Below are 72,089 nucleotides of genomic sequence, written 5' to 3' on the forward strand. Positions count from 1 at the left end.
CAATGGGGAACATATTGCTATACAGTAATGCCATTCGGATTGATCAACGCCGGAGCTACATACCAATGCACCGCAACTACACTCCTACATGACATGATGCACAAAGAAGTTGAGGTATATGTAGATGACATGATCGTCAAATCCAAGGAAAGAGAGGGACATATTGCGAACCTTCGCAAATTCTTCGCAAGGCTACGAAAGTACAACATGAGACTCAACCCCGTAAATGCACATTTGGGGTAACATCCGGCAAACTCCGGGATACGTCGTTAGTCAAAGAGGTATAGAAATAGATCCTTCAAAAATCAAAGCTCTGATCGAGATGCCACAACCTCAAACAGAAAAAGAAGTCAGAGGATTCCTGGGAAAAGTACAATACATAAGTCGATTCATATCGAAACTTACAATGATTTGCGAGCCTATCTTCAAGAAACTCAAGAAAACAGACCACACCATGTGGGATGATGATTGTCAAAAGGCGTTCGACCGAATCAAAGAGATATTGGCTAAACCACCAGTGCTCATGCCGCCACAACAAGATCAACCTCTTGGTTTATATCTCACAAGAATCGAAAGCGCCATGGGTGCTATCTTTGGCTCAAATGTAGGAAGTGAAGAAAGAGCTATTTACTATCTAAGTAAGAAGTTCTTGGAATATGAGTGCAAATACTCGCAACTCGAAAAGACATGCCTCGCTCTTGTGTGGGCAACGAAGAAGCTACGTCACTACATGCTTAGCTACTCCGTCAAAATATATTCCAAAATGGATCCAGTCAAATACCTCTTCGAGAAACCCGTCCTCAACGGACGTCTCGCAAGGTGGACTCTGATGCTCTCAGAATTCGACCTCAAATATGTGCCACTAAAAGTTATAAAAGGTCGCGCCGTCGCCGAATTCTTCGCAGAAAATTCTATCAACGACGCACAAACCATAGATACTTGGTCATTTCCCGACGAGGATATACTTCAAACAGATGTAGACTCCTGGGATCTATACTTTGATGGAGCATCAAATTTAAGAGGATTCAGAATAGGAGTGTTGCTCATTTCTCCTGAAGGTGAGCATACACCAATTCTTTGTCAAACTCGACTTCGAGGTGACAAACAAACTGCAGCAGTATGAAGCCTGTCTCATCGGACTGCAAGCGGCAGTAAGCTTAGGCATCAAAAACCTCCGAGTACATGGGGACTCATCGCTGATCATCAACCAAGTTACAGGATCCTGGAAAATCCGAAGTGAAAGCCTCGCACCCTATCAGGCTAGTATAGACCAAGTCGCTCAATTCTTTGATCACGTAACCTACTTACACCTACCTCGAGAGGAAAATCAATTTGCAGACGCTCTTGCGAAACTGGCATCTTTGATAAATATGCCAGATCACATGATGGAAATGCCTTTGTGTATCGAACGACGATCAGAACCGGCTTATGTCCATCAAATCACCGATGAAGAGGAAATCGCACAGGAACCCTGGTTCCAAGCAATCCTGAATTTCAAGCTTAATGGTACCTATCCACCGGATATGGACAAAAGGGGACAACGTGCTATACGCCTATTAGCTTCCCAATATATCCTGATGCAAGGAGAGTTATACAAAAAAACACCTCTTGGTGTAGTCCTACGTTGCCTCGATCATTCATAGGCACGAAAGGTGATGGAAGAAGTCCACGACGGAGAATGCGGTCCCCACATGAGTGGGCCTATGATGGCAAAGAAAATCACACGTTTAGGGTATTATTGGACCACAATGGAATCCGATTGCATCAAATACGTGAGACATTGCCACAATTGCCAAATCTTCGGGAATGTACAACATGTCCCTCCTTCATTGCTATACACGATGACATCTCCTTGGCCATTTTCCGCATGGGGAATTGACATAATCGGGAAAATAACCCCAGCCGGAACAGGAGGTCACTGTTTCATTCTAGTGGCGATTGACTATTTCACCAAATGGGTAGAAGCAGCTTCCTACACTGGTCTTACGGCTAAAAATGTGGCAAAATTCATACAAAACAACATCATCTGTCGATATGGTTGCCCACATGAGATCATTAGCGATAATGGGTCACAATTCCAAGCTGAAACCGAGCAATTGCTAGCCAAATATAAGATTAAGCATCACCACTCTTCGCCCTATAGACCACAGACTAACGGCGCGGTAGAGGCGGCAAACAAGAATGTTGTCACAATTCTCAAGAAAATGACTGACAACTACAGAGATTGGCCAAGCAAGATACCTTTTGCCCTATGGGGATACCGTACATCAGTTAGGACGCCCACTGGGGCTACTCCTTTCGATTTGACCTACGGCATGGAGGCCGTACAACCAGTCGAGCTAGAAATACCATCCTTGCGTATTCTACTAGAAAGCCAAATCCCCGAAGCCGATTGGAAGAAGGATAGATACGAAGAACTCATCCTCCTGGATGAACGTAGGCTACGCGCCTTACATAATGTCCAAACGTATCAAGCACGTATCAAACGAGCTTTCAACAAAAGGGTTAGGCCAAGAAACATCAAAGAAGGAGACTTAGTACTCAAATCGGTTAGAGCTCTTTTACCTGTCGACCCAAGGGGAAAATTCAAACCTAATTGGGCCGGACCATATCTAGTCAAATCCATACTCCCAGGGGGTGCGGTTAGAATCACAGACCTAGATGGGAATGAATTTTCAAACCTCACAAACCTTGACCAACTGAAACGATACTATGCCTAGAATAGGACAAACACGCGCCTCGCGTAAACCCATGTGTCGCTCTTGTGGCACTAAATAAACGGCCCCTGGCCAAGCTGAAATACGCTAAGTGTCACTATGCTCTTGAATTTTGACAAATTTGTCATCCTCATATCATCAAATAAACTAAATTCGCACCTTGAGAACAAGTAAAAGCTCATGCTTAGTTTCTATGTTCATTACAAGCTCTTGCTTCGAACAATTATTCTTTTACATTTACTCGAACTACGCGCAAGGGTTTGATTTCGCTTTTTAAGTGAATACGTAGGCAATCCTTCACAGGATTCAACCCATTATACCTAAAATGTAAATAGAAGGACATTTGCGTTGCATTTGAAATTCGACAAGAATAAAAAAAAGAAAATCACAACGGTTTCATAACCATTCAACCTTTTTTATTCCATTCGCTTTCTAATAATAATAGTACGTTGCATAATAAAAATAGAATAGGCTAGGATTCTAAAAATCCCTCCTTTTTATTACAACAACAACAATAATAATAATCAAATAATAAATAAGGACTCAGGCTATTCCTCCATCTTCCCCTTGCCCTTGTCACTCTTGTCATACTTCTTGTCACGACCTCGAGCCGGGCGCTCTTGCACCACTTCAGACCTAATCACCAACGGTCTTTCTCGAGGCCTGACTCTGCCATTCTTGCTAACCACCATTTCCGCAACAGGAGTAGTCTTTGATTTCTTTGAAGGGTGAATGACCTGAAAACCGGCTTCTTCTTCTCCCTCTGTCAGATGCTTCTCCTTCTCTTTCTCGCCCTCGCGCACCTTGTAGTCAACAGGTTCGCGTTTCCTTAGTCTCTCGCGCTCTTCCGAAGTCGCAGCCTTTCTCCACCTCAGATAGGAATCCGACACCCACAAAGCATTGGCGGAGAAACTCAAGAACCACATGTTCCTTTGGGCCCATTTGATAGCCCACTCTCTTCGGCTCTCTGTAGTAAGCGCCATAGCAGTCTGCGGGACGGTGTCAAGCCTCGGGATCGTCTGCTTCAGCCCAACTTGCCTCATCAATCTTTCCGGAAAGATGCACACCATGAACTCCAGTCCCGGAATGCGCACGGACCTAGTGGGATCCAAAGAAGACACTCCAGTGACGGAATTGAGGTGCCACCACGGTACAACCCACCTAATCAACGGGCCATCATCATTCTTCAGTTTGTTCTTCCAATAGTCACAGACCCGGGTGAAGTCCACCATGTACAACCGCGTCCTCATCACAATCATACGGGAATGATAGGAAAGTGCATGAACTGGGAGCTCGAGCAGTCGGAGCCGTTCCATAAGCCAAACCTACCAAAAGCAAGTATTAGACACCAAAAAAAAAAAAAAAAAAAAAAGAAGAAAAAAAAAAGGAAGGTGTCTTTACCTGTAAGATGACGGGACTCCCCAAAAATGGCAGATCACGGTTGGATTTCCTATTATCCAAGCCCAAAATAATCTCTCCTAAGCATAAGCAAGCTGGGCTCCTGCGCAGCTCCATTTGTTCGATAAGGCACAAAAGACGAGGGTCACCTCTCAGGTCTTCATCAACATGCCCTTGGAAGACATGCATATGCAACAAACAAAAGCCAAATGCTCTCCTCCTAGCAACATGAGAGACAGTAGGGTCAGCCCTGTTGATGAATCGATCAATAAAATCCAACATTCTCACGCCTTTCGGGGTAACTAGACGATCCACCTCAAGTCAAGTCGGTCACCCAAGCAAGCCCCCGAATTTGCTCTTATACCCTTGTGAAGTGGAAGGAATGGCGGGTAAATGTTCGGGATCCCATCCGCCAATAGCGACTATTTCTTCAGGAAATGGGTAAATGTCACCTCCCGGGAACGCGAAAACATGATAATTCGGGTCCCAATAGTCAAGGCAAGCATCCAAGAACGGTTTTACAATCTTGATGAGTTTCAAACTCAAGAAAGACCCAAGGTTATAAGCACCCATGTCGTGCTTCTCCACATTCGAAAACTCGTTGGTCCATTCCTTCAAGCGGATCTCCAAAGTATTCATGATGACAATTTTCTCTTGAAGATTTATTTTGAGAATTTTATGTGAATAGACGAGGAAGAGACGGAAGAATTGTGTGAATTAACGCCCCGTCGACGCTTCTATTTATACTAATTGCTGTTTCCAAAAATCCGCCAGAACGGACAAGCTTGGGAACAGGCGCAACACCTGTTGCGCCTCTTCAAAGGGACGCACTCATGCTGCGCCTCTTCCCGATCTCACTTCGTGATTTCGCGTTTGGATCTTTCCTAATTCTATAACGAATAATTTCCTATTCCTACGGGATTTTATTTTGGTAAATACGAGCAGTTTACCATGTTTCAAGTTTCCTATTTTCGCGGGCACGCATTTCGAGGCGACATCGACACCTTCGCCATTTCATGACACTTAAATTCTTTTTTTTAGGAAATAAATTTCATTTTTTTTTTTTTAGGAAGTAAATTTCATTTTGGAAATAATTTTCTTTTGTTTTCATTTCAACATTTCATTTCTACACTTACAGATTTCTCTTTTTCTCTTTTTTTAGGGGGTAACCCTCCCTACCGTCCGGTCATTTCCGACAAAATTTTTGCATTTTTGCATTTTTGTGCTCTTTCGAGTCTCATTTTGCGCGGGTCAAAGGCCATATGTATAAAATGTATGTTTTGCGTGATTTCTATGTAAATTTCGAAAGACATGACGGCGTAAACCGTTATCTACCAAACTGTTCAAAAACTAACCTGCAGGTACAAGCAACACGACCCAGCAGCAAAGGCACTCAGGCCATCGTATATACAAATGTACAAGCAAACTGGGGGCTTGCGCCCCGAACAAAGTCCAAAAGTCCAAGCAAACTGGGGGCTTGCGCCCCAAACAAAGTCCAAAAATGTCCAAAATGTACAAGTCTACAAAACTACACAAAACTACTGCTGGACACCCTCCAACTCAGCAACCCTCGCCGTAAGAGCAGCAATCTCGGCATCCCGAAACTCGAGCTCCCTCAACAAGCGAGCTGTCTCCTCCCGAGACTGGGTCAACTCTCGCTCCACTCACGACCATTTATAAACAAGAATAAATTGGCTCATGCCAATCAATTCAAACAAAACTGAAAATCAAAAATCAAAAGAAATCAAATGAGGTTCATACCTGACGACCTCGACCACCGACGAGTGCCTCGATGGCGGTAGCCCGTAGCCGGTTGGCCACCCTCCATAGTGCCACGAACCGAGATGGCGCGACCTGCATTTCAAAAGAAAGTCTCAGTAAATTGAACAAGTTCAACCAAATGTGTTCTTACACGAAAGTCATACAAGTCGGAGGCTTACCCTCCGAATCAGATGCTGCCAGTCATCTAAGCCAGCATCCGTCACAGCTACGTCAAAGTCACGCAACTCGGAGATCGTCGTCCTCCCAGTCGCGTCAGTGTACTCAAGGGTCTCGGGGTACACTGGGGGCTCGATGCCCGCCGCCTCGACCTCCTGCAAAGACAAATAGCTCTCATTAATCGATGATCTTTCGTCGTAATTCTCAAAATCAAATCAAGAAAAAGTAAAAGATACTCACCACTACCGGCCAGTACGCCAACCTCCCGTAAAGGAACGCCGAGTAGTCCTCGCTTGCGAGAGAAGGTCGTCGCCACCGGCACCGCCCAAGTCCGCCTCCCTCTCAGCCTCAGAAGGCTCCCTAAACATCGTCTTGGGAGGATCGACGGGAACCGTCAACGCGTCCCGAGAGCACTGACGAGCCAAACGCTCGCCCAAGTACCACACAGGACCCATCGACGTCCACAACAAGAACGCTCGGGCTCCTAGGTCGAAGGACCTCGCCGACAAAAGGAGCCGCTCCAGCGTACTCGCCCAAGGTCCGGGCACCCACTGCGACAAGATAAGGCAAAGATCATTCCTATGATCAAGTGAAGGCAAAGGATAAGAAATATAAATGAATACGAGTGGGATACTTACGCCGCTCGGTGAAGGGCGTTCACATCCCGCCAGGTAGACATTGTACGAAGAGCGCTTGCTCTTCGTCCAAGACATCACCCAATCCCTCACCACGGGATAGGCCTTCTCCAACGGCTCCGTCCTCTTGGGCGCGAGACTCGGGAAGTAAGAGTACACCCATGCCTGTAAAACAGAGTAATCAATGACGATCTTTCGTGATTCGATAAAGAAAGGAATTTACTTTGGCCTAAAGGAAGGTTCATACCTCCAACAGTAGTCCGGGTCCGACAGCGCCAGGAGAAGTCCCCTTCTCCATCAACTCCGGACGAACCATGGCCCTCATGAAGCGGATGAGGACCGCAAAACCAGCAGATAACCTGGGTCCCGGCGTCCTAGGGAACTCAGTCGAAAAGAAAGGGAAGGAGCTTCGTCGATAGCCTCTCGCCCTTGTCTCCGAGGCAAATCGAAGACAGGAACCACCAAAGCCACAAACGAGCCCTCGCTCACCAGACAAGGAGGAGGAGAGGTCTCCCTCCCATCGATCGTCACCAGCGCCGGGGTCTTCCCCGCAAAGTAGTCTCGAACGTAGGTACTGGGTACCAAACCCGGCACTGCAACAGCCTTCGGCGATAAGTTCCAGCCGATCAATCTCCTCGCCTCGGCCGAATCCACCCTCATAGCAGTCTCCGGCCACACCATCTCCTCGGTCCCACACGGCAGGCCAGAAATCATGCCGTAATCCTCCAGAGTAACTCCCACCTCACCGAAAGGCAGGTGAAACGTGGAAGTCGTATCCCAGAATCGATCCAAGAAAGCGCGGACCAGGCTAAGGTTAGCCCGCAACTTCCTCTTCACGATATCCCTCCAGACCTGAACCAGAGGACCAAACGCTCCACGCTCGATCATGGCCCTCTCCTCCGCCGACAGCTGCTCGTAGTGCTCCATCGCTGTCGTGTAACCCGAGAACGACCTGATGTTCCCAGCCTCCTATTATGATTTGAAACAAAGCTATCTTTAGTTTTGAATGAAATTTGCAAAAAGTTTGGACAAAAAGAACGAAAGAGAATAGGTAATGAGTAGTGAATTCTTATTTACCAAGCTCTTCACCGTCCTGTAGGACAGGTGACCCTCTGCAGCCCACACAAGGTGCCTACTCTCCCAAGTCTCAGCCCACGCAGGAGCTCCTCTCAGCTGACGACCTCCTCGCCCAACGTTGGCCCGTCTCGGGGCCTCCTCCTCCTCCTCCTCGACGGCCTCCTCCTCGTGAGCCTCGTCTCCAGTGGCCATCACCACAGCGGTGAAGGCCTGCTCTAAAGCCTCCTCAACAGTACTGGCGTCTATCTCCATGGGAGTCCTCCCGGAAGTAGAAGCCTCATCACCTGCAACGTTAAAGTAAATTCAGGCCGCGTCACATGACGACAAGCCTTTGTTAAGGAGTTTTCGAGCCTTCAGAGCCCTGAAAACTGCCCTTTCCATGCCATCTTTGGCCATATTCCCACCAACCAATCACTCATGTGATAAATTGGGTCAAGTTAAGTCCAAGTCAAAGCCTAGTTCCGGGTTCAAGTCGAAAATTCGGCAGTATTTCGTTATAACGGTGATTATGCCCTAGAAAGGTGTCCTGAAAAAATTGTCACAAACCAAAATTCCGAGATGGTAGGAAGTTTACCCATCATCCAAGGATCCCAAATATCAAATTTCATCGCCAATGGGCATTCCTAAGGCTATTTTTCGAAGCAATTTACGGTTCAGCTGTAAAACCGTCTCAAAATTCATTCAAGGGCTCAAAACTCGATGAAAATTCGAAGCAAATACATGGTTATATTCCTAACATTGCCTACTATCCATTTCTAACATCAATTTGGCATAGCAAATCATTTGGGGGAAAAGCCCCAAATTTTCGATCAAAAGGGTCGAAAACCCTAGTTTTCGCGGCTCAAAATTCAACAAACGTAGATGGTTAATGCAAGATTGGAACACATACCTCGATTAGTCATGTTTAATGCAAGCTTTTGGATCAAACCTCGACGGAAATGGTGAAGATTTGAGAGAGAAATGGGTGAATTGTGTTTCGAAATAATGAAATACAATCCTTCTGAGTTCGCGTTTTTACGCAGAAATAGCCAAATTGGGGAAAAGACGCAGCAGGCGCTGCGCCTCTTCCAAGAGACGCAGCTCTTGCTGCGCCTCTTCCTTGTGTTCCCTCCATACGGATTTTCAAAAATTCGTTATGAGTTCGTTATTTGTGGGCCCATCTTTGGTGCGCCTCTTCTTCAACGCTATTATATTCTTTTGGTCCGTTTCGATGATTTTCTTTCGTTCCGGCCCGCATTTTATCCAAATAAGCAAATATTTTGCAAAGTATTGCTCAAATCCTTGTATCCAGTAGCGACAAAGTATTTTGCAAGTATTGTCCAAATTCATTTTATCCAAGCAAAGCATGATATTTTGCAAAGATTGCTCAAATCCTTGTATCCAGTAGCAGTAGTATTTTGCAAAAGATCGCTCACTCAAGATTTCTCCCACGACGATCTAGATGTTCCTAGTCGTCAAAATATTCCCCCAGCAAGAGTTTGTTTGAGACCGACGCAAGCATATTCAACCTCAAGTTTTGCCAGAGTTCGCTTGAGACCAACGCAAGTGGATTCCCCAGCAGTTTCTACTGACGTCCTGCTGCTTTCAATATTTTGTTTCCCCGCAGAGTTCGACCAAAGTTTCCTGTGACCCCTAATGTCTTCAGACACCAAGTTATCTTCAGGCCAAAGAGTTTTGCCGAAGCGTCTTCAGTCCCGCTTCACCCGGGGTATCCCAGGTATGGTCTCTTCTTATGGCTGGCGAGCTTCCTTACGTAGTCTAATGGACTTTAAACGACCCTCCCCGATAGTCGACAGACTCTAAAATGTTCCCGACGACAGGTCCTTGGTTCAGACCCCTTGAGCCGCCTCGCGTCGCCATAGTCGTCAGGTTGTAATCTTTGATTGACCTGATGGCTATACTTTGACTTTCGCCTAGTCCAAGCCTCAGTCAAAGTGGGGGCTCTCTAGATACCTCATTTCTGCACCTCCCGCAAACCACCTAGTGATGATTGGGCCGCATGTTTGATTCGCGGAACGATTTGTGACAGTTCGTAAGATTATCGTCAAGTGATTGCTCAAATATTAATGTCGACCTCTTAGTTGTCATCTACGTCCTGATACGGTCGTTTTGACAGTAATTAGAGTACATTCGGAGTCCGGGTCAAAAACCGTCTCCATTTTCTGATAACTGTTAAATCCCGAGTCGGAATGTTCTGGAATGTTCCGGATATTTCTATTCCATATTTCACAAATTCTATCTTTTGGCAAATAATATCCCGTAATATTCATAAGATAATCGAATTATTTCCGTCCTACCATAACTCAAACGCGGAAATCTTTCTTGACAGAGGAAACCTCCACGGGAATAGACGCAGCAGTCTTTGCGCCTCTTCCAAGGGACGCGCTTCGCCGCGCCTCTTCCCAGGCCCTTCTTTGCATGTTCCACGTATCTTTTTTATATCTTTCCGAGATTCACTTCCAAAGAGTCTCCGAAACCCTATTCCGCCGTGTGATTAGTATAAATAGGAGCCTTCGCTCCTCATATTTCTCACACGAGTGTCCGCCCTTCTCTTCTCCCTTTGCATTCTAGACTTCGTTCTTACTAATTGGCGCCTACGTGCTTGGACTTCCGACCACGTAAGCTCGGATCCTTCCGGGTACCAGCCTCTCCGTTTGCATGACCGACCAATTTGACCAACTCCACTCAATCAACTTAATTAATCAATCGTTTTCCTCTTACGAGGGCACTCTCTTTGCATTCGCGTCGAGCATTCACTAGTCGATATCTTAGTTCATCTCGTTTCGTCAACATGTAAGTCTGAGGGTGTATAATCCTTATTTATTTATTGTATTTTATTTATTGAATCAATTGTAAGATTTATGTCGAAAACACCGTTAAAACTGATTTCCAAAACCGTGCTTTAAAACTCTGTTTTTGCGGATTTCCAGTAGACAGACGTCGAGAAAAGACGCAGCAACTGCTGCGCCTCTTCGAAGGAGCGCAGTCCCTGCTGCGCCTCTTCGTGAGGCTGCCGCAGTTCATGCTTCTTTTCTTCTTCCTCGTCCTCTGTAATTCGCTTTCTTTTTATTTGTTATTTGTTCGTCCGTTAATCCTTTGATATAATCGTCACTGATAATTCACATGTATATTGTATCATATGATTCATCATTCATTAGCATGCTTTAATCGTCATAAATCCGACTTAAATCCCTTGTAATCCGATATTTGCGGGTTTTCGTCATTAAATTCAAACCCGGGTTTTGGAGATTCAATTTGTTCATATTGAATTTCTGGAATTCGTCATTGATATAATTTTCATCTGTTTATTCGCATGTTCTTCGCATATTCGTTGTATATCCGTCATATTTAGCCTAATTGATTTATTTCAATAGAGGACTCATTAATGTTTCCATCATAATTTCATGTAAATAATCCGTTTCCGATTCGTCTCATCCGTATTTATCGCTTTTATGACCATCATTCACATGTAATAAAAGTATTAATCACTTTCATCCGAGTAAATAATTCAATAAATCATTAAATTCACCAATTGACATTAACGATTTGCAGTTCCGGCTTCACAGCCAGAACTCACCCTTGGAAACGCACGCAAAGAATCGCCGCGCGCCTCTTCCGCAGGGCGCGATCCTGCCGCGCTTACTGTTCAGGATGATTTTGTCTCTCGAACTCCGTTCTTTGCTTGACTTAGTTTAATTAGTCCATGTATTAACTGACTAATATCCGTAATATCACGCTAATTCCTGTTCGTATTTCATTCTTTTATTCGTTTTCTCAAATTATCCGTTTTAAAGGTATTTTCGACATAAATCGCCTATCCCGTTGTAATTAATGTAATTTCCATTATTGTAATTTATCGTTATTATATTACTTTTATTGTTTGTATGTTTTCATATGTAAATCAACATTAAATCCTACTTCGACCCAATTGTATGCTAACTACTTGTCAACCGACTTAGCCTAATCTTCACATGCTAGGATTAAAACTTGGATGTTGCATTGCATGCATATAACCGACGATATATCGAGTATAAATAATTTCCCTAATCATTAGTAGAGGCCGCTATCGAGGCGGGCGGGATTAGGTGTTCGATCAAAAGAGCTTCCTAATACGTACCCTCACCCCTTACTCCAGATCTCCGTGAGCACCCGTGTTCATTGGCATCCACGAGAGTCATTCTAGACATAGAATGCTAAGGGTAACGATTGCTTAGTGTTCATGTCACTACTTTGTGTCTTGACATGACGCGAGGTATTCGAACGGTTCCAATTTCTCATAAAAATTGGTGGCGACTCCATACAAAATGCAAACGCTTGTTTTTCCGACTTTCACCAAGTGCCCCCGTGGGCGGCCCGCTGTCCACAATTGGGCATATGTGAAAATAGTGTTTATCACCTTATATCTAACACGTGTCATATTTATAAAATTTCCATTATGTATATGTAGGTAATAAAAAACTGTTAGAATATAAGAAGCAATAGTCAGTTAGGTTGTTACACTTGAGGTTGTTAAAGTTAGTTATGAGGTTGTTGCATTGTATGTCGGTGTAACCACCCTATATAAGTAGACATCTCATATCATTGTAAACCACCAATTAAGTTGATTCAATACAAAAGTTTCTTTCTTTATCTCTTTACAAATCTATATTCTCTGAATTATAATTTACAATATTACCAACACATTCATCAAATTTCCCAATCAATACTATGAAATTCTTCATAGTTCTTCATGGTATCGGACTGGGTTTTATATTTTGACCCTATTTCTGTTTGTATGCCATTTCTTTTCCGCTGCAAACTTCTCAGTTCTTGCTTTTAATTTCTTTTCTAAAGTTTTCAATCAAAACATATTACAATGACTACACAAGAAAACACAGATATTTCTGTGATCAACACTGATAATCCTCTCTACATTCATTCTACTGACCTTACTGGAGTCAAACTTGTTGCTACACCCTTTGATGGAACAAATTTTCGTAATTGGTGAAGATTCATGCTTATTTCTCTCTCAGCAAAGAACAAAATTGGGTTTATTGACGGTTCTCTTCCTAAACCTGTTGCGAATGCTACTACTGCAAGAAACTGGCAACGTTGCAACGATATTGTTTTTTCCTGGATCATCAACTCAGTTTCTCCAGAAATAGGGGATTTCATCCTGCATAGTGCTACTGCACAAGAAGCCTGGGCTGGGAGGAACTTCAAGAAAGGTTCAGTCAGTCCAATGGCGCTCAAGTTTATGGTGTTCACAAGAAATTATCAGATTTCTCTCAGGGTAATGACAGTGTTGTTACATATTTTACAAAGCTTAAATCAATTTGGGATGAAATCAATGGCATGGGAATGAATCCTAAGTGTAGTTGTGGTTGCACTTGTGGAGCCAAAGAGAAACAGATCAAGTTTCAAGAATATAAGAAAGCTGTTGAATTTCTGATGGGTTTGAATAATACTTATGCGGTTGTTCGAGGCACAATCTTGATGCAGAACCCACTTCCAAAGATAGCAGTTATCTACAATAACTTGCTCCAAGAAGAGAGACAAAGAGAGATTGATAAGTCCATTTTATATACATTTTGACCCCCTACTTTAGCTCTAATATACATGTCATTTGCACTAATCTAGTGGTTTTATGAGCTAATATTGTGTTCTAGTTGTCTTTGCATGGTTTGTCACATTTTGTAGGAACTTGAGCTTTTAGGAGCTTATTTCTAACAAATTTGCAAGAGCTAGTATACAAGGCTAAGTGTGGAGCATGAGTTGGACCAACATTGAAGTGCTACATGGATTTGCATGCATAAAGATATAGATTAAAATGAAAATGCAAAATAAAATCTTATGCAAAGTCAAGCCCAAGATTTAAAATCCAACTAAGGTGGAAACATTGGATGCTTAGTGAAGCTTAGGATGCTAATTAAAGAGTTTAACCGGGTGATTAAACAAGGCATTAAACATCAACTTAGGATTCCTTAAGCATTAATGCAGTATAAAGACCAAGGACAGGCAATAATGCTCCTAGACTGCAGGACAATTTAAAAATACCAAATGGCTTTTAAAAATTCTGAATTTTTGTGACAATTAAGTTTAAACATAAAACTAAATCTGTGCCAAATCCCATGATTTTTGAGAGACTCTAAGTATTTTTAATATGAACTTAAACAGCCTGAAATCCTGAAATTGCAGACAGCAGACTCAACTGAATTAAGGAACTTGTTTATGTTGGAAAATGATATAGTTTAAGACCCTAAATTTGCACAGAAGATTTACAGGAAATCCAAGATATTAACTTAGCAAATGTTAGACTCAAACCCACAGTAAACACAGGATTAAAGTTTAAACTTTGCTCAACACAATTAAACTGAACCACAGTTAAGCACAGGTTCAACTTAATTATGCCAAACTGACTTTGATCAATTAACCACAGAGATCACATGTTAATTATCAGGCCAGGGATTCAAACTACAGATTAACACAAGTTTGAAAGAAATGAGAGAAGTCTCAAGGTTTAGTTTTCATTCAAAATAATATGTCTAAAACAGCTGAGACACAGGTCCTTATATAGCCTTGTCTTTGAATTACATCTCGAAAACCTAGAAATCCAAGGGCCAAGATTTGATCTAGGATGAGTACAAACTACCTTGAATATATTACAAGCTGGAAATTCAAAGTTACTTAGGTGAACAGCAATGGGTAAAACAGACTGAAATAAAGCATGAAATGCAGTCCTGTCAGTTGTCTTCTAGTTGTAGATACCCGTATCCGTCGATATTGGAATTTATAGAGAACCCGACTAACACCCGATGATGATAGGACACATGTATTTATTAGTTGTCATTGTCATTATTTGGGTTCGTTTTACGATGTAGAATGAGCGTTGTCGACGGAGTATTTTATTAATTTAAATGATATTTAAATTAAAGCTTTTTTAAGGTGAATTCATTTTACTTTATTTTGAATTTATTTTCTCAAGTTTATTTTATTGAAAATAAAATAAATAATTGATTTGAAAAATCATTTTATGAGTGTATTTGATTTGAAAAATCATTTATTTTAATGTGTTAATCGATTTGAAAAATCGAATTTGAAAATCGAAAACTCGTTTTAACCACACGTTTTGGAGCTCGATTATAGCTCGGTTTTTGAGCCCGTTTTCTTTACGAGTTGGCATGAATCTCGAGTACACTAACCAACCTAGGCCTCTACCCATCCAACCCCAGTTCGAACCCCCGTACCCACGTCCCAAATCTCGTCCCAAACATACACAAAACAGCCCAACTACTTCCCCTTACCCGCATTAGCCCTTCCTCTTTTCCAACCCGTTTTGTGTGCTTCAAAGCTTGACCCAAACCCGCCACAACCAACCCAATTCTTGCTCCACATTACCCACAACAACCCATCACCCAAACCCACCACGAAACCCATCCAATTCCCGTCCCAAATACTCCACAAACAGCCCGCAAATAACACAAGCAGCCTCCCCTGTTTTGCGTGCTCAAACCCGAGTCCAAAACCCGCTCCAAACACCACCTAAACCCGTGCCCATTAACCCTAAACCATACCCTAGTATCCTACCCATATTACCTTAGCTTAACCATCAAGCAAATCCCCCATAAAAACCCTAAAAACCTCACGAAATAGCTGATGGACAGCAGCTATGCGAAACAGGCCCGACTGCTTGTTGCCCTACTTCTACCCTTCGAAACTCCTTATAAATACCTCCTCTTCACCATACTTTCATTCCTCTAAGTTCTCCATACATACTACCGTCACTCACAAGCATTAAACTCCAGAAAAAAACCCTAATTGCCTCTCAAAACCCTCGACAAAACCGAGACATCCAAACTGAAACAGTTTGTGTCTCTCTCGAAATACAATTCGTTTCCCCTTCAAATCTCCATTAAAATTCGAGTTTCTTGTTCCTAATTAACCACATAACATCCATCTACATCTTAAACAAAGATTCACGAGCCAAATTGACCTTGAGTGTACACGAATCCCCTCGAAAAACAGAGTGTCATACACTCTGTTTTCGCGGCTTTTCCTGTCTGTCCAGTTCAATTTGTGCTCATTTTTTGTGCCCAATAACTCAAAAAGAGCGTGGTTTGTTTTAAGATCTTTGTTCTCCTCTCTTTCTAGTTTTCAAAACATCTTTTAAATCTAATTTTCACCGTGAAACGAGTGAGAAATTGCAGTTTGAAAGTTGCTGTCCAGATTTGCGAAAAAACGTGTTGTTGCATTGTTCCTTCGTCGACGACGGCCTCTCGAGATAAAATCTACGATCGACTAAGACCCAAGACGGTGTCAACGATACATGTAGGTTGAGGGTGCATCAAATCCTCCTCTTCTCTCTTTTATTTCGTTCTTTTTATGTTTGTTTTTCCATTGTTCGTTTTACATTGTTTATCGTTTTGTTTATCGTTTGACATCGTTAACTATGAAACTAGTTTAGTCCGAGTATGAGTTAAAGTACCACCATGAACACCCGTGTTGACTTGAGATGGGAAATAAATCCGCCACATCGGTCGGTCGTATCCCCCGTCTCATTTACATATCCTCGTGTTCAAGGTAGGGCATTAATAAAACGAATCCTAACTTCGTTCCTCGCTTTTGACCCCTTGCTTGTTTCGTTCAGTTCGACCTACCCTAGGACCCTTCGCATGATAGTTCAACCTCTGATTGTTAACATATGACTTAATTAGATGACTTTAGATCAATTAAATAACCTAATTAGACATGTTAGGGTGCTTCGACACAAGCATTAAAATCGACCAACAATTCTATAACCTAATTGAATGCATCTCTCTTTTCACTTGATTTCTCGCTAGCATAGGAGTGCATGATTAGCACCTTCCTATTAATACTCGATGAGTAAGCGTTAATCTTGTAACTTTGTGACCTAATTGGACCCTTTATTAGGCCGTGTAGAATGCATTCGCGCGATATCTTCTCAATCGATCAACATCGTTTCTAACTTGTTTTCTAACTCGTTTTCTAACTCGTTTCGCAATCATTTGATCTAACTAATGAACCTAACCTAGGAACTAGGGTGGCCGTGGCTTGGCCGTAAGGGTGGCCGTGTCTTTTGTCTTTCTTGCTTCGTTTTTTATATATCGTTTGTTCTTGGTTGTTTTGTAGCTTGTAATTTATAGTTTGTTCATCGAGTTGTAATTTTCAAGTTTGTTTTACTTTTATCGAGTCAAAACTCTTCAAAAACCTTAGTATTATTTGGTTAGACAGTTGTGCTCCAATTCATGTAGGAGCGTAGTAAATCGCATGTTGTTTGAAGCGACATGGCCCGATTTATGCTAATGCATGCTTTGGTGTGTGGCCTAATGTCTAATTCGATGAGGTTAAGCGAAAGCACGCATTACGAGGAGTGACCCAAGGCCGTGAGTCATGTAAACCGTGGGCCGCCCCCCTTGTGCACGTTTTCCTATGCCAAATTGGCTGTGTAGTGTGTCGTGTATGGTTTTGTGTATAGCGTTGTATTTTAGATCGAGTTGTATCTTTAATTTCTCGTTGTGTCGGCATAAAATGCCTGGGTTGTAATAGGGTAGATCCCAACGGCTCCCCCATTCCCCTTAAGTCTTGTTTGCTTTGTATGTTGTTAGATCAATCAACCCACATGCTAAATTACAACTTTGACAAAGTTAGTTTAGTTGCATCTAAATTGACATAGAAACTTCACATGTTAGGGTTTTAAAACGATGTTTGCATATCATATATCGCAGTAGCTACGACCTTGTTTGAAATCCGATACTTGACTTAGTAGAGGCCGTTATCGACGGGCGGGGTTAGGTGTCCTTATGGGCTTCCTAACACGTACCCTCACCCCTTACTCAAGATCTATGATTTGTGGATCCGTCTAAATACCATTGGATTACGAGAGTCATTCAAATCGAGTGATATAGGGTACAAGTCTTTATCTTTAATCACTCGTAGTCGATTGGCTTTATGCTTTTCGATGAAAGGTGTAAAGTTGACTTGAACGGTTCCAAGTTCCCATAAAACTTGGTGGCGACTCTAATGTGTCTTAATTCGATTCGAAAGAACCTCGAGTCGATTATGCCTAGTGTGGATCCCGCGGACGCAGTTCCCGCGGGCGTTGTCCACACTAGTGCACAGGTTACTGTTGCTTTGGTTGCTAGCAAAGTCAAAGCTTTTTGTAATCTTTCCACGACAGGCTCTGGTGGAGAAAAGGAGCAGTGGTCCTTCTTGGACAGTCCCACAATTGCCTCACCAAAAATAGAAAGAGTGCTTTATGCTTTTTCAGTAACATGTGACTGCTTTCCTTGCTCAGTTTCTTACTGAATTCTATTGCAATTTCATTGGCTTAGCTTGGATGCTTAGGACCTTTGCTTGGACTTAGTTGAGGCCCCCTCCAGCTGGTCATATAGGCAGCTGAAAGCTAAACCTGGTGAACCTCTTGACAGGCTGTGTTGGGGGTGGAGCATTGGGTGTTACCTGGTCTTAGTCTGTGGCTTGGTCATGGTTGTGAACCCTTGATTCAGCTCCTTCTGCAGCCTCCCCTTCTTTAAAAGGGCTTGACCTCAAGGCTGGCCCCTCTTCATCATCAGATTCACCCTAGTAAGGACTCAGATCTCCCACATTGAAGGTTCCATGCACACCATACTCACTAGAAAGGTCTATCTTGTAAGCATTTGGACCAACTTTCTCAATGAATTCAAAAGGACCTTCTGCTCTAGGCATCAACTTATTCTTCCTCTTAGCAGGGAACCTTTCCTTCATTAGGTGGATCCATACAAGATCATCTTACATGAATTCTTTCTTTTGTTTAGGAGTCTTAGCCTGTTTCTTATACCTGTCATTGGCTTTCTTAGTTTATCTTTTGACAGTTTCATGGAGCTTCACCATCTGTTCCACTCTCTTCTTAGCATCATAGTTTAATTCCTCCTTAGGTACACTTGAAAGATCTAAGGGCATCATAGGATTGACCCCATAAACCACTTCAAATGGACTGTGACCAGCTGCAGATGATGGAGCTCTGTTGAATGCAAACTCGGCTTGTGGCAGTTTCAAATAATCCCAATGTTTTAAAGACTTGCTTACAATGCACCTCAATATCCTTCCCAATGTTTTGTTGGTAACCTCAGTTTGGCCATCTGTTTGTGGGTGGTGGGAGGTGTTGAACAACAATCTTGTACTGAGAAGCTTCCATAAGGTCTTCCAGAAATAACTCATGAACTTGACATCCCTTTCTGAGACTATGGTCTTAGGAACCCCATGTATCTTGACAATATTACTGAAATAAAGTTCAGCAACATTCACAGCATCCTCATTTTTTGTACATGCTATGAAATGAGCCATCTTACTGAACCTGTCAACAACAACCAGTACTGAGTCATTTCCTCTTTGAGTTCTTGGCAAGGCTATTATGAAATCCATGCTCACATCTTCCCAGGGTTTGTTTAGTACTGGCAGTGGTGTGTACGGGCCTGCCTGAAAGGAACTCTTGGCTTGCTGGCAGATGGAGCACCTCCTGAGCATTATTTGGACATCTCTCATCATTTTGGGACAGTAGAATTGTTCTTGCAAGATATCCAGAGTCTTTTGGACCCCAAAATGACCTCCTAACACACTGGAGTGAACTTCTTTGATCAAAATATCCCTGTATGAGCCTCTTGGAACACATAACTTGTTTCCATAGAACAGAAAACCTTTTTGCAGCAATAATTTGGTTCCCTGAATCTTAGTTCCTTCTGTTTGAGCCAACCAATCTTCATAAAAATCAGGTTCATCTTTGTAGAGCTCTTTCATAAACTCAAACCCAAGAACTTTCTGCTCCATAACTGACAGCAATGAATACCTCCTGGATAGTGCATCAGCAATAATGTTTTGCTTGCCCTCTTTGTATTTGCTTGAAAATGTGAAGGATTGCAAGAACTCAACCCATTTGGCATGCCTGTGATTTAACTTGTGATGGCCATTGATGTACTTCAAAGCTTCATGATCTGAGTGTAGCACAAAGAGTTTTGGTTTCAAGTAGTGGCTTCAATGCATAAGAGCCCTGACAATGGCATAGAATTCTTTGTCATTAGTGGAGTAACTCAGCTTGGCTCCACTTAGCTTCTCACTGAAGTAAGCCACATGCTTCCTCTCTTGAATTAATACAGCTCCTATGCCAACACCACTGGTATCACACTCTACTTCAAACAAGCAATTGAAATCAGGTAGCCTGAGAATAGGTGCCTCACACAACATTCTTTTGATCAAGTTGAATGTTTGCTGAGCATTCTCAGTCAACTTGTATTCTCCTTTCTTCATACACTCTGTGATATGGGCATCAACAACACTGAAATTTTTGATAAATCTCCTGTAAAAGGAAGCAAGGCCATGGAATTCCCTTACTTCAATGATGCTTTTAGGAATTGGCCAAAATTTAATAGCATCAATCTTATCTTGATCCACAGAAATCCCTCTCCCAGAGATAATATATCCTAAGAACTTAGTTTAAGATGCCAAGAAGGTGCATTTCTCCAATTTTCCAAACAATTTTTGCCTCTCAGAATTTGAAATACTTTCTCAAGGTGGCCTAAGTGTTCTTCTGTGGTCTTGCTGTAAATTAGAATATCATCAAAGTATACCACAACAAACCTTCCCAAGCAACGTCTCAACACTTCTGTCATTAACCTCATAAAAGTGTTGGGGGCATGTGATAACACAAATGGCATAACCAACCATTCATAGAGACCTTAGTTAATTTTGAAAGCAGTTTTCCACTCATCCCCTCCCCGATTCTCACTTGGTGATAACCCTGCCTAAGATCAATCTTGGAAAAGATCCTGGCACCACTTAACTCATCCAGCATGTCATCCAATCTAGGTATAGGGAACCTATATTTGATTGTGATGTTGTTGATGGCTCTGTTGTCAATACACATCCTCCAAGTGTCATCCTTCTTAGGAACCAACAATACTGGGACAGCACAGGGACTCAAGGATTCCCTCACAAATCCCTTGTTCATCAACTCATCAATTTGGTTCTGTAATTCTCTTATAGCATTAGGATCACACCTATATGTAGGCCTGTTAGGGAGTACAGATCTTGGCACAAGGTCAATCTGGTGTTCAATGCCCCTTAGTGGAGGCAATCCACTAGGCAACTTAGCAGGGAAGACATCCTGGTATTTCTCCAGTAATGGCCTAACCTCTGCTGGCAGTTGATGCTCCACATCTTTATGAATTTCCTTGGACAATAAGATGAGAACATGTTGTTCTTGTTGTATTTCCTTGATCATTTCTGCTTCAGATAGGAATAGAACCCCATTAAGCCCATCAGTCACACTTGGACTCCCATAGTTCTTCTGATTAGGTAGTAAAGGAGTCAATGCGATTTTTCTGTTGCCTTGCTTAAAGGAATAGGTGTTGCTCCTTCCCTGGTGGATATAATTCTTGTCAAATTCCCATGGCCTACCCAACAGTAGGTGGCATGCATCCATGGGGACTACATCACACAAAATCTCATCTTTATAAACGTTCCCAATTGAAAATAGAACCAGACATTGTTTATCCACTTTGACCTCTGTTCCTTTATTTAGCCATCTGAGCTTGTAAGGATTGGGGTGCTTCTGGGTGCCGAGGTTAAGTTTGTTAACCATGGTGACATATGCTACATTGGTGTAGCTTCCACCATTAATGATTAAGTTGCATACCCTGCCCTAAATAGTACATCTACTCCTGAAAATGAGGGACCCTGATCCTCCTCCAAAAGTGTGTGTTGAGAGTGCATTACCCTCCTTAAAACTAGACTATGGCCTTTATCAGGATGAGCCATGACCATTTCCTGGCTGGGTTCCTCCTTAAGGGTTGTCTCCTAAATGCTTTCCCTTTATCTCCCCCTGCTTGGGACACTTGTTTGGGTGTCTCAACAATCTTAACACCAGTGTAGGGTCTATAGACAGGTTTTGGTTTAGGTGTGACAAGCTTAGATTTTCCCATTTTTTCCACTCTGAGTGCTAGGTTGACAACATCATCATATGACCAAAGTGGTTGCATCCTAACCTTAGTAGCAATGTTTTTATCAAGCCCTTCTAAGAACCTAACAATCCTTTGCTCAGGCTTCTCATTAATCTCATACTGCAGGGTTAGTTGTTCAAACTCCCTTAAATAGGTCTCAAGGGGTCTCTCATCCTGCCTAAGCTTAGACAACTTAATGAACAAGTTCTGAGTATAATCTTTGGTGACAAACTTATCCAATAATTTCTTTTTAAGCTTGGACCAAGATTTAATAGGTTCCTTCCCTTCCCTTAATCTCTGATGTTTAAGGTTATCATACCATAGTGAGGCATACCCCTTTAATTTCAACACAGCAACCTTAAAAGCCTTAGCATCATTGTAGTTTTTAAACTCAAATATCTTTTCATTCCTAATCCATTCTAGTAAGTCATCAGGGTTAAGACTACCAGAAAAATCAGGAATTTCTACCTTTAGATGCTTGTCTGCTTGCTCAAGAGCCTCATCTTGTGTTCTGATGCTTTCTTCAGATTATGATTCATATCCATATGGTGGTTGTCCTCTCCCTGCTCCCATAAAGAAGCCTATGCCTCTACCTCTTTCTCTGGCAGGTGGCTGTCTTCTTGGATCATGGTTTAGAAACCTCTGCATCACTGTGTGGACATCATTGAGTAGTATGTCTACATTTTCTGCAAGAGTTTCCATTCCGGTTTCAATACCAGCAAGTCTCTCTTCACTCATGGTTGTTTTTGTGTTTTTAAAGTAGTTAGGGATAACGAACTCACTCTTCTCTCAACCCAAGATTAACACAAAGGTTATATTCATCGTCTTACATGATGATTTTCATATTAGAAATTTCTAACAGATATCCATATTAGAAATTTCTAACAGATATCCATATCCAAATCAAATGTTTCGGATATCCAAAATAATCGGATCGGATGCGAATATCCATCGGATATCCGTATTTTGGAATTTACTTTAAAATTAAGTTTGAAACACGGTTATATTCATCGTCTTGCATGATGATTTTCTTTAGTATTCTTATTCCATTGTTCTCGACGTAAAAAATTGAAGTATCACTTACATATTTCTCAAATATTTAAAACTTTCATTAAGTTGTTGTATCAGATAAAATTGTATTTTGTCAAAATTATACTAGAAAGCTATAGTTTCGGATCGGATCGGATATCTAAATGTTTTAATTCTAATATCCATATCCAAACCAAAACCAAAGATTTCGGACCGGATATCCAATCCAAAGTTAACTTTCGGATCGGATATCCAAAAATTCGGATCGGATATCCAATCCAAACTTAACTTTCGGATCGGATATCCAAAAATTCGGATCGGATATCGGATCGGTTTGGATAATCGGATTTTTTGCTCATCCCTACTACGTACTTATCTATCTATTCCGACGGTTAAAAGTTAAAAATATGAAGTCCCCTAAAAAAGGTGAGCACAACATTAAAATTGTAAGAAAAAAATTAGTCCCAAAATCAAAAAATTTGCACCCACCTTTGCTTATCAGAATAGTGATGAGCATAATTAAGTTAAATATAGTGACAATTTTTTGGATTAATTAGTCACATTTCTTGACGTTTTATACCAGTTTTTCACAATCTACAGTTTTTATTACTAATTCGGCCAACATATTTTAATTTTTTTTTTATAATATTCCACCTTTTATCTCTGAAATAATGAGGGACACCACGTGAAGAAAATCGTACCTTATTGCACTAATATTATTGCACTCATACCCAGTACACTATATCATAGTACTCCATTGTCACTCATACCTAGTGTATAGTGTACATATATGATTATTGCACGATATATACATAAATTCATGAAACGAGTGATTATTGCACTATGTATACCTAAATTCATGAAATGTATATTGACTCATACACGGGAAGAAGGAAACAAGGCTGAAATTTGTTCAAAATTGCTAAACGTCGCCCCTATTTTACTAAACGTCGCCCCTATTTTCATTTCATTTTGACAAGTTTGCCCTTCTCACTCTAAAAACTATTAAACACATTTTTTTTATCTTGAGTCGGAAATGGGTGACGATAAACCATTTTTCCGATACATGTGAATCGTATACTAATGAAAATTACGACGGAAAGCAATTCCAACATGATTGGAATGCCGAACAACATTATCGATATTACAATGAGTATGATAGTTATGATCGAGGCGAGGGAAGTGGTTATGTTTACGATGATAACAACACAGGTAACACGGAAAGGGGAAGCGGATTTGGTTACGATTACAACAAGACGTAGGATACGGTATTAATCTTGTATTTTAATTTAAATCATGTTTTTTTTTACGTTGATTAGCAAAAAATTTGAATTCGGTCAAATATATGATTCTGCCCAGGCAAAAACGTGTGAAAAACACGTTAAAGCCCAGGCAAAAAGTGTAAAACACACGAATTGGCCCAGGCCTGAACGTGTGGATCACACGAAACTGGCCAGGCCTAAACGTGTGATCTACACGATTCAGCCCAGGCGGTTTCGTGTTTTTTACATGTTTTGGCCCAGGCATATGCGTGTTTTTTACATGTTTCCGCCCAGGCCATTTCTTGTTTTTTTACACATTCAGGCCATTTTTTTTTCATTCGTTATTTATTTAAAATTTAGGAAAATGCTGAGGAAGCCGATGGAGACGGTATTGATTATAGTGATAAATTTGTCTTTGATTATACGTTTCACACCTTCGAAGAAGCATTTGATCATATTAATAAGGTTGCTTATGGGTTGGGGTTTCACTTGATAAAATTTAAGTATCACACGGAAAAAATTCCTCCGTATAAAATTGTTGCATGTGAGCGTAGTAAACCATACAAAAGTAATGCGAAGGATCCTGAAAAACCGCAAAGAAAGTAAAAAACGAAGAGATTAAAGTGTCCATTTGCAGTAAGGGTGATAAATAGAAGAGTTGGTGAGTGGGAAGTAGTTCCTAAGTGCGGGTTTCATAATCATAATTTTGGAAAGTATCTTGAAGGTCATACACGTAGAGCAAAGTTAACTGATGAGCATAAAGAATTTATTAAGCAACAGCGACAGTCTCATGTGAAACCTGGGATGGTTAGACATGCATTTACTCTTAGGTTTCCTGATCAGTCGACTCCAATTTTGAAACAAATTTACAATGAGAATGCCCGGTTGAGTGCAAAGGATAGGGACGGGAGGAATAGTGTGTAATATATGTTACATCTAGGGAACGAATCTAATTATCTCAGTGAATACGTGGTGGAGGGGGAAGAAAAGGTTCTTACACATGTTTGGTTTGCTCATCCTGAGGGTCTAGAGATATTAAAAGCGTGGCCCGATGTTATTCTTATGGACTCTACATACAAGACGAACAAGTACGACCTTATATTGGTTCAATGTGTAGGCGTTACACCTGTTGGAAAAAGTTTTTTAATAGGTTACGCGTTAATTAAGAGGGAAAATAGTGATGGTTATATTTGGGTTCTAAGAAGATTGAAGTCATTGTTGGGACCAGATGTGAAACCAACGGTCTTTGTCACTGATCACGAGCGTGGTCTACTTTCTGCACTCCCCGTAGTATTTCGCATGTCCTATCATTTTTTGTGCCTATTTCACATTTACAATGCAGTTGAGGCCAAAGCAACAATCATGGAAAAGAATGGTAATTTTGGGAAAGCGGTAGCACATGGCGCTTGGAGAAAAGTTATTGAAGCTAAAACGTTTGATGAATGTAAGTTGGAGTGGAATGAGCTGAAAAAGAAATATCGTAGTCATCCTGCACTTATCGATTATCTTGAGTCGACATGGTGGCATAAAATCCACATGTTTGGCAAATGTTTTACTAATTTGGTGCTTCATTTTGGTAACACAACTACGTCTAGAGTTGAGTCGGCGCATGCTCAATTGAAGATGTGGTTAGGTTCAGCTGAACTTACTCTTGACAGCTTGTGGAAACGGGCTGATGTTATGATGCACGGGCAACATATCGAGATCAGAAAGACTCTTGAAGATTCTATAAACAAGAGAGTTGTCAGTAACTTATATTATGGGAATATATTCTCAATGTTGGGTGGAAGAGTTTGGGGGACCGCAATTGAAGCAATGCAAGTGGAATATAATCGTGGGACTGATTTGGGTTGTTACTTGGAGGAGTATTGTGGTTGCACAATATGGACCACTCATAAGTTGTTGTGTGCTTGTAAGTTACATGCAGCGGTCGCGGAAGGTAGAAAAATTCATCCAAGTGATATACATGGTTTCTGGTCAAGGTTAGCTTACACGGAATCTAGTCATCGTCGTTCTAGCCCTAACGATGTCATGGAAGAACTTTTCAATAAAGTTCGAAAATATCACGTTTCTGTCCAAAGAGATGTTTTTGAGACACTATTCAGTAAGCTGTATCCAGAGGACGAGGTTGTTGAAGAACCTGAAAAGGCAGAAACATGTCGTGGTCGTCCAAGGAAGTCAAATACCCGTAATAAATCTGGCGTCGAACATGCTAAACGTAGTCACCCTAGTACGACAACAACTACCGGCGGAGGTATGTTTTTCAATTGTTTTGATTCTTAATTGTTTTATTTCTTAATTGTTTTAATCGTTTTAATTCTTAATTGTTTTATTTCTTAATTTTTTTAATTGTTTTAATTCATAATTGTTTTAATTGTTTTTCAATGTAGGTGACGGAGCTCCCCTTACGCTCAATTTTGACCTTATATCCCACATTGGGGGTTTCATATATGAGGAGTTTGTGCCGATCCCGGTGAAAGATTGCTTGTTGGGTGCTTTTGACCCTGATGGGGATGGTCATTGTGGGTTTCGTGTATTCTCGCATGCTAAAACAGGAAATGCTAAAAATTACATCGAGATGCGAAACCTACTTTTGGGAGAGCTACAACACAGTGTTTATCACAAAGTTTATTATGGTAATCGAAATGATGCTTGTAGACGGATCAGATGGGCTAACCATAGAGGATGTGTAACACCCGCGAATTTCCCATTTTGATATTTAAAATTTATGTAACCATTCAATTACCTTATTTTATATTTTTAAAATTTATTTAATTTAACTAATTCATTTCAAGCACGATTTTAATGAAAAGAATATTTTAAAGTACGTATTATATAAACTATATTTTTGGGACATAATTTATATAATAATATATGTATACGTATTTTTGGTCGGATAATAATGGTGACAATAATAATATTAGTTCCGTCTCAAGTAAAAATTAATCTTGACTAGACCGTCACATTCACTTTGTACCTACTTTGATCCGGACCAACCAGAATTCGACAACATATCACACCCACCTAACATCCTACACTACTTTTAAAATATCTCTTTTATATATTGATTTATATATTATTATTATTATTATTAATATATATTATTATTTTATATTGTATTATTCTTATTTCTTTTGGAATCATTGTTGTTGTCCTATGCTGCGTTAGTGCGTCCTCAACCCCACACCCCTCACTCTTTCTTCTTCTTTTCCCCTGCGAAAAACAAATCAACAGCAACAACACCAGTCCGCCATTCTTTCCGATCTCAAAACCCAGATTTCGACTCCGTTTCACAACCAAATTCCATAAAACTTACCCCATTAGCTTCCCCTCCTCATTCTCCTTCTTCCTATATAAAAAAGAGTCAAGCTTTCATCCGGTTTCACTTCGGCCGTCTTTCAAAGATGCGATTTTTGGAGCTAATCTCTTCCATTTTGGGTTTAGAATCACCCTTGGACGATTCCTTGGACGTTTAAGAGGTCATAACAGGTAACGGTGATAGGTTACTCGACAAATGTCGAAATTTCCGTCTCTTGTGTCTTTTTTATGCTCTTATTTGTTAAAGTTTAAACCTTTATGATATTTTCTCTTTTGTATGTAAATTTATGGCCTCAAATTGATGCTGAGCTGGAGTGTTTAGACTCTACTTTGGCACGGTTCCTTGGATTTATAGGAGTTGGAATTAGCTTGTTTAAAGACAGAAATCGGGACGTTGCTAGGACTGTTGTAGTGTGTCGAGTAGGCTGTTTAGGACTGCTTGGAGTCGCTTTGTGCAGGTTACTCATGGACTGTATAATGATATTTTGGGATTGTTTGTTGAGTCTGTTATGAGACAATCTTGAGGATGGACGTATACTACATCTTAGGACTATTTCTGTGTTTCTTTTACATGTCAAAATCACCTTCTAGTACTCGTTTGATTGGGAAAGCTTCGTGTTGTTTCTACTTGAAAATAGCGTGTCAAAAGGTCTCGGTGTAGTCTGTGTTGCGGGTCTAGTAGCCTGCTCGTGCTCTGTTTTGGGCAGGAAATGGTGGTGGTTTGACATGGCTGTCGGGGTATAATTAGGGTTGTCCACAGACTGTTTTAGGCTATACATGGCGGTCCTGTTTAGGTGGCATTAGGAGCTGGTCGTATGTTGGTTGGCGGCTGTTTTGGCGCGGCGAAAACGTGGCTGATATGGGCTGTATAGGTGACTGGTGGTGAGGCCGTGTAGGGCTTGATGTGAATCGTGTATAGGTGCTGCAAAATGACATCCTTGAGTCGTGTAGGAGTGCTGTCCTAATGACGTCTTGAGTTGTCTTATGGATTGTTTTTGGGCGCAATTTGGTATGTTTGAATTGGTTAATTTCCGTCTCGTATTTTATAAAACGCAATCCGTTAAGCATTGTCCATTTATATATATATATATCCGTTTTATGTTTTATAATTATAGAATCCCGTTGTTCAATTATTTAAATTCCCGTCTCAAACATGCTCGTGTACTCGTCTCGTTATTTTGTGATGTGGCAAATTGGCTTGTCATGTTTTTATAGTTGGGCTTATCATGATTTTATAATTGGGCTTGTCATGTTTATTTATTTGGGCTTTATATGATCAACTTGCTAGATTTCACATGTTTCCATTGTTGTGCTTGACATGCCTTAAGTGTCGGGCCAATCTCATAGTTTGTTTAGTGGGCTCATGAAAGAGTCACTTGAGCTTGGCTGTAATTTGTTCCGTAATTTTTTTATATAACGTAAATTATTCATTATCACTTGTTATATTTTATTTAACCAGCATGTTAAATCATGAAATGGAATATTTATTAATATGATACAAGTATGAGATATTTATTATAAGTAGTTACTTGTAGTGAGTCATATTCTTGATAATGCCTTGTATTGCTCTGTTGTGAGAGTCTTGGTTCTATCGGATACTAGGGGTGAGCTATAAGCCCTCTAGTTGCGATATGATCGTCGGGATTGATGTTCCCATCCGTACTCATGGTGAGATACAAGCCATGAGTATGAATGTGACATTAATGGTCCCGTGTCATATGATGTTTGCATGATCATTCTTACTCTTATTGTGACTCAAGTGTGACGTTTTACATTGTGTGACTACTTGACATTCCTTATTTACCCCTTTCGGACCTTTGGTTACAAGTGTGTGCCATGTTTCCGGATTGGGTTATTTTTCCTCTTTCGGACCTTTAGTTACAAGTGTGTGCCATGTTTCCGGATTGGATTATCTTCCCTCTTTCGGACCTTTGGTTACGGGTGTGTGCCATGTTTCCGAATTAGGATATCCTTTCGCCTTTCTTCGGACCTTTGGTTACGAGTGTGTGCCATGTTTCCGATTAGAGGTTACTCGACCTTTGGTTACGAGTGTGTGCCATGTTTCGAGTCTTGGATACGATTGGTATATCGTTTGTCGAATCGGGTGACGTCCATCCCGAGAGTCTGGATCCAGGTTTAGACTAGGACCGTATTATGATCGTCGTCCTACCAAGAGGTTGGAGTCTAGATGGTTTGTCTTGTGAGTTCATACTAAGTATATGTCTTACACTTGTTGAGTCGGTCAATATGGGTTGGTCGACTTGGTGATTCTATTTCCTTGATTGCATATTCATCCTCATACACCATGCCTATTCTACTAAGAAAGTATTATGCCTGTTTCACCATGATTGTTCATTATATCTCCTTATTCTTCATTGTTCACATATGTTGCATGATTAATATGTTTGTTTAAGTGTTGTTTGTTACCTACATTTCGACATATTGTGGCTGGGAGAACCTTGAGTTACTCCCCACTGACTGTGGCGTTCATGTTTACATGAATGACAGGTGGTGAAGATGCTTACGTGGGGAAGACGTGTGGGCTAGCGAGAACTAAACCCTCGGACCTTAGTTTCTAGTTTAGAAACCTCTTATATGTTTATTCGTGGGATATCTTTTCCCCGCCTTCTAGACTTGGGTATAACCTAAGTTGGCCTTTTGTTGTATTCGTTTCTTTTCGTTAGAGGCACCCGCGTGCTAATCTTTAACTAGTAATTTAAAAGTTTTTAAAATCTCACAATTTCCGCTTTAAATTTATTAGTTTTATTTTCCGCGTTATCGCGGGGTGTCACAGTTGGTATCAGAGCATATGTTGCTCCCGACGCACACACGTGTACCCCAAATTTAATATGAACTTGACCTTGAATAATGAATGAGAGATGGGTAGACTTAAGGACCTAAGGTGGTAGTCTGTAGTGTGCTTGCTCTTTGTTTGGTTCTAACATGTTTGTTGATTGTCATTTAATTATTTTTGTACCCTTGGATCAACAACCGTGAGCCTACCTACGTGGAGATCAAGACTTGGTGCCTATTGCCGGAAATTGAAGATGTGTTCAACTTTTGGAGAATGTTTCTACTTCCATGAAGATGTATCTCATTCTTTGTGTACCTTGCCATGTTCTTCACTTCTTGATGCTTATTCCTTCTTCTAAATCCTCTTTCCTTTTTCCTTGTAAGCCACTCTTGTATTTCCTAACTTGTCCTTTGTTCCTTACTTGCCCTCCCTTAATGCCCTTTTGATGGTACTCTTTCTTTTGAGGAATGTCGACCTTGGTTGGAAATTTGACTTTTGAGGAGATTGTTGTGTTTGACCCTTAAATGTGGTTTTGAGAAGATTTGATGTTGGAAAGACTTAGGTAGCGTGATGAGACATACTTGATGGTTCTTATACCTAGATCCTTGATGGTGAGTATATTTGAATGGTAGATTTGAGGATATAGAATTGACTAAGTAAGTTGAGTTTTTAATCGGCTTCCATAATCACTTTGGACATGAGAGTTTGAAAATGTGTATAACCATATGAGAAAAGCTAATTGTGGGATAATTAGTTGGTCTAAGTGAGTGATATTGATTGCTACTTGAGGTATGGTATGAGAGTGAGACTAAGCTACATTATTGGAAAGTCTTAGCGGTTGTTTTAGTAACTAGAAAGGATAATGGTATGGTTGACACCAATTGTTAAGTTTAAGGACATAGTTTCAATTTTGGTGTTAGGATGTGGAATATTCGAGGAACCTTTTCTTGGAGTTACTTATCTGAGGAACCCATGGTTGACACTAGTTGGATATGAGTATAGCTTGGTTGGAACTTTGACCTTGATCTTATGGAAGTCGTTTGTAGATGTTTGAGGTTTCGCGGTAGGGAGATCACACTTATAGTGGAGTACCTTGTTTCATGAAATTGCTTAGGATGAAGTAACATGAGTGTTTTGAGGAAATTCTTGGGAATGTTGTGATTATAAGTTTTGTTGTTAGGAAGTTTTCAGAACCGCTTAGAATAATGTTGTTGTTTGAGGTTCGAGTACTTGACGTTTCCTTGTTGTCTGGTTCCCTTCTTCTTTGACCATAAGCGTTACCGTTCACACCTCTCTTCCTCGCTCCATCTTGCTCCTCCCTTGAGTGTGATGCTAGTGACCTATAAAAACTCTACCTTTGACATTCTTATTGGCCTGACTTCAATTCTTACCCTATGAAGTTCACCATAGCTCTTTTGATTAGTTAAGTTTGAACTCTCTTAACGTACTTTGTTTTTATGCTATCTAAGTTACCTTTCTTTTGTCCAACTTCTAAACTTTTCAAACAACCAGTTTTGATTCGTTGTTAAAAGTTGATGTTACTTTTTAAAAACTTTGCCTATTTTAAAGATTTGAAAATGAAATTTTGATTGAATTCCATATTTGTTCCTTGAGTATAGAATTCTCTATCATGATTTTAATTGCTAAACCTGATATTTCTATAAATTTTATTCGATTTCTGTTAACTTTGAACTATTTATGATGTTTCTGTCAAAGTTTGATGCTATCTTTTCACAACTTGACTCCTTTTTGAGTTTAAAAAGTGAATTCTTCATTTCTATTTTGGCTTTTGCAAGAGAAAATTTGAGTAGATTGCCTTTCTCTTTCGATTTTAACGTTGATCGGATGATAGAACTCGTTATTGGAGACGTTTGATAACTTGTTCTACGCTTGTCGGCGAATGATTTTTGTTTTAAATTTGTCTTTGACTTGGAAAGTAAGCGTTCTTGTGTGCACGACAAGAGCAATTTCGTTCCATGAATGAGACTTATACTTTTGAAAACTCTCCGTTAATGTTTTTGAAAGTGTGTTGATTTCGATTTATACAAATGATTTGCCTTTCGACTTGGTTCTGTCGGAAAATTTTAGTTGAAACCTTTGAAAGAATTCTAATTCTTACGATAAGTAACCTTTTAATGTTTTGGTTACCGACTTTAAAAGTTCAGCTTTATTTTATAACCTTTCTTTTCTACTTTCAAGTTTCGAGGGCGAAACTTTTTAAAAGATGGGGTGATTGTAACACCCGCGAATTTCCCATTTTGATATTTAAAATTTATGTAACGATTCAATTACCTTATTTTATATTTTTAAAATTTATTTAATTTAACTAATTCATTTCAAGCACGATTTTAATGAAAAGAATATTTTAAAGTACGTATTATATGAACTATATTTTTGGGACATAATTTATATAATAATATATGTATACGTATTTTTGGTCGGATAATAATGGTGACAATAATAATATTAGTTCCGTCTCAAGTAAAAATTAATCTTGACTAGACCGTCACATTCACTTTGTACCTACTTTGATCCGGACCAACCAGAATTCGACAACATATCACACCCACCTAACATCCTACACTCTACTTTTAAAATATCTCCTTTATATATTGATTTATATATTATTATTTTATATTCTATTATTCTTATTTCTTTTGGAATCATTGTTGTTGTCCTATGCTGCGTTAGTGCGTCCCCAACCCCACACCCCTCACTCTTTCTTCTTCTTTTCCCCTGCGAAAAACAAATCAACAACAACAACACCAGTCCGCCATTCTTTCCGATCTCAAAACCCAGATTTCGACTCCGTTTCACAACCAAATTTCATAAAACTTACCCCATTAGCTTCCCCTCCTCATTCTCCTTCTTCCTATATAAAAAAGAGCCAAGCTTTCATCCGGTTTCACTTCGGCCGTCTTTCAAAGATGCGATTTTTGGAGCTAATCTCTTCCATTTTGGGTTTAGAATCACCCTTGGACGGTTCCTTGGACTTTTAAGAGGTCATAACAGGTAACGGTGATAGGTTACTCGACAAATGTCGAAATTTCCGTCTCTTGTGTCTTTTTTATGCTCTTGTTTGTTAAAGTTTAAACCTTTATGGTCTTTTCTCTTTTGTATGTAAATTTATGGCCTCAAATTGATGCTGAGCTGGAGTGTTTAGACCCTACTTTGGCACGGTTCCTTGGATTTATAGGAGTTGGAATTAGCTTGTTTAAAGACAGAAATCGGGACGTTGCTGGGACTGTTGTAGTGTGTCGAGTAGGCTGTTTAGGACTGCTTGGAGTCGCTTTGTGCAGGTTACTCATGGACTGTATAATGATATTTTGGGATTGTTTGTTGAGTCTGTTATGAGACAATCTTGAGGATGGACGTATACTACATCTTAGGACTATTTCTGTGTGTCTTTTACATGTCAAAATCACCTTCTAGTACTCGTTTGATTGGGAAAGCTTTGTGTTGTTTCTACTTGAAAATAGCGTGTCAAAAGGTCTCGGTGTAGTCTGTGTTGCGGGTCTAGTAGCCTGCTCGTGCTCTGTTTTGGGCAGGAAATGGTGGTGGTTTGACATGGCTGTTGGGGTATAATTAGGGTTGTCCACGGACTGTTTTAGGCTATACATGGCGGTCTTGTTTAGGTGGCATTAGGAGCTGGTCGTATGTTGGTTGGCGGCTGTTTTGGCGCGGCGAAAACGTGGCTGATATGGGTTGTATAGGTGACTGGTGGTGAGGCCGTGTAGGGCTTGATGTGAATCGTGTATAGGTGCTGCAAAATGACATCCTTGAGTCGTGTAGGAGTGTTGTCCAAATGACGTCTTGAGTTGTCTTATGGATTGCTTTTGGGCGCAATTTGGTATGTTTGAATTGGTTAATTTCCGTCTCGTATTTTATAAAACGCAATCCGTTAAGCATTGTCCATATATATATATATATATATATATCCGTTTTATGTTTTATAATTATAAAATCCTGTTGTTCAATTATTTAAATTCCCGTCTCAAACATGCCCGTGTACTCGTCTCGTTATTTTGTGATGTGGCAAATTGGCTTGTCATGTTTTTATAGTTGGGCTTATCATGATTTTATAATTGGGCTTGTCATGTTTATTTATTTGGGCTTTATATGATCAACTTGCTAGATTTCACATGTTTCCATTGTTGTGCTTGACATGCCTTAAGTGTCGGGCCAATCTCATAGTTTGTTTAGTGGGCTCATGTAAGAGTCACTTGAGCTTGGCTGTAATTTGTTCCGTAATTTTTTTATATAACGTAAATTATTCATTATCACTTGTTATATTTTATTTAACCAGCATGTTAAATCATGAAATGGAATATTTATTAATATGATACAAGTATGAGATATTTATTATAAGTACTTGTAGTGAGTCATATTCTTGATAATGCCTTGTATTGCTCTGTTGTGAGAGTCTTGGTCCTATCGGATACTAGAGGTGAGCTATAAGCCCTCTAGTTGCGATATGATCGTCGGGATTGATGTTCCCATCCGTACTCATGGTGAGATGCAAGCCATGAGTATGAATGTGACATTAATGGTCCCGTGTCATATGATGTTTGCATGATCATTCTTACTCTTATTGTGACTCAAGTGTGACGTTTTACATTGTGTGACTACTTGACATTCCTTATTTACCCCTTTCGGACCTTTGGTTACAAGTGTGTGCCATGTTTCCAGATTGGGTTATTTTTCCTCTTTCGGACCTTTGGTTACAACTGTGTGCCATGTTTCCGGATTGGATTATCTTCCCTCTTTCGGACCTTTGGTTACGGGTGTGTGCCATGTTTCCGAATTAGGATATCCTTTCGCCTTTCTTCGGACCTTTGGTTACGAGTGTGTGCCATGTTTCCGATTAGAGGTTACTCGACCTTTGGTTACGAGTGTGTGCCATGTTTCGAGTCTTGGATACGATTGGTATATCGTTTGTCGAATCGGGTGACGTCCATCCCGAGAGTCTGGATCCAGGTTTAGACTAGGACCGTATTATGATCGTCGTCCTACCAAGAGGTTGGAGTCTAGATGGTTTGTCTTATGAGTTCATACTAAGTATATGTCTTACACTTGTTGAGTCGGTCAATATGGGTTGGTCGACTTGGTGATTCTATTTCCTTGATTGCATATTCATCCTCATACACCATGCCTATTCTACTAAGAAAGTATTATGCCTGTTGCACCATGATTGTTCATTATATCTCCTTATTCTTCATTGTTCACATATGTTACATGATTAATATGTTTGTTTAAGTGTTGTTTGTTACCTGCATTTCGACATATTGTGGCTGGGAGAACCTTGAGTTACTCCCCACTGACTGTGGCGTTCATGTTTACATGAATGACAGGTGGTGAAGATGCTTACGTGGGGAAGACGTGTGGGCTAGCGAGAACTAAACCCTCGGACCTTAGTTTCTAGTTTAGAAACCTCTTATATGTTTATTCGTGGGATATCTTTTCCCCGCCTTCTAGACTTGGGTATAACCTAAGTTGGCCTTTTGTTGTATTCGTTTCTTTTCGTTAGAGGCACCCGCGTGCTAATCTTTAACTAGAAATTTAAAATTTTTTAAAATCTCACAATTTCCGCTTTAAATTTATTAGTTTTATTTTCCGCGTTATCGCGGAGTGTTACAGGATGTCTAAAACAAATTGGATGGAAGCTTTGGATTTATTTGGTTTTGCTACGTTGTTCAACTGGACCATATGTTGCGTGACTATGTCATACACAGTTGATGGCACATACATATGGGCCGGTTCTTCAACCTATCTTCCTTTACGAGCTCCTCCCGGCGTCCGTGCTCCGTATGGTGTTCTATGGATACTTTTTACAGGTAATCATTTTGTGCGATTACTCGTCAATGATAACTGTGCCATGCCTCCGATTCACAGTCGATGGTCGTCACTTCGCGATGATGACATTGGCCATTATGTAGACATTTATACTGAAAGAGTCACACTTTGGATGTCATATGTTTATTCGGGTCTGTTGCATAACCCTTTTGGTAATGGAAACGAATCTGAAGTAATATATATGTAATTTGAGAACAATTGCTTGTTAATCGTATCATCTATTTAATTTAGTTATTTTTCTTCTCACTCATTGTTGTTTTTAATTAAAACATAGTTAACGGAAATTGGTAGTACAAGTTAATTAAAACATAGTACAAGGATGTGCCATATCAGCCTCAGGAATACTACAAGGATCTCCGTCAATCTGAATCCCAAGAATCTCCGCAACATCATGAAGCAATATCGTCATCTCACCCCAAGGCATGTGAAAAGTGTTGGTGTCGGGCTGCCACCTCTCAATAAAAGCACAGATCAAAGGCATGTTCAACTGTTTATGCATGATGCCAGGCAAGTGACCAAGTTATGAATCCTCAACTATCCGTCGGACCGCTTCCGACAAATTCCACTTACGAAGCTCGGCTAATGATCGCTCTCTAGTATACTTAGTCAACAAGTTACGATCCGCCTCAGGCTGACTCCACAAAACATGAGCTACATGTCCGGCAAAACTCGGAATCACATCCGGTACTAAAGGACCTCCCGGTGCTGGACCTCTCAAAATCCAACTAGTATCTTTCCCCCTTGCCCTTACTTTCCTCATGACTCAGGAATAGAACTACTAGAACCCTCGGCATAGACCTCAAACCTACCTTTCTCGCCCCGCCTGACACGTAAAGCAGAACTAACCTCCACATTACCGGCCTCCTCATTACCCACATCCTCATTTACCGGCGCCTCATTTTCCGACTCCTGATTATTTCGTGCCTCCTCCTCAAGTTCCCTCTGGAAATCCTGATATTCCCCAGCATATAAATCTTCCGACTCATCAGGCATCGATATCTCTCTCGACCCAATAGTAGTAGACCCCATCTTCAACGTTACCTTTCGACGATTTGAAGCATGTAGTTTGTTTCTGCGTTCATCGGCATCAGACATCTGCAAAATACCCGTAATTGTATTACTAATTAAATAATTAACAATTAACTAACTACGAAAATAATTTAACATAATGAATATAATTATACGAAAATACGCAAAACTAATTCAATAAATAAGTAAATTAACGACATTAAACTAATTCAATTAACTATTTAAATAAACGACATTAAACTAATTCAATTAACTATTTAAATAAACGATTTTTTGAAAGAAAAAAAAATTACGTTTTTTCAAAAAAAAAAACGACATTAAACTAATTCAATTAACTATTTAAATAAACGATTTTTTGAAAAAAAAAATTACGTTTTTTCGAAAAAAAAAAAGGCTGAAACGTGTGGAAAACACGCATAAGCCCAGGCATGAACATGTGGAAAACACGTTTCAGCCCAGGTACGAACATTTGATTTACACGTTTGAGCCCAGGCATGAACATGTAAACTACACGTTTGAGCCCAGGCCCCAACGTGTAAACCACACGTTCCTGCCCAGGCCCAAACGTGTAAATCACATGTTTCTGCCAGGCCATTTTCGTGTAATTCACACGTTGGGGCCAAAAATCGATTTTTTTTCTTTCCGGGTACAAATCGACAGTTTTTCTACCCTAATTTCGTAGATCTATACAAATTTGGCTCTAATCTCGTTACATATTACCTATCCTAAGTCACCCTATAAACTAATCTACACTAATTTAACAAAATTAAAAAGATTGCAAAAATTAAAAGAAACAAACATACCTTATTGTTGAATTGGTTGTTGTTGTTGATAATGAATTGTTGTTAATGATGAATTGGGTTGGGTTTAATGTTGTTGTTGATGAATTGTTGGGTGGCTTTTGTTGTTGCTGCTGCTGTTTTGTTGTTGCTGCTTGTCCCGTTTTTTTTTTTTTTTTTTTTTTTTTTTTTTTTTGCGGATTTGCATTTCTTGTTTTTTTGAAGCGAGTTTTGAAGCGGAAATATTTTGAACACAGAAATGAAAATAAAGGGAGTGATAGTGTATAAAGTAGCAAAGGGCAAAATAGTAAAATTAGGGGCGACATTTAGCAAAACTAGGGGCGACGTTTAGCAAACCCCAATTTGTTTCTGGTTGACTTCACGTGAAGAGGACTTTTTGTTGTTTTTTTGTGGGCCATCAACCTAATCACATCAATATGATATTTTATACAAAAGCGTTTTACAACAACAAAAAGTTTCAATGAATCTTAAACCTCCCACCACATCCTTTCTTCTCCCCTACATCACATAAAAAGACAATAAAACCATCCACAATAACAAAAAGATCTATTTTTAAAGTTGATATTTTTCTATTCATCACCCCACAAGAGCAAAAGGTTTTTTTAATTAAAAAAATGTTGTTGTGGAGTAAAAAATGGAATAATATCAACTTTAGTGGTACATCTTTTTATTGTTGTGGATATTGATCTTATTATTGCTATCAATTCTTTTAATTTTATTCATTATTGGCGCTATTTGATTGATCTTACATGTGATTGTTGGATTGTTTGATATTTAGGGTATTATAATATTACCGATTGGATTTATTTGACTACTCCTAAAAATGACGTAAATTAATACTAGGGCTGTTCATTGGTCCGGGATTGGACCGGATCGGACCAAACACCTTGGACCAAAGACCAAATAAGGCTGAAATGATGGACCGTGGACCGGACCATATTAATATCGGTCCGGTCCGGTTTGGACCAGAAAAACACGTGGACTGGACCGGACCAAATGGACCATAGTATCTTAAAAATATCCAAGATTAAAACTCATAGTATGGTTCAAGGAGTACTGTCGGAAGATGAACAAAGTATATTTATCCCTATTTATAATAAGGTGTAGGGTTTAATAATTTGATGAAGATCATAGAGTAGCCGAGAATACCAATCTAAAGTAAAGATTTGATTATATCTTTTTACTGGATTTAAAAAGATCATATAATAACAAACTAGGGAAAAACCGATACTGGTAAAATTTTGAAACAATTTAGGTTAAAAAAGTAATGATTTTATTTTATAATCTTATTCTTACTAGATTTAAAAATATCATATGAAATTATTGGTTATAAAGTTCGGTCCACGGTCCTTTCGGGTTGGTCCAGGACCGGACCGAAGACCAAAGTAGTGAAAATTGGTGGACCGTGGATCGGACCGTATATTATTCGGTCCGGTCTGGTCCGGACCACCGAGTGAACACCCCTAATTAATACCCTCCGTCGCGGTCATTTGATTATTTTGGTTTTGGCAAATACCAAAAAAATTAAAGGGGACCATTAGTAAATAGTGTCATTATATGACAAGTGGACAAGAAAGCTTCCGGGTGATAAAATTACCTTTAAAGTTTTTCCCCAAAATAAAAAGGTAAACAAATGAAGAGACATTTTAAAATGGTACATGTAAACAGATAAGCGGAACGGACAGAGTTTTTAAATATTAATTAAATAACGGTTTTTTTCCATAGTACCCTCGAATCCCTCAAATTAACTTTCTACATATGGTACCCATGAGGTTAGCTTTTGACTTCCCATAATGGCCTTACTAATTTTTCCGTATTAACGCCGTTTATCTATTTTCATTTGGCGCCCTTTGTATAACTAACACACACCTTATTTTGTCTTGTTCCATATCTAAAACAGACACACCCAACTAAAAACGCTAATTTCTCATTCTCATGCATTATCACTCAACCTTTTCATCTTCTTCATCAAAACCCCCTATTTTCCCCCCAATTTCAAGAAATTTTCCCAGAACCCTAACCCTATTTGTCGGTATTTTTCTTCCACACTGATCTATTATAATTTAAACTAATGGGTACCATATGTAGAAAGTTAATTTGAGGGGTACCATGTGTAATATGCCAAAGTTCGAGGGTAACATGAGAAATTTTCGATTAAATAATAAACACAAACCACACCACGACTATAATACCCCATATTTTAATTATATTTTATAAATCATATTTTATAAATTATACTTATTAATTATATTTATTAATTATAATAATAATAAGCAATATCAATAATAATCATAACAATTATAATCAAAATAATAATAAGATTACGGTAATAATAATATTAGTAATGGTAGTATGTGGTAATCATACTTATGGTAAGACTAATATAATATATAATAATAATAGAATAAAATTGGTAGTTTCCTAGTACTTTCCTAATTGTATCCCTTAGACCACTATAAAAGCTTCAATCACCCACCCTTATAATTCACAAATTCAAAAAGAGAGAGAGGGAGAATAAGAAGGATAAAAGTAAGGAATTTATCGTCTTTTATCGTCTCAAGGTGACGGACTTGTTGAACGTGTTTATTGAAGGATACTTTTAGTAGATTGCATTATTTGGAGTAATTGCTTGCCAGGTAGGTTAACTACTCAACTTGCCTTACTATTTAATTGATAAGAGTAATTGTGGAATTGTGTGAATGAATTATTGGATGTGGATTATCTGTCATTGGATTATGCATTGGTTGTTGGTTTATTCATATTATAATTATTGGATACCTCAAACTCGTTCTGGGATGATTATTATTGTTGGCATGACATTTGCATTGGATACCTCAGTTTTACTGGGATGATGGATACCTCAACTTTGTGTTGGGATGATGGATACCTCGACCTTTGGTTGGGATGATGGATACCCCGGACCAGGCATTGGTGGGATGAACAGGTGTTTCGGGTGATGAGTTCAGTTGTATTTGCATATCATATCATATAATGCATTTTCATTTATTTTACCTTGTATTGTTGTTGGTTATTCCTACTCAATCTCGTGGTTGACAGTGTATTCGTGAACACCTGTGATGAACCGTAACTGGGGAGCAGACTTGACAGGTATTTAATATTAACTGACTTGGGAGCTTATGGGGACGCGCGAGGACTCGGCCAGTCTACCTAGAAGTCTAGATCATATAGTTTTATTATTCACTTTATTTAATTCCGCTGCGAGTTGTATTATAATTTTATATTGAGATATTTAGTTGGATTAAATTGTAATAAACCTTTAATCGCTAAATTTTATCTAAAGTACTTTGGTTTGTTGTACTTTGTTATTCATTACCTCGGGCAACCGAGATGGTAACAGTCCTATTTACTTGGGAGGCCTAGCTAAAGGTTCCTTAATAAATGGGGGTGTTACAAAGTGGTATCAGAGCAAAACGATCCTCGGGCCTAAACCAATGAATAATAATGAAGTTATGATGTGTCTAATAAAATGAATCCGGGTAGAAACTGTTAGGAGCCCTTCTTAGTGCGGTTAAGAAGGATCCCTTAATTCGTACCATGGCCCTTCCAATTTTGAACCGGTTACCTTGAGAGAAATTGAAGAGTGGGGTAACTTAAAATGAGTATTTTTTAAGAGTTAATGGTTTGCCTTAGGATGAATATTATCTTCGTGATGACCGAGATTACGGGGACGTAACCTTGCTTTTAAGGAGAGTGGAATTCGATATTATAAAATTTCAAGAATTGGTATAAGCATGTGGATATGGGAAAAGTGTGTTGGCATGTACTAGGGAGGCGTAGTTATGATTAACATATGAAGCATGATGGAAATGCGTGAAATTGTGAAGAATGTATGTAATACCTCAGTCTCTCAAAATCTCACTTTCTAGAGATGTATTAAATTTTAACCAGAAATTGAGTATTACTGCCACACCTGAGATCAGGTATGAAGCAAAAGTCTAGCACTAATTTACATAATCATAGAGCATAACAGTCAATTAGGTACTTTAAATGATTACATGACAAGACCATAAGGGAAATAATAGTCTCTTTTATTGATAATTTCCTGATTTCTTATTACGTCTCTCCCTTTTTATTCCCCGCTCATCAAATCAAGAAAAGGTAACTAACCTGCATTAATTAACAAAGAGCAATTAAGTACAATAGGTTACGTAAACAAACGTAATAAACTAATAATATAAAATATCAAAAGAAGTTGAGAAACAACACTCTTTCAATAAAAGATTGGAAATCTTATCTTTCTGTAGACTTAGATTTACTCTTGTAGAAACTTCATGCATTGGTACACAATAAACTTTTATACTCACTCTAGACTTGGAGAAAATAATAGATGATTGACCATAGACTTAGTGTGCACACTTCTATACCAGTATGCGCCCGGATATGAGCATCTAATGGCGGAGTTGGGGATCAATCTACTCCATACAACTACTAAGGGCATTATTTCCTACCCGGCTCGCCACTGCGGGTTGAGAGCCAAACTATATTTCATACCCAGCTCGCCACTGCGGGTTGTGAGCCAAACTATAGCCAAGTCTTATATTTCAGAATTTCGTAGAAGCCAATAAATAAACAGTCTGAAATCTGCCACAACTCTCAATTACTATTTTACATAAAAAGAGAAATACGGAGTAATTATTTCAAGTATAACTCATCAACTTACCTTGTAATAAGTATAATAATATAAAATAAGCGGATTACTACGGATAAAATCTCTAATACTCCAATACATAGTTTAATCCTCTTACCTGAATAGTAGCCACACGACTATTCAAAGAGCTTCTTCTATAAACACTGTGTCAATAAATTTTTACATGTATACAGTATACATATATCAGTAACTATTTAGCAATGTTCATATCTTATTATTCCAACAGCAAAATATAACACTTACGGTCAGTTAATTAGCCTAGCCTCGCATCGTCTGAGACGCATTCAAAGTCACAATACAAATTGACTACCACCAATTATGAACTAACAATTTAATAGATGTTCCTACTTTGATTCCAGTCTAATGACTTGTATTTTAGGGATTTAATTGACATAATATGGAATCCTTCTGTTAATAACAAACAATTTCACAATTTTTATCTTAGTATACAATCTTCTAGCTCACCCTCATCATCAAGGATCACTACCTAAATCAATTATTGTTGGAATTAGTGTCCTCCACAATAGTGCGTTAACATAATAAATCTCATTAATGGAATATCATCAGATATTTATTATTTGATCCTCGTCAGTTGATTAACGTAAATCGATAACGGTTGGCTGACTAGAGTTTGACGTTATTTGCATGTTGATTTTAAGCATTTTAATGAATTATGAGATAATTAGTAAAAACTCAAAAATTGTGTTAGAAGAGGTTTTAGCATGAAATTTTTAGGACATGCATACCTACTGATCTCAAAAGATTTGTGGAATTTGTTGGTGATTTTTGAAGTTATTTTGCTATTTTTAATGTTTTTTGGTAGAAAACCGAGTCAAAATGTCGCATTTTTAGTGAAAAATTGACTAAAAGTAGTTAAATGTTGATTCGGTACATGGATTTTTTATGGTAGTTCATGCATGTTTTCTACTGATTGTATACAAAAAGTTGAAGGTTGGTTCGAATTTTTGCATGTTTATTGATTTTTTGAGTAAAAAGTCGATAAAGGTCAAATTATCTAATCATAATTTCAAAATTTTTGATTCTGCCCATGATAAATTTATGTACATTTAAGAATATTATTTAAATTTCAAAAGTGATTTTGCATGTGTGTTTTCACTTTTTTTTTATGTTGATTGGTTTTAGTGGTTAAAAACTGATAAATATCGATCTTTTTCTTCACAAACTTTATCCGGAATTTTTGGGCAATTTTTCTGACATTTTGGTGTTCTTGGGAGTGTTCCAAAATACTAAATTTTTTTTTTCAATTTTTTGGGTAATTTTTCAATTATTTTGGATTTTTACTTAAATATTATGATTTTATCGAAAATTAGAAAATTATCACCAAAACAAACTAATAATTTATCATAAAATTAGTGAGGACTAATTTTGAGGTTCAAAACAGTTTGGACAATTAGTTTGGACTTAAATGAGATTTAAGAGTTAATTATTGATTTTTACATGTTAAAAATCGATTAAATCCACAAAAACCGAGATGGATACCAATGAATGATAGATAGGGCGATTTTGCCATCATTTTTACAGCATTTTAAGCATATTTATTTAAGTTGAATGAATGATTGTCATTTATTTAAAGTATTTATCTTATTGTACCCAGTATGGCCTAGTTAATTTTAATCGTTATTACCCGAAATGGATGGGAAAATCGATTTGTTTGTAATTAAATACGATCTCGTATCGTCGGTTTGTAATTAATTAATAGTTTTATTTTATTTTATTAATTAATGTATAATAGGAATAGCTATGTAGTTCATTTGTAATAGTTATTTTTTTTACCGGCGTTTCCAAAAGACGGATTACAACGAGACAGAGTCTATTTTTGGAAGGTGTTCCAAATCCCACAAGGAAGAGCCACTTATGGAATGAAGAGGCAAGGGACCAAGGAGTTGGTTTCCGAAATGTAATAGACTATTTTTTATTAACTAGGTGGCCATACTAGGATTTATTCATATGCTTACATGTTTGCTTGTTTTATTTTCGCGCATGCCAAAATCGCCATTCACATGCGTTTTATTTTTTGTTGTCAATTCACGTTATTTACATTCACCGAATTAATTCACTTATAAGGAATTTATGACTAAATTGACAAAATCTCTCACATAACTAAAATTGATATTAGCCTTACCAATTAGTAACACCTATGAATCTCTTGTTCATTAGAGCCACGCTCGCCTAAGCGGGGGGTTCTCTTTTTACCTTGGGTAAGTAGGGTGGTAAGCGGTATCACACGCCAAAATTGGTTGGACTCAAAGGGATATAAGACGGTCTTGTGTTCCGGGGCTAGTAGATGAATTTGAGGAAATTCGTCGACCAAGAGTTCTAGAGGTAGAATTAGTCAACGTGACTTACCGAATTTACGCAATTATGGGATGTTTCGCCCAAGCGATGCTCATTTTTGTTTAAAATTTGGGTCTTGGTATCATTTATATAATTTAGTGGGAGGTCATTATATAAATGCTAAAACTTGCTAAACATGTTTTTACAAGTAATTTTGTAAAACAATGAATGTTAATTTTTCCTTTTTGTTGTAGCATTTTAATTCGCAATGGCAACTTCATCAACTCCATCGACTACTTCACTAGGCAAAGATTCATGGCTAAGGTCCGTAATGGACAAATGTATTTAAAAGATGACGGTAATAACTTTCTTGAATGGGAATCCAACATCAAAAGTGCCGCGTTGTCCGACAATGTGCTTACTTACTTGACCGATGCTCCTCCAATCGAGCCCGGTGCAAGAGCTTCATCGGCGGTGCGTACCGCCTATGATGACTATGTGAGGATGTTGAATGATATCAAGAATGTGTTGATATGGTCAATATCGCCAAAGCTCAAGCTATCATGCATTTCTTAAATGCTGACGAGATATTCACCCGTATGATCACTATGTTTTCACAAAAACCTAAAGTTCATCAATACGATGCGGCGGCACGCTTCTTTGAAGCTAAGCTTGAGAGGGGCCAAAAGGTTGATCCCCATGTACTAAAAATGGTCGAATATGTTGACATCCTAGAGCGTCTAGGGTGTAAGATTCCTAAAACTCTTGTGGTGGATCGAATCCTCCACTCACTCCCCACCAAGTTTGCCCACTTTAGGGTAAACTACAACATGAATGACATGGATAAGAGTTACCATGAAATTCACGCACTCCTCTCCCAAGCGGAGAGGGATATGGAGGCTAGTGGGAGTGAAAAGGGAGATGTTTTAATCATGAAGTTAAAGAACATGTCTCTTGGAGTTAAGAAAGGAAAAGGGAAAGAAAAGTCCCAATTCAAGAAATCGTCAAAGAAACATGACAAGGGAAAGGGGAAGGCCATTGAGAATGGCAATCCCAAGGCAAAACGTGTCAAGCTCTCCGAGGCCGAATGTTTCCATTGTAATGGGAAGGGGCATTATAGGAGGAGTTGTCCCAAATACTTGGAGGATCTCAAGGAAGGGCGTGTGACGCCTATTGGTATGATTTCCTCTCTCTATGTCATAGAAGTTAATTATGCTTCTACTTCCACTTGGGTACTTGATACCGGATGTGGCTCTCACCTTTGTAACCATTTGCAGGGTATAAGGGACGTGCAAGCACTAGCAAAAGGTGATGTGGATCTCCGCATGGGCAATGGAGCTAGAGTAGCCGCCATTGTCGTAGGGACCTATGTGCTCACTTTAGCTAGTGGTTTAGAGTTGTATTTAAATAAGTGTTATTTTGTACCAACTTTAACTAAGAACATCATCTCCATTTCGCGTTAGACACGAAAGGTTTTTGTTTTATGATTAAGGACAAGTGTTGTACTTTTTCTTTAAATGATGTGGTTTATGGCAATGCCATTTCAATTGGAGGCATTTATGTTTTAAATGATGTTAATGACGTTTATCATATGGAAACTAAAAAGCTCAAAAAGGGTGATCCAAACGAATCCTACCTTTGGCATTGTCGTTTGGGCCACATAAACGAAAGACGCATTAAGAGACTTGCTTCATCAAAAGTGCTCAAACCATTTGGTTTCGAATCTTATGGTACATGCGAGTCTTGCCTTCTAGGCAAGATGACTCGTGCACCTTTTGCGGGAAAAGGGGCACGAGCTAGTGAGGTTTTGGCTCTCATACACACGGATGTGTGTGGACCATTAACCATCACCGCTAGAGGAGGTTTTCACTACTTCATTACTTTTACTGATGACTTAAGTAGATATGGGTATGTCTACTTAATGAAGAACAAGAGTGAAGCCTTTGACAAGTTCAAAGAGTTTAAAAAAGAAGTAGAGAACCAATTGGATAAAAAGATAAAGACTCTACGGTCCGACCGTGGTGGTGAGTATCTAAATATTGAATTTGATTCACACCTAAAAGATTGTGGGATAGTATCACAATGGACTCCTCCTGGCACACCGCAATTAAATGCTGTGGCCGAAAGGAGAAACCGAACTTTACTTGATATGGTTCAGTCCATGATGAGTCTAACTGAGCTTCCTAGTTCCTTTTGGGGTTTTGCCCTCTTGTCTGCAGTATTTTCACTAAATCGAAGCCCGACTAAAGCGGCCGATAAGACTCCATATGAGATATGGACAGGGAAAGTCCCTCATTTGTCATTCATGCGTATTTGGGGTTGCGAAGCGTACGTTAAGATCAAGTCTGACAATAAGTTTGCACCCAGGTCTGACAAATGTCTTTTTGTAGGATATCCAAGGGAAACACGTGGCTATTACTTTTACAATAAACACGAGAACAAAGTGTTTGTGGCTCGTGATGCTGTCTTTCTAGAAAAGGAGTTTATTTCTAGGAGACAGAGTGGGAGAAAATTTGAACTTGAAGAAGTTCGAGAGCCACAAACCGAGAATGAGGTAGAGGAGAACGTGGAGGATAGCATTCCCTCTTCCTCTAAAACGGTAATTGTTCCTAGAAAGTCAAGTAGGATTTCTAATCCACCTGACCGTTACCTTGGTAACATCGAAGAGGATGGCGTTTTGTTACTTTTTAAAAGTGATGAACCCACTACCTACAAATCGGCCATGTCTACTCCCGACTCCTCGCTTTGGCTAGAAGCCATGCGGTCCGAAATGTATTCCATGTACGAGAACCAAGTATGGGACTTGGTGGATTTACCTGAGGGAGTGCGACCTCTTCAGTGTAAATGGATATATAAAATTAAACTCGGCGTGGATAAACATGTGGATGTTTACAAAGCTAGATTGGTGGAAAAAGGTTTCACCCAAGTTCATGGTTTACACTATGAAGAAACCTTCGCTCCAGTCGCTATGCTTAAGTCCATTAGGATAATCTTAGCGGTTACCGCATTTCATGATTATGAGATTTGGCAAATGGATGTCAAAACCGCCTTCTTGAATGGGATTCTAGAAGAAGAGGTGTACATGATACAACCTGAAGGTTTTGTAGATACATATAACCCTGAGAAGGTGTGTAAGCTCAAGAAGTCCATTTATGGTCTTAAGCAAGCATCTAGGAGTTATAATCATCGCTTTGATCATGTTGTTAAACAATACGGTTTCACTAGAAGTGTGGAAGAACCGTGTTTATACATGAAGTTGAGTGGGAATAAGGTTGTATTCCTTGTCCTATATGTGGATGACATATTGCTCATTGGGAATGATATTCTATCGCTCACTTCCGTTAAGGAGTGGCTAGGGAAACACTTCCAAATGAAGGACTTGGGAGAGGCACAACGAATCTTGGGTATCCGGATCTATAAGGATAGGTCCAAGAGGATACTAGCATTGAGTCAAGAAGCTTATATTGACAAAGTTCTTGACCGGTTCAATATGAAAGACTCCAAGAGAGGATTTCTACCTATGGACCAAGGGATCACTTTGAGCAAGTCATAGTCTCCCTCCACTCCTAAGGAAATTGAACACATGAAGACCGTCCCTTATGCTTCCGCTGTTGGGTCTATCATGTATGCTATGATTTGCACTCGCCCCGACGTTGCGTATGCCTTGAGCATGACAAGTCGGTATCAAGCCAAGCCTGGCGAGAGTCACTGGATAGCCGTAAAGAACATCCTTAAGTACTTGAGAAGGACTAAGGATTCGTTCTTAGTGTTTGGAGGAGAAACTGAGTTGCGTGTAAGAGGTTACACGGACGCAAGTTTCCAAACCGATCGGGATGACATGAAATCCCAATCCGGCTATGTGTTTATGCTAAATGGAGGAGCTTTTTAATGGAAGAGCTTCAAGCAAAGTGTTACTGCGGATTCTACAACAGAGGCTGAGTACCTTGCAGCGTCTGAGGCTGCGAAGGAAGCTGTTTGGATTAGGCAATTCATGGAGGGGCTAGGAGTAGTCCATTCCGCCAAAGATCTTATCACTCTATATTGTGATAACAGTGGAGCTATTTTTCAAGCCAAAGAGCCTAAGTCTAGTAACAAATCTAGACACATTGAAAGGAAATACCATGTAATTAGAGATTATGTGGAAAGGAAAGAAATTGACATTTGTAAGGTTGGGACAGATGATAATATTGCTAATCCTTTAACCAAGCCTTTATCAAAGGCTAAAAATGATGGTCATGTCGTCGCTATGGGATTGAGATGAGTACCATATTTTCTTTAGATTATGGATATGTAATAATTGGATAGTGTATCTTTTATTATATATATGATAATCACATTCATTCTTTTCGTATTCATTCTTTTATGAATTTTTTTTTATTTAGTGTGACTAAATTTTAATACCTTGTTTATCTGAATAATTTGTGGAGACAATGTTGAACACTATTCAAGTGAATAAGATGAACATTGTATTTTGTCCCTAGTCACTTAATGAGGTGACGTCTCGGAGTGACTAGATTGTAAGTCGATTGATGGTTGTTCAACACCATAAGGTCATATGTGATGACTGGTCGATTACATAGGCAGAGTGTGTGACACTTTGCCGAACAGTGACCATTTAGAGAGTCCCTAAGTTCTATTATAGACGCTTGGTCGTGGCGGGGGATCTCTAAGATGTTCTAATGAGTCGATTCTTTTGACTGGAGACTATTATCTGAGCAGGTGCAGTTTTCGAGTGACTTTGGTTTTTGTCCTAGGTCGTGCCGTGAAAGGAGGCCAAAAGGGCATTTACTAGGTCATGGTGAGCTGTATTGTGCAATAGGATAGATAGGGCATACAGGAATTGTCCACCCACGTTGGGTAACTATATCTCAAGGCCACTCGAGGAGTTAATGACTACAAATGCGTGGCCACGCTCTAAGTAATGTCTGTGAGAGATTTTTCCGGTCAGGTAGTCACACTCCCGATCGAGAAAACCACTCGCGATGTGTTCATGTGCAAGTGCGACTTGAAAGACACCTTGCATTGAGTGGGAGATTAAAACGGACAAGAGAATTGGTAGCGCACACCTTGTGTCGGACAAGTGGGAGATTGTTGGAGTTAGTGTCCTCCACAATAGTGCGTTAACATAATAAATCTCATTAATGGAATATGATCAGATATTTAATTATTTGATCCTCGTCAGTTGATTAACGTAAATCGATAACTGTTGGCTGACTAGAGTTTGACGTTATTGTCGTGAGACGGCGGTGATCAACTGACTCCTTTCGGTCTCACCTAAAGGAACGAACCCCAATTGATAACTAATTAATTGTATGAGATACAATTTGTTTAGTCCCTTGATTTATAGACTAAGAGGTTAGTCGATTATTTTTAGAGAGATTTCGAGTTGCGAACTCGAGGAGCGGCAGTTATTATTTAATTATGCGATAATTAAATAATAAGTTTTGGGAAACGGGTTTTAGTTAATTAACTATTAATTTACTAAAATTGTACTAATTGATTAATGTGATTAATATTAGTACGTAAATAATATGTGTAGTGGTGCACGTATATTTACGGAGTGAATTGGACGAATTAATTATGGAAGTATTTAAACATGATACGATGTTTAAAATAAAAATTACACGAATTTGTGCGACAAATATAAGAACCAACATGGACCCGTATATGGTCAATTGGACCGTGTAAAATAAGTGTAGTGGATGATTACTCACATAATCATTTTACCTTATTTTGTATACTACCATAATTTATCTTATACAAGATTTTGCATGTGATGTAAGATAAAATTATAAGACAAAAATTGTCCACTTGAACACACTTCCACCCGCCACTTCCCTTCCCTACACTCCATATATTGTTCACATTTTCACTCTACCTTACTTACACACTCCACTACTTTGCATGTGAACATTTTTCCTCTATCTCTCTAAACAAACTAATAATACATCACTACTAATATTACTAAGATTAGTTAGTAATATTACTAATTATTATCAAGGGTTCATATTAACAAGTTACTAGTACATACTTGTTATTATTATTGGGTTAGTTCTTGGGTGCAACAAGAAGGAGATCTTCTTATTGAAGATTTGCAAGGAGGATCTTCCATTTGGTTTAAGCTCAAGAACAAGCTAGTGAGGTGAACTAGCTTGTGCCCTTTTTACCACAAATTCTATGTAAGAAAATTGTTTTTCTTTATACTTTCCTTTTATGCTTTCATATTAGCATGCATGTTACATAGATCACTTAAATAACAATTTATGAGATAAATTAATTTTATTATAGAGTCTAATATGGATCTATGATCTTTCAATTATAGCCATTTACCTTGCAATTGAATGACTCAGCACACTAAAATCCACAAAATCTATAAAATATAATTAAAAGGCTACCCTAAAATGACAAATAAACGCCACCTAGATAAAGCCACGTAGGATCTAAAAAGCCACCTAGATTAAAATTTATTATGACGTGACATATTTAAATGTGATGTTGCATATTTTTAATGTGACATGGCGGATTAATGTGACATGAATTATCAATTTATTATTACATGACATTAATTTAAATCATTTATCTATAAATTAATTTAATTCACTTATATCTATAATATGAAAACATATTATCATTATTCTTAAATTAATTTTATATATTAAATATATTGTCTTCCAAAATTTATATAACCCTTACAAATTTATATCAAATTTCATAATTTATAATTAATATTGACATTTTAATTGAAATTTTTGTAATAAAACATGTTAATAAATTTCATAATTTATAATTAAATTGAAATTTTAATTGAAATTTTTGTAATAAAACATGTTAAGGAATTAATTACACCTCTTCATATTACTAAACACTCACCATTATTAACATTTTCCTATTTAATTCATTGTTTTAAAATTTTTTGTAATAAAACCTGTTAATAAATTTATTAAACTTCTTCATATTACTGAACACCCATCATTGTTAACATTTTCCTATTTAATTTTTTTTTTAATTAAACATGGTAATAAATTGATTAAAACTCTTCATAACACACCAAATTAATTAAAAGTTTTCCTACTTAATTAATTTTTGTAATATAATATGTTAATAATTTTATTAAAACTCCTTATATTACTCAACACCCATAATTATCATTAACATTTTGTCCTATTTAATTCACCTCTTGATGTCCTCGGCAATCAATTATCTAATTTAATAATACCACAAAATAAATTAAAAATTAAATTAAAATATGGAAATGTATGGTTGTGTAATTACTATAAAAACTACAATACCTATAATAGTTTCTATTCATTTTATTTATTTAAAATATGCCCATTTGTTGTTGTTGTTGTTGTTGTTGTCGTTGTCGTCGTCGTCGTCGTCGTCGTCGTTGTTGTTGTGTCCAATAAAGTATATTTTAGTTTGTTTTATTGTTGGTTTTATGAATCGTTTGCTTTATATTTGAATTCATGTTTCCAGTTGGTGACAATGTTTTGATTCGTTTGTCAAGTTTTTGAAAGATTGCTGTTTTATCTTTTGGTCAATGTATTTTTTATATAACTTTTTAACACCATGGAACGTATGTGAATGCAGATAAGGCAAACCATCACCTGGGTAATCTGAAGAGGGAAGAAATACAAAAGGCACGAAATTGAGGTAAAATTGAAGGTAAAAAAAGTAAGGTAGAAACTAATAAGTAATGGATGATTGTTGATATCAAAATAGAAGTCTTGTAATATTTCTTTTAATTTTTTATTAAACGTATATTGTGGTATAATTTTACTATTATACTTTCCTGATCAGCTTATTTGAATTTGTATTTTTGTATTCACGAATATAATCATCTCTAACATTAATTTTTCTTTTTCATTTTATATGAACTATTATCAAGTCATGTAATAAAAGGAAGCGAAAGTGAACCTTCGGGTAAATATTAAATAGTATGATTTCTAAATTCTACTTCGTATGTTTTTAAGTTTATGTGTTTTTTTTGTCAAAACAGAAATAATACATAAAACTTACTCTCATAATTTCCTAAAAAAAAAAAATAACTACTCTCATAATTAATGGTAAATAAATAAGTACAAATAATTGAATGAAAAATCTTTAAAATTTCACAATTTACTTTTTGAACCATCATGACAATAATTAATCATTTTAATTATGTCATTTCCTCTTTCAATTTAAGTTTACTCCAACTCCCACCTTTTGATTGTTTTTCTATAAAATTTACTTTACTTTTTTAAGTGGTTTATGCTTTTTTAACCATTATAAGATGATCGTTGATCTCAAAATGGAGACCTTATAGTATTTTTTTAAAATTTGTTATTAAGCGTATATTGTTGTGTAATTTTACTATTATGCTTTCCCGATCAACCTATTTGAGTTTGTATTTTTGTATTCATGAGTATAATCATCTCTAACATATACTCCCTCCATTCAACATTTATCACCCCATTTCAATATAATACCTCTCACATATAATGGAGAAATGGGGTGATAATTGTTGAATGGAGGGGGTACTTTTCTTTTTCATTTCATATGAACTATTATCAAGGCATGTACTAAAAGGAAGCGTACTAAAAAGAAGCGAAAGTGAACTTCGGATAAATATTAAATAGTATGGTTTCTAAATTCTAATCCGTATATTTTTAATTTTATGTATTTTTTTTCAAAATTGGAATAGATTATTTTATAGTTTTTAATATTATTTTTATTTTTATATAGGATCGTGGACATAAGTATAACAAGAAATGGATCAAATTCTTGGAATAGTAATAAGAAACTTAAAATAATTTATGAACCTTTTGGAATTCGAATTTAGGAAATATAGTTTTTTAGATTATTGAGAAATTGAAATGAAAATTTAATTCATAATACATGGAGTAGATACCGATCATAACGTTGAATCGTATCTAATATTTTTCTATCAATATAATAAATGTTTTTCGGATGTAAAAATATTTGAAGCATGCACGTGGTGATAAGACTTCAGAAATATTTCTATGGGAGGGTTGATGGAGAGGTCTGGAAATAATTTGGAGATAACTATACCGAGGTATTGAGTTAACAACCTTATAAGGCGTCATTGAAAATTTTTCCATACGGAATTTATTATATACGGATGGTTTCAACTTTTAATATTTAAAAAACTCACTTTATTATATTGCGGAGTAAAACACACGTATATATAATGAGTCGTCTTTGTCATTACTCCGTTGTCAAGTTTCTCAAAATTAGTAGCTACCACATTTTCTCACTTGCATGATTCGATTTTAAAAAATAAATCAAAGTTGTCAAAGAAATAAGGTATTAACTAACTAATTTCTATGTATTTCAAGACTGTATATTTTTAAATGAATCAACAACTAATTGCTCGAACAAATATTAACAATACGATAAAAATATCAAAACTAAAACAGATAAATCCGTGAATTTCACAGGTCATAAATCTAGTTCTAGATCAAAAGAAGAAAAACGAGACAAGAAACAAGAAGTGGCCAAATTAAATTACATACACAAGCAATTTCATCACTTTGTTTACTTTACCAAGCACAAACTAAATTGAAGAGGAAAGGGATCATACCTCTGTTTGATGAAGAAGATTAGGACTATGGATGCTTTAGATGTAGGTTCCCTTTTGTGAATTTCTTTATCTATTTCCTTTTTTTTTTTATTTGTTGTGAGGTGGAGAATAATGAACCAAGGAATTGATGAGGACAATGAATAAGCTAGTAGAATTGTTCCGGATTCATCTATTTTTTTTTAAATAATTATTTTATTAGGAGTATTATTATATTATTATTATTATAATTATAATTATTATAATTCAATTTTTACCGGTTATTACAATGTAATTTTAGTTGATTTTTCACATTCTTACCCTTGATTGCTTTGGCTGTCATTTCTTGTCTGTTTAACATTTATGGACGAAATTGATATATCTGATAGCCCTATGTGTTAACTTTCGTATGCCACTGGTTTCATACTTAAATGATTTACGGTTTAAGAGTAATAAATACTTTAGTAGACAGTGGTCAGAATATTCCTGTACAGTCATGTTTTCGACCCATGTTTTTGTAAAATTTTCCATTAAAAATGTACTTATCGTTTATATATGATTCCAACTCTACTATTTAAAAGATTCGTATATAGTTTCAAATTGATAAGCCACATTAATTCTTGATGCCTCGACATTTAATGGTGATTTTTACAATTTGACCCAAGTTTCTGACAATCTGCTATTAAATTTCTGGTTGGACCAAACTAGTTGTAAAATTCATTATAAATTGACCTTCATGAATTTTGGACTTGAATCTTTCTCTCATTATTTGTTGACTCTATGTATTTCCTAAAAAGTATAAGTACTCAAGAAATAATTAAACGATTATTTATTAATGATTTTTGAAAGTTGTAACATATTTTCTGATCCTTGAAAATATAAGTTTTATGCCAAAGTTTAAAGGGTTATTTAACATAAATACTCTAAACTATAGGTGTCCTTCTCATAATACTCCAACCCATATTTTAACTCGGAATAAATCCAACTTTGTTTTTTCACATGTTATACCAGGTTAAAGTTGACGTGGCATCCACATGGAATTGATGTGGCAGTGACATAGCTTTTTACAATATTTACCCCGTAAATAACCCTTATTTTAAATAGAGTAAATTAATAATTACTCCCTTTTTTTTGGAGAAAGGTCAGCAATTCTCATTAATAGAAAAAACGGAAACGAAAAATTACAACTCGTCCTACTAACTTACATAAACAAAATATAAGAAAAAGACCCTCAACCTATGAGCAAGTTAAGGAGTTGATCAGTATCAACCCCCCGATTCCAAGCATAAAATCGCACGCACACCTCATATTTTATCCTAGCTAGGATCTGAGCAGGCGTACGCCTCACACCGTTAAAAATCCTGAGATTGCGCTCCTGCCAAATGTGATGAATGGTAGCAAAGAAGCGCACAATAAGCTAACTTCTTTTTCCACGACTTCCCGCGACAGAGTGCCACTTATAAAGCTCGTGCTTCAAGCTCGAACCCGTCTAGTAACTCCTTGCCAAACCAATACCTCTCCGCATAAGTCCATTTGAGAAAGGACAGACAAAGAACAAATGCGGAGTATTCTCACCGACCAGAAAGCGGAGGGTACACCTGTTCACTAGGACCATTCCCCGTTTACAAATATTGTCCACAGTAGCAAGCCCCTGTTGGACAGCCAAAGTGGCAGTGAAAGCATGCTTAGGGATAACAATGGGGTCAAGAATGGGACGCATCCATTTGAGTTCAGGATGCACACCATGGAAACACTCATAAGCCTCATGAAGAGGAAATTTGTTCAGGACCATCCAAGTGTGGAAGCAATGCCGTGCTGCTCCTGGAGACCCCATTTTCAGGACAAATTCATCTCTGATTCGTAGAATTTGAGCCCAAAGAGGAGAAACACATGAAACAAAGATCAAGATCCCAAAAAGATTGTAGCTTGAAAATATAGCGAATGGACCATTGCATCCAGATTGATGTGTTCTTATAACAAAGTTTCCAAAACATCTCAGAATAAACAATGCTTTGTTCCAGCTGAGCACTTCCCTTATATCCATTCCACCTTGTTTACGAGACCTACAAATTTTGTTCCAACTAAAGAAATACATACGCCTGTGAGCAGTAGAACCCCAAAGAAACTTCCTGCATTCAGTCTCCAGTGTTTTGACAACTCCTTTAGGTAAGAGTAAACTAGCACACCAATACGCCTCAATGCCAAAAATAACAGAGTTAAGTAAGTTCACCTTGCCAGCATAGGAAAGCTGAAGACTGGTCCAGTGCCCCAGTTTGCTAGTGATTTTTGCAAGGAGAGGTTGGAGAAGGTCCCTAGTGAGTCTAGAAGAATGAAGGGGAATCCCAAGATATTTGAAGGGGAAAATGTCTTCAACATACCCAGTATCACCAAGGATCAAAGACTTCACATCAGTCCTAACCCCAGCAAAGTATATGTTTGTTTTGCTAGGATTAGGAACCAACCCAGAGTAACTAGAAAAAAGATTCAGACAATGCTTTACAGCCTTCACAGAAGGTAGGTCCCCTCGAACAAAAACAAGCAAGTCATCGGCAAAGATGAGATGGGTCAAATCCAGCTTGACACATTTAGGGTGGAAACTAAACTGAGGAGCCTTCTTGAGTCCTTTAAAAATTCTTGTAAGGACTTCCATACAGAGAACAAATAAGAGGGGGGAAAGAGGATCCCCTTGCCTCAGGCCACGCTTCCCTTCAAAATACCCTTCAGTGCTCCCATTAAGTTTCAAAGAAAACCTGGTGCTAGTAACCAAAGAAATAATCCAGTCACAAAATTGCTGGGGAATACCAAACTGTGGGAGAATTGTCTTCAAAAAGTCCCAATTTACTGTATCAAAAGCTTTACGAATATCAACCTTGACAACACATCTGGGTGTTTTATATTTTTCGCCATACCCCGAACTAACTCATTAGCTTGACATGGTATTGTCAAAGATAGACTGCATCAAGAACAAAGGCGACTGCTCCAAACCTACAATGTGTGGCATAATTTTGTGAAGCCTAGCAGTAAGAATCTTACTAATAGTCTTATAGATGGTAGTGCGGCGGGAGATGGGCCGATAATCCATGACCGTGGTTGGGAGCTCCCCTTGGGGATGAGAGTAATGAGAGTGGAATTCACCTCCTTCAAGGGTAATTTGCCGATCTGAAAAAATCCAATATAGCGAGTTGTAAAACTATCATGAATAGTATCCCAAGCATCCTTAAAGAATCCAGACGAATAACCATCCGGCCCCTGGGCTCTTGTTAGCATCAATGGAAAAGAGGGCACTTTTGATTTCAAAGAGGGGTAATAGGCTCCAAAAGATGCTACCTTCGAGAGGGAGCAGAATATGTCCATTTTGCATTATGGAAGTGTCAAATTTAGTAACATGTCCAGCAGTCCCAAATAAAGTGATATAGTAGTCTAAAAAAGCCTTGAAATGTCTGGAAAAGCAGTGCAAACAGTTCCCTGTGTGTCCACAACTTTTCTTATGTTAGAAGAATTTCTTCTAGCAGCTACCTTAGAAGAAAAATATGTTGTACTAGCATCACCCATCTTAATTTCAAAGTCCTTAGCTTTTTGAAAAATAATACTCAGTTCAATAGTTCGAAGTTTACAATAATTCTTACTGAGATTCTCCTCTTCCAGACATAGAGCTCTATTATGTGGGTCAATTTGGAGCTTTTCCTGGCAAGTTTGAAGTCTTCTTTGCAATTTTTTCACCTTAATGAGTGATGTTAGCATAGTGTTCCCTATGCAAACCACGCAAATTTCCTTTCACCGTCCGAGATGTTGGACCAACTTATACATGGCACATCCCTTAATGTAAGTCCCCATTCAAAGACGAACGAGAGGGAGGAAATTCGATCCCGGCTCCAAACATTAAGGTATTTGAAGGAGGAGTTCTTAGGATGGGTACTTGCATCAAGAGTAATGACCAGGGGGAGTGGTCGAAATTCTGCAGATAAGTGCCTCGGCATAGGAATCAGGGAAAGCTAGTAACCACGAAGTATTAACCAAAGCCCTATCTAGTCTAACCCATTTTCTATCCGCGTAATCCTGCTTATTAGTCCATGTAAAACAGCACCCCTGAGTTCTAACCTCAGCAAGGCCCGCATTAGCGATAGCTTCATTAAATTCAGCCATGGCAGCAGCATTGGGGGGGTCAGAACTGATTCTTTCCTCAGTAGTACGCACACAATTCACATCCCCTAGGACAATCCAAGGATTGGTACAGCCAACATTACTAACCAAAAAATCCCAGAGAGGGAATCTCTGAGCAGGGTGATTAAACCCATACACAAAAGTAGCTTCAACAACATGAGACCCATGAGTGAGAGAGAGGTGAATCCACTGACTGCTGGTGTTTAGTACCTGAACATTTAGAGAGGAGTCCTTCCAAATAATCCAGATCCTACCATTTAGGTGAGAAGAGTAATTATCCAAAATAAAAAATTGCTTAAACTTCCTTCTCTGAATAGAGAGGGCGTTCTTATTCCTGATTCTAGTTTCTACAATACCCATAATATCTAAGCGAGATTTATTAAAAACAGAAATAACCTCTGATTGCTTCAAAAGCTTATTCATTCCCCTAATATTCCAGACCCCAATTTTCATGGTGAGTGCAGTGGGGGTGGGTCTTCTGTCTCACTAACCTCCTGTTCAGCCCAGGTGGGTGTAGGTATACTAAGTTGAGAAACCACAGTGCCAGGTTTTAGTTTGGCAGCAACTTCAGTAATACTTTCATTCATTCCCGCTACAACATCGCCCAAGATACCAAACTGGTTTAATGAGACAGGTATTGGATCCTGAGACTGCTGCTCAGTCACCACCTGAATATTAAGGTCCAGCTCTTGACTAGCGGTCCAGGAGCTATTGGGCAGAGCCGAAGCTGGGCATAGAGTCCCAGACTCACCATGCTCCGGATGGTCCAAGGAAGCCCTCTCACTAGCCAACAAGGGAACATGGGCAAGGACCACCGACGCGGTGACAACCCCCACCGAGTCGGGAATCAATGACATGCTACCAAGGGTAAGATCAACCACTTTACGAGCAACGGTTTCAACCATTTGTGGAGCATTAATATTTGTCTCGGTGTCCTTATGGTCGTGCAATAGAACAATTTGGGCTCGAGTTTGCAGCTTTGGGTTTGGCCTTCTGTTTGAGTTGCTTGCAAACTTTTTTTTCATGCCCCAACTTCTTGCAATGAGTACAGTAGTAGGGTAACCACTCATACTCCACATCCTGAATGATTTGCCCCATAAAAGGGGAATTAATAACCACATTATCAGGCAAATGTCCAGAAAGATCAACTTCTACCATAACATGGGCAAACGATAACCTCTCTTTATTAGTGGTAACAGGATCGGCATAGAGAGGAGTACCAATTTTACTGGCTATCTTGCTTAGAGCAGAGGCAGACCAGAGATGAGGATCCAAATTATGAAAGAGCACCCAAACAGGCACTTTAGATATTGTGTCCAGCTGAGTTGGGAAAAGAGGAGTCCATTGCTTTAGAAGGAGGGAGTGGCCACTCAAACTCCAAGCATTACCCCTTAAGATGCTATTCATGTCATCCACTGAAGAAAAGCGAAAGTAGAACCACCCTTTTTTGCTCCATAGCTCAAGTATATAATTACTCCCTTTTATAAACCCCTTTTCTAAAATAACTCCCTTATGAAAACTTTTTAATAATTTACTCCCATAAAACGTTCTCAGGTCAAAAATTGCACCCAAATTGACAATCCGATGAAAAATCTTTTTTTATGACCGTTTTGGCCCTGTGTAATTTCATATCTTCTTCCCCATTTGTAATTTCATCTACTTCCCTCTTTGAAGCACATGAAGATGTTCGACAAAACTATACCAAGAAAATTTGAAGCACATGAAGATCTTGAGGCTAAAACAAGAATACTGATGGGACGGAGACGGATTTTTGTATAACACGCCAGGTGTTCGACGCAAGTCCCGCACCAAATTCGCAAGCTTCTACTAATGATTTATGCAAAAATCAGATACACGAGTATAGAGTATTTTGCTCCATAGCTCCTGTAATTCAAGCACACCAGGTGTTTGATGATAGTTCTACACCAACTTCTTGCATAAATTACTCTCAAATGGTGGAACCTATTGTCAACCAAGTCGCCATAGTCGATGACGAAGATTCTAAAATGAACAAAAGTGGGGAAATATCAGTTTGTGTCGATGTTCCCGAGCCTTGGTACTTGGTACTCTTGTGTATTAATTAGGGGGAATCCAAAATCTTTTCTGGTGTAGATCTCATCCAAATACCATCTTTTTATTCCTTTCTTCATTCTCTTTTTGCAAGGTTTGCTTTCTTTTTCTATTTTTAAATAAATATGGTGTTCACCTAATTTATCTGTAGCAAGTGTTGTGTAAGACTATATGGTGATAAAATGATATTGTAAAGTACCTCTTTAGACCGTCTCATATAAATTGCAGATTGAAGTTGAATAATCTCGAATGTGAAAATTTGTCGCCTAGAATCGGATGCCCACAACGTGTTTGTTGAAACATGTCTGTCAAACTCCAACTCACACTTATCTTAGCCTAGGAAATTGGAGAAGAGAACACTTGATGAAATTAAGATTTTATATTTTTTGGAGAAACTCAAGAGATTGGCAAGAAAATTCGGGTGGGAAATTGATTACAATGAATGGTAATCATGAGACTATTATCTTAATTGGGGAAAATAGGAGAAGAAGGGGAGTTTTGAGGTATGAATTGATGAGTATAATGGAGAGAGAGAGAGGAGCTCAAGTATATAAAAACAAGAGAAGGGCATTTTTATCATAAAATTAGGCTTTAAATCACAAAATTCAAATATTGATGGAATATGTCACCGGATTGTCTAAATGGGTGCAATTTTTGACTTGAGAACATTTTATGGGAGTAAATTATTAAAAAGTTTTCATAAGGGAGTTATTTTAGAAAAGAGGTATATAAAAGGGAGTAATTATTAATTTACTCTTTTAAATAATTAGAATAATACTCTCTCCAACTATATACTTACTCTTATTTTCAGTGATTCAATTTCATCCTTAGTCAATCAAAACAACCTTAAAAATTGTGCATACTCAAAGAAGGCTTTTCTTCATCTCTATCCACTTCTATTTATCTCTTAAATTTCACACAATTTACCCAAATTAAACCCAGGAAAAAAAAAATCAATCAAAACAACCTTAAAAAAGGCGCATACTGTGTTTCCAACAGCACAAATTATGCCCATGAATACCCAATTCCTTATTATTACTTCTTCGTTGTCGTCTTCATCTTCTTTTCTGGGTAAAGCTATGAGATTGAGGAAGTTTAGGGATAATTTTAATTATAATCATAAGTTTTTGATTATGGTTCGGGTTCGGGTTCGGGTTCGCCATCATTGTCGGAAAGTATTGCAGGGCAGGTGGGACTTTATTATGCGATAAGTGGTCCACCGGTGTGGTGGTGTTGGCGATTAGGGTTTTCGGAGGTTGGGGATAGATTTTCAAGGTAGGTGCGTGCTTGCCATGGTGAGGATAATTGTTGACGTCAGCTGTAGATTAGTTGCGCCGCCGTTGTCTCGGGTTGGTGAGGTGAGAATGAGATGAGGTCAGAGGAGTCCGTGATGTTTGATGATATGTCGGAGACGGTGCAACGAGTATGCTGATATGTCGGTGAGGATGAGTTGTGTTGCGATGGTTAGGAAGGTGGTGGATTGATGTGGACAAGTCACATGGATACACCAAAATCATGGTCTCTGTTTTTTAATTTTGTGTTCAAAAGACACAAATACACAAAAGGTTAGAAGACATTAATTAGGAGTTAGGATGGAGTAATAATTATGTTATAATTAAAAAAAGTAAAATGACAATTACCGGCTGATCAGGTAGTCGGTCATTCGGTTCTATTTTGAGAAGATGTTACACAAAGTTGGGTTTATTTCGAGTTAAAATATAGTTTGGAGTATTATGAGAATGATGTCTATATTTTGGAGTATTTATGTTAAATTACCCAAGTTTAAAAGAAATTGTTTTCTCATCTCTTGCACCTTGATATTTGGATGTTGTAAATTATGTGAAGTAGAATAACATGTCTAGTGATATGCTGAATGTGTTGCCCTAAGCCTATACATTTACATTAACTACATGCATGTTTAAGTTAGATGTCATTAGTAAGAAATAAACGAGCAAGTAATAAATCTAAATTAATTCAAAGGTTATAGTTATTTAATTTCCATTTAGTAACTTTTATTACATCATCAATCGATATTATGTTGAAAATAATAGTTGCCTTGTGTTACAATGTATATTACATGTTCTTTTGGTGTTACAATTGTGGTTTTGATGATCTCATTAGCATGAAAAGAGAAGTAGTTGTTTGGTATCTCGAACTTCGAGGACGAAGTTAATTTTAGGGGGTAGAATGTGATACTACAAATGTTTTTGAGTTATTATAACTTTACTTATGTAATTTCGTATGATTGTTTATCTATGCTTTATATATTATACCTGAACGATTGTCCTTATAATATAAGTTGTGTTGATAGCATCTCTATTTGAATGTATGGAGTTGATATTTTAAGTAGTTGGTGTGAACTTCGGGGACGAAGTTCTTTTTAAGGAGGGAAGACTATAATACCCCATATTTTAATTATATTTTATAAATCATATTTTATAAATTATACTCCCTCCTATTCCGAATAACTGTCCCATTTGGACAATGGCACGAAAATTAAGGAATATAGGTAAATAATGAAATGTAAAAGATATGGGTAAGATTATAGGATAGAGGGTGTTATGATTTAGATGGGTAATTTGTTAATTAAGATGCTAATGACTCCCTCCATTTTTACACACCTTTTTGTTTCCCTCCATAATCATAAACACATAGCTGAAGCTATGTTTTTTTATTAAACGGTTTCGATACATACACGGTTTTGCTTAAAATAAAATGACAAAGTATAATTATTACACATTCTATTTTCTAATTAAATTACATAATTAAATTACATTACCTTGAAATAAAATTATATTTCACTTAAAATAAAAATATATTAACTAGGAAATAAAATTATACTCCCTCCAAATAACAATGTTTGCCCCATTTCTCTAATAAATGTGAGAAGTATTTTATTGAAATGGGGCAAACATGGGTATTGGGAGGGAGTAAAACACAAATTGAAAGAGCGAAAGAGAAAATTGGACTTCAGATTAACTTTCGATTTCCTTCAACTTATCTTGATTGGAGTGTTTGAGTTGTTCCATAAGCCAAGTAAACCCAAATTGTCAGTCCAAATGTTACATATCCAACTCACCAAGATTGAAATTTGACACCAAAATTGAAATATGGAGCCAAAATACAAACATGGGAATATTTGCGCCAAAACCAAAATTTCAAAAGAGTGCAAAGTTCTTTGTGCTATAAATAGAAGGTGTATTTATTAGAGTTCATTGATAAACTTCAGTCCAAAAAACACCTTTCAAATAAAGAGCTATCAAACAAAAAATTCACAAACATTCAATGAAGAATCTCACAAACTTAGAAAGATCGAAAATTAATGAAACACTATTGAATAACAACATAAATGGAAAACCAAGACATGGTATTATCAATGAAGTGGCAGCAAGGTTTTCAGTGGATAGGAAAACAATAACAAGGATATGGAAGAAAGCACAGAAATAGAGAAATGCATCCTTACTAGTGAATGTGAGCCGCAAAAAGAAAGGCAACAAGAAAGTGGGGAGAGCGTTTTTAGATGAGGAGAAGCTCAAATCAATTGAGCTACTGGAAAGGACAACACAACACTCATTGGCTATGCACTTAGGTGTAAGCCAGTCAACAATTTCAATATGGGTGATGTCAAAGCAAATCAGGTCACACACAAATGCACTCAAACCGGGTTTGACTGATAAAAACAAACTTGCTAGATTAATTTTCAGTCTAGAACATTTAGTATATCAGGAATACACTAAAAGAGTTGTTTTCAAAGATCAAAGCAATATCATTCACATGGATGAGAAATGGTTTTCTAAAACTAAACATACTACAAGGTTTTACTTGGGTAAAGGCGAAACAGACCCTCATAGGTGTGTACAGTCTAAGAGTTTCATAGAAAAGGTCATGTTCATGTGTGCTGTAGATAGACTATTGTATGGGTCAAATGGTGAATTAATTTTTGATGGAAAGATAGGAATATGGCCATTTGTTATGGAAATACCAACACAAAGAAACTCAAAAAACAGAGTAGTGTGGACAGCGGGGGCCCACGGAGGTGCTTGGGAGAGAAGAGAAACAAGCGTTTGCATTTTGTATGGAGTCGCCACCAATTGTTATGGGAAATTGGAACCGTTCGAATACCTCGCGTCACGTCAAGACACAAAGTAGTGACATGAACACTAAGCAATCGTTACCCTTAGCATTCTATGTCTAGAATGACTCTCGTGGATGCCAATGAACACGGGTGTTCACAGATATCTGGAGTAAGGGGTGAGGGTACGTATTAGGAAGCTCTTTTGACCGAACACCTAATCCCGCCCGCCTCGATAGCGGCCTCTACTAATGATTAGGGAAGTTATTCGTACTCGATATATCGTCGATTGTATGCATGTAATGCAACATCCAAGTTTTAATACTAGCATGTGAGAATTAATACTAAGTCGGTGAACAATTAATTTAGCAAACAATTAGGTCGAAGTAGGATTTAAGTTCAATTACATGTGAAAACATACAAATGATACAAGAAATAATGATAAATACAATAAAAGAAAATTACAATAATGAAAATTACAATAATTACAATGGGTTTAGTGATTTATGTCGAAAATACCTTTAAAACGGATGTTTGAGAAAAAGAATAAAAGAATAAAATTACGAACAGATCAGAAGGTGATAATACGGATAATAGTTAATTAAATGTAAGCTAATTAAACTAGGTCAAGCAACAACGGAGTTCAGGGACAGAATTCAACCCGGAACAGGCGCAGCAGAGCTGCGTCCTTTGGAATAGGCGCAGCAGACGCTGCGTCTGTTCCTGACCTAAATTCTGGCTGTGAAGCCGGAATTGCGTGTTGTTAATACTCATTGGTGAATTTAATGATTGATTAAATTATTTACTCGGATGAAAGTGATTAGTAGGTTATTTACATGTGATTAAGGGTCATAAAACAATAAAACATGGATGAAACGGAATTAAACGAATTAATATAAGATTAATGAGAATTATTAACAAATTAACAAACTAAATCAATTAATTAGGTTAAATACAACGGATTAATGACGAATATATGATAGATATGACAAATAACAGATGTAAATATGTCAATGATGAATTCCAGAAACTCAATATTGATGAATTGAATCTCTAAAACCCGAATTGAGTTTAATGACGAAAACCCGCAAATAATGATTACTTGGGATTTAAGTCGAATTTATGATGAATTACGTGCCAATGAATGATAATTAATATACATGTGAAATATCAGACTATATATTATGACGAAGAATTAAAGAACAAACAAATAAAAAGCAAACAACGAACGAGTTTACAGAGGACGAAGGAAGAAGAAAGGAAGCAGGAACTGCGACAGCCTCACGAAGAGGCGCAGCAGGTACTGCGCTCCTTCGAAGAGGCGCAGCAGTTGCTGCGTCCTTTCTCGACGGTTAGTCTTCTGGAAATCCGTGAAAAAAAGAGGTTTTAAAGCATGGTTTAGAAATCGGTTTTAACGAGGTATTTTTGACATAAACCTTACAATAGTGATACAATAATTAAAATTAAAATACAAAAATAAAGGAGGATTTACACCCTCAGACTTACATGTTGATGAAACGAGAAGGACTAAGATATCGATTAGTGATGCTCGACGCGAATGCAAAGAAAGTGCCCTCGTAAGAGGAAAACGATTAGATTAATTAAGTTGATTGATGTGTAGTTGGTCAAGTTGGTCGGTCATGCAAACGAGGCTGGTACTCAGAAAGATCCGAGCTTACGTAGTCGAATGTTCAAGCACGTAGACGCCAAAAAGTAAGAACAAAGGTCTAGAATGCAAAGGGAGAAGAGAAGGGCGGACACTCGCGTGAGAAATATGAGGAGCGAAGGCTCCTATTTATACTAATCACGTGAAGGAATTAGGGTTTCGGAGACTCTTTGGAAGTGAGTCTCGGAAAGATATGAAAAAGATACGAAAATTACGAGAAAAGGACTGGGAAGAGGCGCAGCGATCACTGCGTCTCTTGGAAGAGGCGCAAGACTGCTGCGTCTGTTCCCAAGGGGTTTCCTCCTGCGGAAGAAAGATTTCCGTGTTTAAGTTATGGTAGGACGGAATAATTCGGTTTTCCTTAATATCTTATGTGAATATTACAGGAAATTGTTTACCAAAAGATAAAGATTGTGAAATATGGAATAGTAATATCCGGAACATTCCAGAACATTCTGACTCGGGATTTAACGGTTATCAGAAAATGGAGACAGTTTTAGGCCCGGACTCCAAATGTACTCTAATTACTGTCAAAACGACCGTATCGGCACGTAGATGACAACTAAGAGGTAGACATTAATATTTGAGCAATCACTTGACGATAATCTTACGAATTGTCACAAATCGTTCGCGTACCAAACATCCGCCCAATCATCACCGGGTGGTTTGCGAGAGGTGCGAAATGAGGTATCTCTGAGCCCCACTTTGACTGAGGCTTGGACAAGGCGAAAGTCAAAGTATAGCCATCAGGCCAATCGAAGATTACAACCTGACGACTATGGCAACGCGAGGCGACTCAAGGGGTCTGAGCCAAGGACCTATGGTCGGGAACATTTTAGAGTCTGTCGACTATCGGGGAGGGTCGTTTAAAGTCCATTAGACTACGTAAGGAGGCTCGCCAGCCATAAGAAGAGATCATACCTGAGACTTCTTTCTCGAGATGTTTCCGGAGGTACATGGGAGCTGTTGAGCGAAGATCGGGTGTAAGGACTAAATAAGGTGAGTAGCGGGACACAAAGTGGAACCGCTGAAAGAAAGAAGGCTGCTTGGGTAGTCTTCGAGAAATAATTGCGAGTAGCGGGACACGGCGGGGCTGGCCGAGGAGAAATCGCTTAGGTAGATGTTAATCTTCATGTCTTAAGAGGACAAGACGTCCGCTTACTCTCATTGGAGACATGATTGGGAATTATTCTTCATGTCATGAGAGGGAAAGTGTATCCGCTTACTCTCGTCGGGAAACATAATGAAGGCGTGTCGAATTTCGTGAAGAAATAAATGCTCGTTGTGACAAGCAAAAGGTCTTGGAAGAAATAAATAATATGCAACGATCTGCTGCTGGCTTGGAAATGAGGGCCGGAATGAAAGAAAATCGTCAAACGGACCAAAAGGATAAAATAGCATCGGGGAAGAGGCGCACCAAAGATGGGCCCACAACTAACGAACTCATAACGAATTTTTGAAAATCCGTATGGAGGGAACACAAGGAAGAGGCGCAGCAAGAGCTGCATCTCTTGGAAGAGGCGCGGCCCTTCGCGTCTATTCCCAAAGTGTTTCTTCTGCGTAAAAACGCGATAACCAGAGGCTTATGTTCATTATTATTTCGAAACACAATTTCACATATTCTCTCTCAAATCTTCACCATTTCCGCCAAGGTTTGATCCAAAAGCTTAATTAATCATGACTAATCGAGGTATGTGTCTCATTCTTGCATTAATCGTCCATATTTGTCGAATTTTGGATCGAAAAAATTAGGGTTTACGACCCAATTGATCGAAAATTTGGGGCTTTTTCCCCAAATGCATTTGCCTTGTCAAATTGACATTAGAAATGGATAATTGGTAATATAAGGAACATAACCATGTATTTGTCTCGAATTTTCGTTGAGTTTTGAGCCTTTGAATGAATTTTGAGACGGTTTCACAGCTAAACCGTAAATTGCTTCGAAAATAACCTTAGGATTGCCCATTTGCGATGAAACTTGATATTTGGGATCCTTGAATGATGGGTAAACTTTCTACCATCTCGGAATTTTGGTTTGTGACGGCTTTTTTAGGACACTTTTCTAGGGCATAATCGCCGTTATAACGAAATGCTGCCGAAATTTCGACTTGAACCCGGAACTCGGCTCCACATTAGGCTTGACTTGACCCAAATTATCAAATGAGTGATCAGGTTGGTGAGAATGTGGCCAAAAATGGCGAGAAAAGAGCGATTTCAGGGCTTCTGAAGGCTCGAAAATCGCTTAACCAAGGATTGTCGTCACGTGACGCGGCCTAAATTTGCTTTAATATTGCAGGTGATGTAGCTTCTACTTCTGGGAGATTTCCCATGGAGATAGACGTTGCTACTGTCGAGGAGGCTTTAGAGCAGGCCTTCACCGCCGCGGTGATGGCTGCTGGGGACGAGGTCCACGAGGAGGAGGCTGTCGAGGAGGAGGAGGCCCCGAGACGGGCCAACGTTGGGCGAGGAGGTCGTCAGCTGAGAGGAGTTCCTGCGTGGGCTGAGACTTGGGAGAGTAGGCACCTGCTGTGGGCTGCAGAGGGTCACCTATCCTACAGGACGGTGAAGAGCTTGGTAAATAGGAATTCACTACTCATTACTCATCCTCTTTCATTCATTTATTCACATCTCTTTCAAATTTCATTCAAAACTAAAGATAGCTTTTGTTTCAAATCACAATAGGAGGTCAGGAACATCAGGTCGTTCTCGGGCTACACGACAGCGATGAAGCACTACGAGCGGCTGTCGGCGGAGGAGCGGGCCATGATCGAGCGCGGAGCGTGCGGTCCTTTGGTGCAGGCTTGGAGGGATATCGCGAAGAGGAAGCTGTGGGCTAACCTTAGCCTGGTCCGCGCTTTCTTGGACCGATTCTGGGATACGACTTCCACGTTTCACATGCCTTTCGGTGAGGTGGGAGTCACTCTGGAGGACTACGACATGATTTCTGGTCTGCCGTGTGGGACCGAGAAGGTGGAGTGGCCGGAGACTGCCATGAGGGTGGACTCGGCTGAGGCGAGGAGATTGATCGGCTGGAACTTATCGCCGAAGGCTGTTACAGTGTCGGGTTTGGTGCCCAGCTCCTACGTTCGAGACTATTTTGCGGAAAAGATCCCGGCGCTGGTGACGATTGACGGGAGGGAGACGGCTCCTCCTCCTGTCTGGTGAGCGAGGGCTCGTTTGTGGCTCTGGTGGTTTCGTCTTCGATTTACCTCGGAGACAAGAGCGAGAGGTCGTCGACGAAGCTTCTTCTCTTCCTTTCGACCGAGTTCCCTAGGGCGTTGGGACTGGGTCACTTGGTTTTGCGGTCCTCATCCGCTTCATGAGGGCCATGGTTCCTCCGGAGTTAATGGAGAAAGGGACTTCTCTTGGTGCTGTCGGGCCTGGACTACTGCTGGAGGTATGAACCCTCCTTTATACCGAAATCAATTCCTCTCTTTGTCAAATCACGAATGATCGTCATTGACTATTTTTCTTTACAGGCGTGGGTGTACTCCTACTTCCCGGGCCTTGCGCCCAAGAGGACGGAGCCGCTGGAGAAGGCCTATCCCGTGGTGAGGGATTGGGTGATGTGCAGGACGAAGAGCAAGCGTTCTTCTCACGGTGTCTACCGGCGGGATGTGAACGCTCTTCAGCTGGGCAGCGTAAGTATCTTGCTTATATTCATTTGCTTCTTATATTGTCTTTTAATTGATCATAGGAATGATCCTTGTTTATCTTGTCACAGTGGGTGCCCAGACCTTGGGCGGAGTACGCTAGAGCGCCTCCTTTCGTGGCTGAGGTTCTTCGACCCAGGAGCTCGAGCCGACTGCTGTTGAGGACGTCGATGGGTCCTGTGTGGTACTTGGGCGAGCGCTTGGCTCGTCAGTGCTCTCGGGACGCGTTGACGGTTCCCGTCGATCCTCCCAGGACGATGTTCAGGGAGCCTTCTGAGGCTGAGCGGGAGGTGGACTTGGCTGGTGCCAGTGGTGACGCCCTCCTTCTTCCTGGCGAGGACTACTCGGCGTTCCTCTACGGGAGGTTGGCGTACTGGCCGGTAGTGGTGAGCATCTTTTACTCTTCCTCTTGACTTGATTTCCTTTTGAGAACTATGATGAAAGATCACCGATTAATGAGAAATATTTGACTATGCAGGAGGTCGAGGCGGCGGGCATCGAGCCCCCAGAGTACCCCGAGACCCTCGAGTACACTGACGCGACCGGGAGGACGACGATCTCCGAGCTGCGTGACTTTGACGTAGCTGTGACGGATGCTGGCCTGGACGACTGGCAGCATCTGATTCGGAGGGTGAGCCTCTAACTTTGCATAACTTCTGTTTAACAACACATTTGATTGAGTTTGTTCAATTGTTGAGAATTTCTTTTTGAAAATGCAGGTTGCGCCGTCTCGGTTTGTGGCGTTGTGGAGGGTGGCCAACCGGCTGCGAGCTACTGCCGTCGAGGCACTTGTCGGCGGTCGAGGTCGTCAGGTATGAACCTTATGCCTATTCCATTTTTGAATTTTGATTTTCCAACTTTGCTTGAAATGATTGACATGAGCCAATTTATTGTTGTTTACAGGGTGACCGCGAGCTGGAGCGAGAGTTGACCCAGTCTCGGGAGGAGACATCTCGCTTGTTGAGGGAGCTCGAGGTTCGGGATGCCGAGATTGCCATTCTTACGGCAAGAGTTGCAGAGTTGGAGGGCGACCAACATTAGTTTTGTGTAGCTTTTGTAGACTTGCACATTTGGACATTGATTTTGGACATTTTTGGACTTTGTTTGGGGCGAGAGCCCCCAGTTTGTTGTACATCTCCCTTGTTTGGTGTATATAAGATGGCTTGAGAGCCTTTGCTGCTGGGTTGCGTTGCTTGTATCTGTAGGTTAGCTTTGAACAGGTTTGGTAGATGACGGTTTACGCCGTCATGCTGCCGAAATTTACATAGAAATCACGCAAAACATACATTTGTATATACATATGTCCTCAATTAGCGCAAAACGAGTGACTCGAAAGATGTAAAAATGCAAAAAAATGCAAAAAATTGCTGGAAATGACCGGACGGTAAGGAGGGTTACCCCTAAAAAAAGAAAAAAAAAACAGAAATCTATAAGTTAGAAATGTAGAAATGAAATTAAGAAATTGAAATTAATATATAAATGTTGAAATTCGGTAAATCGAAAATTATTTTCTAAAATAAATGAATTAAATGAGAAATGTAAAATTAGAATGAATTAAAAAGAAAATTATTTCCTAAAATGATGAATTAAAATTATTTCCTAAAATGAGAATGTGTGAGTGCGGTAAAATGGCGAAAATGTCGATGTCGCCTCGAAATGCGTGCCCGCGAAATTAGGAAACCTGAAACATGGTAATCTTCACGTATTTACCAAAATAATAACCCGTAGGAATATGAAATTATTCGTCATGGAATTAAGAAAGATCCAACCCGGAAAATCACAGAAGGGAAGCTGAGGAAGAGGCGCAGCATGAGCTGCGTCCCTTTGAAGAGGCGCAGCAGTCCATACTGTTCCCAAGGTGTTTTGTTCTGACGGTTTTTTGGAAACAGAAATTAGTATAAATAGAAACGTCGATGGAGTTTTTATTCACACAAATCTTCTGTCTCTGCTTCGTCTAATTACATAAAATTCTCAAAATAATTTTTTCATCATGAATACTTTGGAGATTCGTTTGAAGGAATGGACCAACGAATTTTCGAACATGGAGAAACATGATATGGGTGCTTATAATTTCGGGTCTTTGTTGAGTTTAAAACTCATCAAGGTTGTTAAACCATTCTTGGA

The 72,089-nt window shown here is 38.8% G+C and overlaps 4 protein-coding genes across 4 annotated transcripts; 2 read left to right on the forward strand and 2 right to left on the reverse strand.

Moving 5' to 3' along the window:
- Positions 1–12,620: 12,620 nt before the first annotated feature.
- LOC141641618 (uncharacterized) lies at positions 12,621–13,339 on the forward strand. Its single transcript, XM_074450273.1, has 3 exons — positions 12,621–12,741; positions 12,778–12,972; positions 13,026–13,339. The coding sequence occupies exons 1-3, from the start codon at positions 12,621–12,623 to the stop codon at positions 13,337–13,339; spliced, it is 630 nt and encodes a 209-aa protein (XP_074306374.1).
- Positions 13,340–24,953: 11,614 nt separating this feature from the next.
- Positions 24,954–26,742, forward strand: LOC141641619 (PKS-NRPS hybrid synthetase cheA-like). Its single transcript, XM_074450274.1, has 2 exons — positions 24,954–26,280; positions 26,417–26,742. The coding sequence occupies exons 1-2, from the start codon at positions 24,954–24,956 to the stop codon at positions 26,740–26,742; spliced, it is 1,653 nt and encodes a 550-aa protein (XP_074306375.1).
- A 31,522-nt stretch (positions 26,743–58,264) lies between these two features.
- Positions 58,265–58,957, reverse strand: LOC141641620 (uncharacterized). Its single transcript, XM_074450275.1, has one exon. It carries the CDS (start codon positions 58,955–58,957, stop codon positions 58,265–58,267), a length of 693 nt encoding a protein of 230 aa, XP_074306376.1.
- A 483-nt stretch (positions 58,958–59,440) lies between these two features.
- Positions 59,441–59,911, reverse strand: LOC141641621 (uncharacterized). Its single transcript, XM_074450276.1, has one exon. The coding sequence runs from the start codon at positions 59,909–59,911 to the stop codon at positions 59,441–59,443; it is 471 nt and encodes a 156-aa protein (XP_074306377.1).
- Between the last annotated feature and the right edge of the window lie 12,178 nt (positions 59,912–72,089).

This window comes from Silene latifolia, chromosome 2, assembly GCF_048544455.1.
Source record: "Silene latifolia isolate original U9 population chromosome 2, ASM4854445v1, whole genome shotgun sequence".
Classification (NCBI taxonomy): Eukaryota; Viridiplantae; Streptophyta; class Magnoliopsida; order Caryophyllales; family Caryophyllaceae; genus Silene; species Silene latifolia.

Coding starts and splice junctions, on each gene's coding strand:
- LOC141641618 (XM_074450273.1), top strand. CDS start 12,621: ATGACTACACAAGAAAACACAGATATTTCTGTGATCAACACTGATAAT. Junction 12,742..12,777: donor CTTTGATGGAACAAATTTTC/GTAATTGGTGAA, acceptor TTTCTCTCTCAG/CAAAGAACAAAATTGGGTTT. Junction 12,973..13,025: donor TGGGAGGAACTTCAAGAAAG/GTTCAGTCAGTC, acceptor AGAAATTATCAG/ATTTCTCTCAGGGTAATGAC.
- LOC141641619 (XM_074450274.1), top strand. CDS start 24,954: ATGTTACATCTAGGGAACGAATCTAATTATCTCAGTGAATACGTGGTG. Junction 26,281..26,416: donor GACAACAACTACCGGCGGAG/GTATGTTTTTCA, acceptor TTTTCAATGTAG/GTGACGGAGCTCCCCTTACG.
- LOC141641620 (XM_074450275.1), bottom strand. CDS start 58,957: ATGAAAATTGGGGTCTGGAATATTAGGGGAATGAATAAGCTTTTGAAG.
- LOC141641621 (XM_074450276.1), bottom strand. CDS start 59,911: ATGAATAGCATCTTAAGGGGTAATGCTTGGAGTTTGAGTGGCCACTCC.